The 71,435-nt window shown below is 38.3% G+C and overlaps 6 protein-coding genes across 10 annotated transcripts in view; 4 read left to right on the forward strand and 2 right to left on the reverse strand.

The window, feature by feature from the left end:
- Positions 1–2,796, forward strand: part of LOC138879921 (uncharacterized) — a 2,881-nt gene extending 85 nt beyond the window's left edge. Inside the window, exons 2-4 of the mRNA XM_070159569.1 lie at positions 1,940–1,999; positions 2,146–2,435; positions 2,578–2,796. Of these exons, the coding sequence (XP_070015670.1) occupies positions 1,940–1,999; positions 2,146–2,435; positions 2,578–2,796 (569 nt within the window). The remainder of the gene's footprint in view (positions 1–1,939; positions 2,000–2,145; positions 2,436–2,577) is intronic.
- Positions 2,797–6,471: 3,675 nt separating this feature from the next.
- LOC104214417 (probable nucleoredoxin 1) lies at positions 6,472–14,864 on the forward strand. 2 transcript variants are annotated; one of them, XM_070160062.1, is made up of 5 exons: positions 6,472–6,593; positions 6,816–6,999; positions 8,907–9,386; positions 9,480–9,965; positions 14,223–14,864. In XM_070160062.1, exons 2-5 carry the CDS (start codon positions 6,916–6,918, stop codon positions 14,733–14,735), a joined length of 1,563 nt encoding a protein of 520 aa, XP_070016163.1. In that variant the 5' UTR covers positions 6,472–6,593; positions 6,816–6,915; the 3' UTR covers positions 14,736–14,864. The 2 variants fall into 2 exon arrangements, with proteins under 2 accessions (XP_070016163.1, XP_070016164.1); XM_070160063.1 differs by having other exon boundaries at positions 6,869–6,999.
- Positions 14,865–19,369: 4,505 nt separating this feature from the next.
- LOC104214419 (probable nucleoredoxin 1) lies at positions 19,370–21,302 on the forward strand. The gene is made up of 4 exons (XM_009764077.2): positions 19,370–19,468; positions 19,591–20,070; positions 20,149–20,622; positions 20,712–21,302. The coding sequence occupies exons 1-4, from the start codon at positions 19,370–19,372 to the stop codon at positions 21,300–21,302; spliced, it is 1,644 nt and encodes a 547-aa protein (XP_009762379.1).
- Positions 21,303–22,802: 1,500 nt separating this feature from the next.
- On the forward strand, positions 22,803–25,410 carry LOC104214421 (2-methylene-furan-3-one reductase). The gene is made up of 4 exons (XM_009764078.2): positions 22,803–23,328; positions 23,887–24,210; positions 24,556–24,715; positions 25,001–25,410. Exons 1-4 carry the CDS (start codon positions 22,912–22,914, stop codon positions 25,264–25,266), a joined length of 1,167 nt encoding a protein of 388 aa, XP_009762380.1. The 5' UTR covers positions 22,803–22,911; the 3' UTR covers positions 25,267–25,410.
- A 12,080-nt stretch (positions 25,411–37,490) lies between these two features.
- On the reverse strand, positions 37,491–40,976 carry LOC104214422 (carbonic anhydrase 2-like). Its single transcript, XM_070159570.1, has 7 exons — positions 40,867–40,976; positions 40,611–40,659; positions 39,638–39,754; positions 39,040–39,093; positions 38,163–38,248; positions 37,787–37,892; positions 37,491–37,658 (listed from the first exon to the last, which is right to left on the reverse strand). Exons 1-7 carry the CDS (start codon positions 40,974–40,976, stop codon positions 37,491–37,493), a joined length of 690 nt encoding a protein of 229 aa, XP_070015671.1.
- Positions 40,977–43,416: 2,440 nt separating this feature from the next.
- On the reverse strand, positions 43,417–52,254 carry LOC138880452 (uncharacterized). 4 transcript variants are annotated; one of them, XM_070160615.1, is made up of 10 exons: positions 52,196–52,254; positions 51,480–51,614; positions 49,280–50,067; positions 48,953–49,200; positions 48,608–48,811; positions 48,417–48,510; positions 48,212–48,316; positions 46,475–46,868; positions 45,664–45,727; positions 43,418–43,471 (listed from the first exon to the last, which is right to left on the reverse strand). In XM_070160615.1, exons 2-6 carry the CDS (start codon positions 51,527–51,529, stop codon positions 48,442–48,444), a joined length of 1,359 nt encoding a protein of 452 aa, XP_070016716.1. In that variant the 5' UTR covers positions 51,530–51,614; positions 52,196–52,254; the 3' UTR covers positions 43,418–43,471; positions 45,664–45,727; positions 46,475–46,868; positions 48,212–48,316; positions 48,417–48,441. The 4 variants fall into 4 exon arrangements, with proteins under 4 accessions (XP_070016715.1, XP_070016716.1, XP_070016714.1 ...); XM_070160613.1 differs by having other exon boundaries at positions 49,277–50,067; XM_070160614.1 differs by lacking the exon at positions 45,664–45,727 and having other exon boundaries at positions 43,417–43,471; positions 49,277–50,067.
- Between the last annotated feature and the right edge of the window lie 19,181 nt (positions 52,255–71,435).

The raw sequence follows: 71,435 nt of genomic DNA on the forward strand, positions 1-71,435 counted from the left end.
TTGCCTGATCACTGATGATTAATCCATCATTGCACTTGCAGTTGCCCCGGTGGCCATGAGTACTTATTAAAATATGGAACTCACACTTTGTTTATGCAAATTTTCGATGATGCCAAAAAAGGGAAGAGATATTGTGCTTTACATATTCTAAATATGTGATATTTATAACCTAATTAACCTGGTCCTTGATAATAAGTGAATTTTTCTAAACTTTGTATTGATGAATAAGTTGAGTTCTTACAGGGCCTAAGTGAGTGAAAAGCATAGAGTTTATCATCATCAAAAAGGGGGAATTTGTTCGCCTAAGTAAATATGAAGTTTTGAAGACTAACAAAAGAACTCAGACATGGACCAGGTCCATCTTGTGAAGCACAGTCGTGATCAACCCAAACAAATGAGATGCACGTGAAGGAGATAATCTAACTTATCAGAAGTAATATCTCTTGATTATGACCAAAAAGGTTGCATATTGGATAAGGAGAAAGACTCCTTACACAAAGAGAACATGATTTAGGAAATGGATAGAGTTAGAGTATGAGATCAACTATAACTCTTCCACCATGGAAGAGTAGCATCTGTATCCTAGTCAATCTCTAATTACTAACCCCTTAAATATTAGTGTTGTTCTCTTTTACAGGTAATGCACATAAGCAGAAGTTAAACGTGAATTAAGAGCAAAATAACAAGGCAATTTTGCAAGCAATTCGTGTGTGATTCAAGCGTGCAAACCTGAAGCTACTTGAACCAGATAGAAGAACCAGTTAGTGTCTATCTTTTACTCTAGTTCAATTGTAGTAGGTGATTTTACATTGTACCTTTCAGCTTTTATAGAAGAAATTGTATTAAGTACTTAAAGTTTTCAAGTTAGAGTTAACTTGAAGTTATCGTAACAGTTGAGGCTATGTGCCACAATAGGATTAGAGTTAATCCTAGGTTTACAAAAGAGTTTTTGTAAATACAGTTTTTGGCTCAGTGATTTTAGTGGAGAGTTTGGGAAAATCTTACTTGAAGGTAGGTCGTGATTTTTTCACCTTTTGAGCTAGGTGTTTTCCACGTAAAATCTCTGTGTTCTTTATTTTCTGTACTTGTTATTCTGCAATAGTAGTAGTTGGAACACATAGAAGAACCAGGTCCTTCCATAATCAAGTTAAGCAATGGGTACCATACAAATCACCCCCTCTTGTGTGGTATTGAAGTCTAAAACATCAATTGGTATGTTTGGATGGGGTCCCGAGGGCCTCGGGTGAGTTTCGGGTGTTAATGGATCAATTGTTAGCTTTAGAAGTTGGCAGATTTCTGGTATTTTATTGTAGAGAATTCCTTCTTCGCGTTTGCGAGAAGGCTATCGCGTTCGCGAAGGGTTATTGAGAGCAAAGGAATTTTGTTCTTCGTGTTCGCGAAGGGGAGGCCGCGAACACGAAGGTTTGATCTAAGTATGCATCACGTTTGCGAGGAGGGCATCGCGTTAGCGATGGTTGAGCTGGTTAAGGTATGCGTTCGCGACTAGGACACAGTGCGGCACAATGGTGCCAAGCAGGTTGCAGTTGGAGATGATGGAGTTTTGAGGATGCAGGGTCGTGTTTGTGTGCCAAATGTAGATGGACTATATGAGTTGATTCTAGAGGAGGCCCATAGCTCCTGGTATTCTATTCATCCGGAAGCCGCTAAGATATATCAGGATTTGTGACAGCATTATTGGTGGAGGAGGATGAAGAAGGATATTGTTGCATATGTAGCTCGGTGTTTGAATTATTAGCAGGTAAAGTACGAGCATCAGCGACCTGGTGGTTTGCTTCAGAAGATTGAGATTCTTAAGTGGAAGTGGGAGCGTATCACTATGGACTTTGTTGTTGGACTCCCACAGACTTAGAGGAAGTTCGACGCAGTATGGGTTATTGTGGATAGGCTGACTAAATCAGCGCTTTCATTCATGTGGCAGTTTCCTATTCCTTGAAGCAATTAGCTGAGATCTATATCCAGGAGATTGTTCACCTTCATGGTATGCCCGTGTCTATCATTTTGGACTGAGGTACGTAGTTTACCTCGCATTTCTGTAGGGCAGTACAACGTGAGTTGGGTACGCGAGTCGAGTTGAACACAACATTTCATTCTCAGATGGATGGATAGTCCAAACGTACTATTCAGATTTTAGAGGATATGCTCCAAGCATGTGTTATTACTTTGGAGGTTCTTGGGATCAGTTCTTGCCATTAGCGGAGTTTGCCTACAACAACAGTTACCAGTTGAGCATCCAGATGGCTCCTTATGAGGCATTATGTGGTAGATGGTATCGATCACCAGTTGGGTGGTTTGAGTTAGGAAAGGCTCGATTGTTGGGTACGGATTTGGCACAGGATGCCTTGGATAAGGTTAAGATCATTCAAGATAGGCTTCGTATAGCTCAGTCCAAGCAAAAGAGTTACGCCGACTGTAAGGTTTGTGATGTGACATTCATGGTCGGAGAATGAGTGTTACTTCGAGTGTCGCCCATGAAGGGCGTGATGAGATTTGGGAAGAAGGGCAAGCTAAGCCCTAGGTTCATTGGACCTTTTTGAGATCCTTGATCGAATGGGAAAGGTGGCTTACAAGCTTACGTTGCCGCCAGGTTTATTAGCTGTGCATCCAGTGTTTCATGTGTCCATGCTTCAGAAGTATCATGACGATCCATCCCACGTATTAGACTTCAGAACTGTCCAGTTGGACAGAGATTTAACCTATGAGGAGGAGTTGGTATCTATTCTAGACCGGCAGGTTTGTCAGTTGAGATCGAAGAGTTATCCGTCAATTCGTGTGTAGTGGAGAGGTCAGCCTGTTGAGGCAACTACCTAGGAGTCCGAGTCCGATATACAGAGCCGATATCCCTATCTTTTCATCGACTCAGGTACTTTTCTATATCCGTTCGAGGACGAATGGTTATTTTAGAGGTGGAGAATGTGATGACCCAAAAGGTCATCTTTTATTTTAGAATCAGTTTCCTTGTTCTGAGGCCTTGAAAACCTCCTTTCAGTTCTTTTCGATTTACGTGCACATTCCGAGTGCGATACCGGAAAGCTTTTGTGTGAAAAATTTAAGAAATAATGATTTTTGACTTAAAAAGATGTGGGAGGTCCATAGTAAAATATGAGACTTGGACGTATGCCCGAAATTAAATTGCGAGGTCCTTGCCCGAGAAATAAATTTTTGAAGAAAATTGTTTAACTGAAAATGTAATGTTTTTTGGAAATTTAAATACATTTGATCTTATTGGTATCGAGCCCGTACTTTGGTTCCGGAGCCCAGTACAGGTCCGTTATGGTAATAAGACCCTATTTGTGAAATTTGGTGAAAAACAGAGGTGATTTGGTGAAATTCGGACATTTGGTTGAAAAGTTAGAATTTTTGAACTATCTTGAAAAATTCATGAGTTTTGGTGTTGAATTCATAGTTCTAGACATTATTTTGGCGATTTGATCGTGCGAACAAGTTCATATGATATTTTAACACTTGTGTGCATGTTTGGTTTGGAGCCCCGAGGGCTCGAGTGAGTTTTGGATAGGCTACGGAGTATTTTTAGAATTAAGGAATTTGCTGGTGTGATTATAGATCTGCAGACTTTTAATTTGCGAAGTTCTATCGCATTTGCGATCAGACGGCAGGAGTGAAACCTTCGCAATTGCGAAGTTCACTGTCGCAATTGTGACATGCATAGTAGCTGCAATTGCGAACACTTGTTCGCATTTGCGAAGGCAGCATGCCAGGCCAAGCTTCACAATTGTGAAGCATTGGTCGCATTTGCGAACATTTTATCGCAAATGTGATACCTGCAACTGTGTAAAGCCCAACTTAAACAGGATTTTCACCCATTTTTCCCATCTCTCAATTCCTAAAATCCTAGAGGTGATTCTCCCAAGACCAAATATTCCCCAAACCTTTGATACGAGTGAATTGGTAGTGGAATCGAGAGGTGAAGCAGTGGTTGAGCTTTGAAATACCCATTGGCTTGAGGTAAGTGTTTGGTTTAACCTTGACTTGAGGTAATAGGAATCTCCGACTTATTTTCTATGTGAAATTCCATGTGTGTGGCGTATAGGTTTGGTGACGAGTACCTATGCGTTACCAAATTTCTATTTTTAGCTTATTTCCTTCCCCGTTTCCTATTATACTACTTCTTGTCTTAATTGCTACTTGCTCATGATTGTTTCCATGTCTTAAATGCTACTTGCTCATAATTGTTTCCATGTCTTAAATGCTACTTGCTCATAAATGTTTCCATGTATAATTGCTTCATATTAACTATTGTTCTCTTTATTGAAATATTTAATTATTTCATGGTTTCATTTTATTAAACTATTGGCTTATATTGGCTTGTTGGTGCCTTATGGTACACCTTGGTTGGTCTTGCTGAGTAGTTTACACTAGTGAAGTTTCATAATCGTAGTGATACCATTGTATGGATTGTGATATAAGTATATTGGAGGATTTGAATTAACCTATGGAACACTTGTCTTTATTCATTTGTGATGGGTGCTGATATATATATATATATATATGTATATATATATATATGTATATATATATATATGTATATATATATATATATATATTGGGATCGGGTTGCACGCCGCAACATGATGAATAAGGGTGAAATGTGATTGTCTGGTGGGATCGGGTTGTGTGCCGCAACAGGAGGAATGAGGGTGATATGTGTTGAGGAGTAATAAGGGTGGACAGGTGGGATCGGGTTGCACGCCGCAACAAGGAGGAATAAGGGTGAATATTGATATCGTTGTTCTTTATATAATGGGATCAGGATGTGTGCTACATTAGTTGTTGTTACGTGTTCATATATGTTGAGGTCCATTATTGTGATGTTGAAACACCCTTAAAGATTGGTTATAGCTAAATACTAGTAGAACAGTTGGGTTCCAAATTTATTTAATGCCAGTTATTGCTTTAGTACATTTTGTATTTATTTTCTGTTTAGTATAAACTGTTGCAGGTTGTATATGTTGTATGCCCCGTTGTAGCCACGTCATTATTTTATTGAGCTTAGGCTCGACACTTACAAGTACATGAGGTCGGTTGTACTGAACTGTACTCTGTACTTGTACAGATTTCGGAGCTAGTGGCTGATCGAGAGGTTGATTGCTGTTGCTGCGTTCCGGAGACCTAAGGTAGTCCTGCAAGCGTCTGCAGGCCCTGTCATCCCTTTCTATCCTATTTCATTTATGTTTTATCTACTTTCGAGACAAATGTAAACTTTTGTTCAGACCATTATTTGTAGTACTCGTAGACTGTTCGTGAGTTGTGACACCAAATTTGGGTGAATTTTATTTCGGCTTTCGTTATTAGTTTAAAGATAATCTTTTAAACTGTGTTCCTCCGTATTTATTACCGCTGAGCTACTTTTGTAAAATTTCAATTATGTAAAAGACAAAGGAAAAAGTGAAATATATTGTAATATTTGCTTGCCTAGCTAGTTCAATATTAGGTGCCATCACGGTCTCGATGGTGAAAAATTCGGGCCGTAGTACTCTACAATAAATTTAATTAAATTAGGGTATGTAGTACAATATGTATTTATAAAACATTGCAAGTTGCATACTGTTTTTTGTACTTGTAAACAAAATCTTCCTAAGCTATAACAAACTTGAATTTCTAGTGTCATCATTACAATGATGTGTTATAATAGGTAGATAGTATTGTACGTGGCTATTACAATAGAAAATTGTGCAAATTCACATTTGAGAAATAAATTCAAAAGGGCCCACATATTAGAAAAGCTGACATGCACCATTCGCGTTAGCAGGGATACAATAGCCACGTGCAAAGTGTACAAGCAAAAGAACAGATGCCAGTGCAAGCTAACATGTTGATGACACAGGCTCTTAAAGGAGCTCAATTATCCCTTCTAATATAAGAGGCTATAACAAACTTAAATTTCTAGTGTCGTCATTACAATGATGTGTTATAATAGGTAGATAGAACTGTACGTGGCTATTACAATAGAAAATTCTGTAAATTCATATTTGAGAAATAGAGAGAAATAAATTCAAAGGGGCCCACATATTAGAAAAGCTGACATGCACCATTCGCGTCAGCAGAGATGCAATAGCCACGTACAAAGTGTACAAGCAAAAGAATAGATGCATGTTGATGACACATGCTCTTAAAGGAGCTCAACTGTCCCTTCTAATATAAGAGGCTATAACAAACTTGAATTTCTAGTGTCATCATTATAATAATGTGTTATAATATGTAGATAGTACTGTACGTGACTATTACAGTAGAAAATTCTGCAAATTCACATTTGAGAAATATAGAGAAATAAATTCAAAGGGGCCTACATATTAGAAAAGCTGACATATACCATTTGCGTAAGCAAGGATGCAATAGCCACGTGTAAAATGTACAAGCACAAGAATAGATGCCAGTGCAAGCTAAAATGTTGATGACATAGGTTCTTAGAGGAGCTTAACTGTCCCTTCTGATATAAGAGAAAATAACTAATTTAAGTATGTTCTATGAAACAATTGTTAGTAAAAGCATCTCCATCACCCACCGTCGTTAGGTGTTGTGTTCCGATCACATTGGGGGCAAGTGTGAAAACAACGGTAGGTTGGAGGGATTTTAAAAAAATGAAAAATCAGTCAACCTCTAGTCCACTCCCAAGTCGTCTTTCTCTTTTTCACATCGATCGTCTTAATTCACACAAATATGTTGTGTCTTTAATCGCTAATTCAGAAGAATCTAGTAACCCTGCTGTAAATATGACTCAAAAAATCAGCGTGTCTTTTTCTTCATTAATTGATTTTATTTGGCCCCTATATAAGCAGGTCCAAGGAGGGGCTACTTGGCATCTTACTCTTGGTTATTTTTTGTTGCATAGACTACAATACTTTGTTTACTAAAAAAATAAGGAGACTGAATAGGGAAATGGCTGGGGAGGATTCTCATGATCTGATGAAGCTCCTTGGTTCTTCGGATCGTGACTTTCTCATTCGCAACAACGGTGACCAGGTATCTATACTTCAATAAATTCTTTGTGTTGTGTGTGTCTATTTATAAAATTTGAATATTCATTAACTTTTACTGTGTGTGTTATAAAGCAGGATTTTGGGTTTGTTCTGTGTGTGTGTTTTGAGTTTTTCTTCCAATTCTATAATAAATGCATGTTTCTACTAATGTTTTGGTTTAGTAAAGCAAATTATAGCAGAAATGTGGCAGATGATGTTGATAAATGATGAATTGGAGTATCTGATTGTAGTTTCTTGTTGTTCTTTTGGTTTAACAATCTCGACCCGCATAGGGCCCATTTAATGGGAAAGAGCTTGCTACCCTGAGATTCTCCATTCCCAAAGACCTCTGGTTAAGGGTGGAGGGATAGCATCTATCCACCATGTTCCTTGGTTGTAGTTTAATATGTGAGCAAATGGAAATTCGAGATACGCTATTCCTTTTTGTCTAAGTAAGAAATCTTCTTCTGAGATTGATCTCGGCCTTGGGCAATTTTTTGAGAATGTCCTGGAAAAAGTTTTTCAAAATTTGATAGATTACTTTCGAATGGAAATTCTTAAAACTGTTTGGATTGATTTGTTATTCAGAAAGAGAGATTTATGATTTATAACCCTTTACTTTGCCCACTGCGAGTCGGAGGAGGGGTAGAGGGAGGCCTAAGAATAAGTGGAGCGACAGTCCAGAGTTTCGCCTTGTCTTATCAGTAGTAATAGTACTAGTCGGGTATTTTCTTATTCCTAGTCCCTTGTTTTTATACAGTGTGTCATTATTATCGGTAGGATTGACACTATTCTTGTAGTTTCATATCCATGGATCTCTGTTATTACTCGCTGTAATATTTGCTTCCATTGCCTTACTACCTTGTTGTTGCCATAATTTCTCTATTGCTTCATTTTTAATGTTCTTGAGCTTACGGTCTTTCGGAAACAGTCTCTCTACCTTCATAAAGTAGGGGTAAGGTCTGCGTATACTCAATCCTTCTCAGATTCCACTTGTGAGATTTTACTGGGTTTGTTGTTGTTGTTGTTGTTGTTGTACTTTGCGAAGCTATCCACAATATTTTGCTCCACCTATGCTTTAGGAATGTCATAAAGAATATCCATAAGTCAACCTGAATAAGAGTTTGAGAAGTTTGTAACATGAAAAGTATGAAAATAATTTTAAATAAAATTTAAGTATTTTACAGGTTTAAAAAATAAGATGAAAGTACTTTTAAGAAAATTATGAACATGATAATAGGAGGGATTAAACATGTAATAATTAAATGAAAATATTAACATACATAAAAGATCAAAGTATATATTCAAGAGTTAGCGAGATATTGTGGAAGTAAGTTTGGGTTGATCTTGGTTACTTCTAGTCTTAATGGTTTTAGTTGGAATGAAAAAAAATCTCTTTTTGTTTTTTCTTTTCATTCTGTTTTGTTTTTCTGAAAACATTGTTAACCAAATAATTATGTTGTTCATTTCAAGGAAACTGTTGCAAAAAGTTGTTTGAGTCGGGTGGTCGGGTTTCGCGGGAATAGCTTTTCCTAACATTTGAAATATGATAATATGTTTGAAGTATAAGGTGTTTCCAAGAATAAGAAAGTGAGGTGTGACAGGAGTCATCTTTCAGAAGTGTTTTCTCTGACTTTTTTTGTTAATGTTCGAGTATCTTTGTGGTGGATTTTAGAACCACTATCTGATTTTGCCATTTCTGGTTTCTGTGGAAGACTAGAAGTACAACATTTTCAATGTAGTTCAATTGTATATGCTATGCATCTATTTTTCACATGCCTGACTTCTTAGTTTTATTGGTATAGACATGTGTGTTGGAAAAGGTCTAAGGTGAATTATGGAAATTAGTAGCTAGCTTCGATTAACAGATTAACTAATTTACGACAATTTACTCACATATATGAATCTCAGGTTAAGCTTGATGCTTTAAAGGAAAAAAAAGTTGGTTTGTATTTTTCAGCATCATGGTGTGGTCCATGCCAACATTTCACCCCGAATTTGGTAGAGGCGTACAATGAGCTCCTACCAAAAGGAGACTTTGAAGTTGTTTTCCTTACTGCTGACGAGGATGATAAATCATTTAAGGAGTACTTCTCTAAAATGCCGTGGCTCGCTGTCCCATTCTCTGATTCTGAAACACGTAAACGTCTGGATGAATTGTTTGCTGTTAAGGGAATACCCCACTTAGTGATCCTTGATGACAGTGGAAAGGTAGTGACAGATAACGGGGTTGAGATCATCCTTGAGCATGGGGTGGAAGGTTACCCTTTTACTCAAGAACGGCTAAATGAACTTAAAGAGCAAGAAGAAACAGCTAAAAGAGAACAATCTTTGAAATCTATCTTGGAGTCACAATCAAGAAACTATGTAGTTGCAGCTGATGGGAGGAAGGTTGATTCAAGATGCTGTTCTTTTTCCTGCATGTTTTATTCTTTTGTTGTTTAATTAAAATTTCCGTAACTACTATGTCTTGATTACTATTAGGTACCTGTTGCTGAGCTTGAAGGCAAGATTGTAGGCCTGTATTTCTCAATATCCTCTTTCGAAGAATGTGAATCATTTACTCGGATGCTGATCGATATGTATGACAAGTTGAAGGCGCAGGGGGAAAACTTTGAGGTTGTGATGATTCCCCTTGATGGTGAAGATGGTGATGAATCTTTTAAGAAAGAGTTTGCAAGCATGCCTTGGTATTCACTTCCCTTAAAAGACAGGACATGTGAGAAGCTCGCCCGGTACTTTGAGCTCTCTACCCTTCCTACCTTGGTCATCATTGGAACAGATGGGAAGACTCTTCATTCTAATGTTGCTGAAGCCATCGAGGAGCATGGCATCCTGGCATATCCTTTTACCCCTGAGAAGTTTTCTGAACTTGAGCAGATAGAGAAAGCTAAGCGAGAAGCACAAACACTGGAGTCAATTTTGGTCACTGGCGATCATGATTTCGTCATTGGAAAAGACGGTGAAAAGGTAGGAAGCATTCATAGAACATGGATCCTTTATTTGCCTTTGTTGCGGAAGCCAAATGTATAGAGTGTGAATAAGTCACAACTACTATACCAAAAATTATGACAACCACCAAATAATAAATAAGACAATAAAGCAATAATAAAGGGAACACCAGAATTTACGAGGTTCGGCTAATTTTGCCTACTCCTCGGACACAACCAAATATTTTATTCCACTCCAAAAATACAAGTGAAATAATACTAAAGAGAGAAGATACAAATGCCTTAAACAGATGAGAAGGCAAATGAGAGGTGTGTATCAATCCTAAACATTAGGCCTTCTTTTATAGGGGAAAAATCCCCCCAAACTTAACTCCCAACCAATGTGGGACTTTGGCATTTTGCCAAACTTCAACAAATCTCCACCTTGGCAAAATTCCACATTTTCAATTCTCTCTCAATAACAAATTTTGGTTGTGTCTTCATCTTCAATCTTCAGTGTTCAACAATGTTGATCAAATCCAAACAATGTTGAAACTTGACCGCAGTCACCACCTTTGTCAGCATATCAACAGGATTCTCTGTAGTATGAATTTTCTTCACCGTGACTCCACCTTCTTCTATGATTTCTCGTACGAAATGATACCGAACATCAATGTGCTTCGTCCTTGCATGATAAACTTGGTTCTTCGCTAATTGAATAGCACTTTGACTATCACAAAAAATTGTGATACCTTTTTGTTCAACACCAAGCTCCTTTAGCAATCCTTGAAGCCAAATTGCCTCTTTCACAGCATCTGTAATAGCCATGTACTCTGCCTCTGTTGTAGACAAAGCAACTGTTGACTGCAAAGTAGACTTCCAACTAACTGGTGCCTTTGCAAAAGTAAACACATAACCAGTAGTTGATCTTCGTTTGTCCATATCACCCGCAAAATCTGAGTCACAATATCCAACTACAAACTGATTGTCTTCCTGCTCAAAAACTAACCCGACATCTACAGTATTATGAATATACCGTAGAATCCACTTCACAGCTTGCCAATGCTCCTTCCCTGGATTGTGCATATATCTGCTAATAACTCCAACAGCTTGTGAAATGTCAGGCCTTGTGCAAACCATTGCATACATCAAGCTACCAACAGCATTTGCGTATGGTACCTTTGACATATACTCTCGTTCAGCTTCATCCATTGGCGACATAGTAGTACTTAGCTTAAAATGGGAAGCAAGTGGAGTACTAACTGGCTTAGTCTTGTCATCTATGCCAAAACGTTGAAGTACTCTCTTCAAATATTCCTTTTGAGATAAACAGAGTTTCTTTGAACGTCTATCTCTAATTATCTCCATGCCAAGAATTTTCTTTGCCTCACCCAAATCCTTCATCTCGAACTCCTTCTTCAGTTGAATCTTCAACTTATCAATTTCTTCCGAATTCTTGGAAGCTATCAACATATCATCAACATATAGGAGAAGATATACAAAGGAACCATCTTTAAGCTTGTGCAAATACACACAATGATCGTATTTGCTTCTCTTGTACCCTTGCCGCAACATAAACTCGTCAAATCGCTTGTACCATTGTCTAGAAGATTGTTTCAATCCGTACAACGATTTTTCAAGTTTGCACACCATATTTTCTTTTCCAGCAACTTTGAATCCTTCTGGCTGAGTCATGTAGATTTCCTCCTCCAAGTTTCCATGTAAAAACGCAGTTTTTACATCCATCTGAACTAGTTCCAAATCCAATTGTGCTACCAAAGCCAACATAATTCTAATGGAGGAATGTTTTACAACTGGAGAAAACACTTCATTGTAATCAATTCCCTCCTTTTGAGCATATCCTTTGGCCACCAATCTTGCTTTGTAGCGAACATCTACTTGGTTAGGAAATCCTTCCTTCTTTGCAAATACCCATTTGCACCCAATTGCTTTCTTTCCCTTCGGGAGATTGGCCAATCTCCATGTATGATTCTGATGAAGGGACTGTATTTCATCATTCATGGCAATCCTCCACTTATCTTCTTCTGAACTTTGGACAGCGTCTTTATAAGTAGTAGGAACATCATCAGCTACAATTGAGGTTGCACAAGCAACCGTCTCTATGAGACGAACAGGTTTCGTTATTGTTCTTTTTGGCCTGCTGGTTGCTATTGATTCAAGTTGTTGTTGAGATTCCTGAGTTGGAATCTCCTCTACTGGCTCTCCTTCCAGAGGGTAATCTTCATTTGTTTCCTCCTCTGCTTCTTGTGTAGGAAAAATAAATTTTCCCTCAAACTCCACCTGCTTAGAAGCACCTTCATTTTGTTTGGTATCTTCTGTTACCTTATTTACCATAGCAAATTCATCAAAGGTAACATCTCTGCTGAATATTACTTTCTTTGTCATAGGGCACCATAAGCGATATCCTTTGACTCCAGAAGTAATTCCCATAAAAATAGCCTTCTTTGCCCTTGGATCCAATTTTGACTCCGTCACATGATAATATGCAGTTGAGCCAAACACGTGCAAAGAGTTATAATCTACAGCAGGTTTTCCGTACCATTTTTCAAATGGTGTTTTGCCATCAATAGCAGCAGATGGTAGACGATTAATGAGGTGACATGCATATGTAATTGCCTCAGCCCAAAATTCTTTGCCCAAGCCAGCATTGGACAACATACACCGTACCTTCTCCAGCAAGGTCCGGTTCATACGTTCTGCCACTCCATTCTGTTGTGGTGTATGTCTAACAGTGAAGTGTCGGACGATGCCATCATTTTCACAGACCTTATTGAAATGATCATTTTTGTATTCACCTCCATTGTCTGTGCGAATACACTTGATCCTCCTGCCTGTTTGATTCTCCACCATCGTCTTCCATTTGAGAAAAATTCCCAGCACTTCATCTTTGTTTTTCATTGTATACACCCACACTCTTCGAGAAAAATCATCAACAAAGGTTACAAAATAGTGCTTCCCACCCAATGAAGGTGTTTTGGAAGGACCCCAAACATCAGAGTGTACATAATCCAAAATGCCTTTAGTATTATGGATCGCTGTACCAAATTTAACCCTTGTCTGTTTCCCTTTGACACAATGCTCACAAAACTCCAAGTTGCAAGCCTTTACTCCTTTTAACAATCCTTGATCTGATAGAGTTTTCAAGGATTTTCCTCCAGCATGTCCCAAGCGCATGTGCCATAGCTTGGTTGCTTCTGCCTCTTTGTCGTCACTGGATGTTACTGTCGCTGTCCCAATAACTGTACTGCCACGATAGCGGTACATATTATTATTCTTCCGATTAGCCTTCATTACCACTAGTGCACCGGAGCATACTCTCATCACTCCATTTTCTGCAATGATTTTGAACCCTTTTGATTCTAGGGCTCCCACAGAGATGAGATTCTTCTTGTTTATTGTCTCCCATCTTTGACACAAATATTATTTAATAGCTGACGACACAAATCAAGATTATTTCCTTTCTGGTGTGGAAGATCAGACTAAGCTGCAACCACAGAGCATACTCAGACAGAACCTTGACTCAGTTACCAAGATAAATCTTTTCTGATGTGGAAGATCAGACTATGCTGCAACCACAGAGCATACTTAGACAGTACCTTGGCTCTGATACCAATTGTTGCGGAAGCCAAATGTATAGAGTGTGAATAAGTCACAACTACTATACCAAAAATTATGACAACCACCAAATAATAAATAAGACAATAAAGCAATAATAAAGGGAACACCAGAATTTACGAGGTTCGGCTAATTTTGCCTACTCCTCGGACACAACCAAATATTTTATTCCACTCCAAAAATACAAGTGAAATAATACTAAAGAGAGAAGATACAAATGCCTTAAACAGATGAGAAGGCAAATGAGAGGTGTGTTTCAATCCTAAACATTAGGCCTTCTTTTATAGGGGAAAAATCCCCCCAAACTTAACTCCCAACCAATGTGGGACTTTGGCATTTTGCCAAACTTCAACAGCCTTTGCATACCAATATCGAACTGACATAGCTGTAGGTACTTTGTTCAGACCCCTCAAGTTTCCCAGTTAATTTAACAAAGGACTGCACCTATCTATTGCATATACGTTGTAAGCTGATTCTATGACATAAGTGATGTTTACATGAGATGTTGGAGCTTCAGAGTTCCTCAATCATCTGCTGATAAATAAAACAAGGTTTTCAGTATACAGTTTTTGGATTACTGTATAATTAACATGACACCTCTTTCTGTTGATGTCACTCTTTTCCTGAAGTACAACAAGTGACCAAAATTTTCTCTTTGTAGATTCTGGTGTCTGATCTTGTAGGGAAGAATATTCTCCTTTACTTCTCAGCACACTGGTGTCCGCCATGCCGTGCTTTTACACCAAAGCTTAAAGAAGCATATGAAAACATTAAAGCGAAAAGTGGACCGTTGGAAGTGATTTTCATATCTAGTGATCAAGATCAAGCCTCGTTTGATGACTATTTTGCTACAATGCCATGGCTGGCTCTTCCCTTTGGTGATGAAAGGAAGGCATCCTTGAGTCGCCTATTCAAAGTTCAAGGCATACCAACATTGGTTGCTATAGGGCCATCGGGCAAGACTATTACAACTGGAGCCAGAAGCATGATTATGCGTCATGGTGCTGAGGCTTTTCCATTCACCAAGGAGCGCATGAAGGAGATCGAGGCAGAAATTGCAGAGAAAAAAGAAAACAACTTGGATCCTGAGGTAGATCAAAAGGAGCAAGGCAAAGATGAAAAGAAACCAAATGAAGGATGGGTTTGTGATGGTGAAGTTTGTTCCAAAAGTTAATTTGTTTATTATGGTTCTTAGGTTTTAATCTTGTTTTATGACTATGTTGTACTACGTGTCTTTTTCAGACAGAACTATGTTTCATATAAGGCACATTTAATAAAGATCATTCTGTGGTACCGCAGTCCATATGCTCACTCCCTTCTGTAGTTGTCAGATCAAAGATCTTAGAATGAGATGAATGAGACGTGATGGCACTTAATCTTGACTGGATAAGCTAAGTCCATCTTGGTTTCAATTAATGTAAAGTTTCATGTTGATCTGGTGAGGAATTTTCACTTTCTCCATGGTAAAATTGCTCTGAAAGGAAAAAAGGGGATAGCAGACGAACTGAACATCTTTCATTTCTTTGCTTTATTTACCTACTCTATCAGTCTTTAGACATGAATTTTCTTTCAAAATCATTTTCTAGGAAGCATATTCGTGGGGTTTGAAATCGTTCTTTGTGAGGCACTTCTACCATGAAATTATTTGTTTTGTCTCTTTTGTGCAATGCAAGTTTTATTAAGCATTGGACCTGTATTTGATCCAGATTATAATGTCCATCTCCATGTTAATTTTTTCCTGTGTTGCTCAGTCATGTTTTTTGTGCAAAGGATATAATATTGGTTTACAGAGTCGGATTTCAAACTTTTCATTTGCCAATCTCAAGAATTTTACTATGATAAGCTTTTTGAACGTTCAAAATCTTTGCTAAAAAATGCAATGGTTTTGGAGATATTCATTATCATACCAAAGAGAAGAAAATGCTGGAACTGTCCAGAGAAGTGTGTGTCTGCATATTCATCACAATTTGCTTTGAATTTGTTAGGCTTTCCAAGTCTTCCAATTTGCGATAATTTTCCACGAGTCAAATTTGATGACTAGAGTGGAAGTGGTTTTGTTTCTTGGAATATTAGAACTTGTGCTTTGTATGTGATTTACTGCTAATGAAATTGTAAAAACTTTAACTTGTCTATGTAAGTAATAATGTTTTTTTTGTGATCTTACCCTTATGGCAAGCCAAATGTTTTGGATGCTTGGTTCTGGAAGCATTTGTTTGTTGTACTCTACGATGTTGTGATTGAAGTTTTCTTGCAGCTCCTTTTTTCGTTGACGTTTCAGGACTGCCAGATCCAGAAACAACATCTTTAGGCTCTGGAAAGTTTTGTTTTGCAACCCTTGTCAAATAGCATTGAAGTTTTATGATTGTCAAATAGCATCAAACCTTTGATAGCTTTCTGTTCCAGAAGATGTGCTGATGCTTTTCTTAGATATTGAGTTCTCTCCAACAATCCTTGAAATCTATCTTGGATTTTCAATCAGTAAACTTTTTAGTTGAAGCTGATGAGAGGGAGGTTGATTCTAGATGTCGTTTCTTGTCAAGATTCTGCATTTTTACTCATGTTCTTTAATTTATAGCCTCGATGATATTTCACTATGTCCTGATAACAAGATTGTAGGCCTGTATTTCTCAATGACCTCATTCGAAGAATGTGAGTCATTTACTCAGAAGCTGATTGAGATGTATGACAAGCCGAAATCACAGGGAGAAAACTTCGAGATCGTGATGATTCCCCTTGATGATGAAGATGATGAACCTTTAAAGAAGGGGTTTGCAAGCATGCGTTTGGTTTTCACTTCCCTTGAAAGAGAAGACCTGTGACAAGTTGGCCCATTATTTTAAGCTCTCTATCGTTCCTACCTTAGTCATCATTGGAACTGACGGGAAGGCTCTTCATTTTAATGTTGCTGAAGCCCTGGAGGAGCATTGCATCCTGGCATATTCTTTTATGCGTGAGAAGCTTTTTGAACTTGAACAGATAGAGAAAGCTAAGCGAGAAGCAGAGACACTGGAATCGATTTTGGTCACTGGAGATATGTGATTCCATCATTGGAAAAGATAGTTAAAAGGTTAGATTCAAACATCACAGCTTGGTGTTATTGTTATGTTCTATGATACATGGTCTAGGTACTTTGTTCAGATTTTTTCAGAATCCCAGATAATTTTACAAAATATGCACATATCTTTTGTTCTATACCCATACGTACATGTCTGTAAGCCAAATCCATTTAACATGAGTTATTCTTACATAAGATACTTGGAGCTTTGGAGTTTCACAATCATCTATCATTAATCAATTTAGGCATGAGATATACTTTCTGTACATGTCATTCACAATGCTTTGACTACTATATTATGATTAACATGACACCCTTTTTGTTGATATCTTGCTCTTATCCTTAACTAAAACAAGTGAACAAAATTTTCTATTTGTAGATTCTGGTGCCTGATATGGAAGCATATTCTCCACCTTTCTGAGGCCGCCATGCCGTGCTTTTACACCAAAGCTTACAGAAGCACATAACAAAATTAAAACCACAAATGGTCTATTGGAAGTGCATATCTAGTGACCAAGATCAAGCCTCCTTTGATGACTATTTTGCTACAATGTCATGGCTAGCTCTTCTCTTTGGTGATGAAAGGAAGGCATGCTTGAGTCGCCTTTTCAAAGGGTGTGGCATCCCAATGTTGGTAGCTATAGCACCATCAGGAATGACTGTTCAAACTGGAGCCATAAATTTGATCATGTGTTATGGTGCTGATGCTTTTCCATTCACTGAGGAATATATAACGAGATTGAGGCAGAATTCAAAGAAAAAGCAAAGGGGTGGGCGGAGAAACTCAAGGACAAACTTCACCAGCATGAATTCTGCTTACTGAGTGTATATCTTACAATTGTGATGGATGCAGTGAGTCTGTAGGATATGCTCATTCTATTCTGAGTGACTCTTTTGCACCAAAAACGTGCTCTAGAAGAGAGAAAGGAAAGCAAAATGGATCCTGAGGAAGGCAAAGAGGAGCAAGAACCAAAAGAAGGATGGGTTTGTGATGGTGGAATTTGTTACAAAGGTTAATTTGTTATTATGGGTTGATGGTTTTAGTCTTGCTTTATGACTATGTTTTATTATACAAGGCACATATATTGTATGATGATGATCTATTCTTTGTTACTACAGTCCAAATGCTCCCAACTCCCTCCCAATCTAAAAATAAGTCTTAGAATAAGATGATTGACATGAAAATGATGTCACTTATCTGGACTGCAAAAGCTTTAATAATTTACACCAATTAGTTCTATAAGTTAAAATTTTACTTTTCTTCTTCTACTGATAACTTAAAATATTAATGTATACGGTGAAATCGGAGGGTCCAATTTCTCATTATCAAAGCACCTCGGAAGACCATCTCGAAGTCTCGAGGCTACAAGGTTAACGATCGAGTCTCCTCCCTCGAGGTTCGTCGGCACTCGGTCTTAGGATAATGTTGACCACGGCCACGGTAGAAACGGGGAATTCCCATGGCACGTGGCTAGGACTGACGGAGCCTAGAGAGCTACTCTAAGACCCGAGTCAGGGTGTCATCTAGTTGTCACGTCTCCGTACCTTTGTAATTAATGCTTGTTGTACTATGAAGGATTCCCCTCCTATATAAAGGGGATCCTCCCCATTTTGTAAACTCTGTTGCTCCACAAGAAATACATAAGAACATTGTCTTTGCTCTCTCATATACTCTCTTGATATTACTTACTTTCATTTATTATCTTCATATTGGTTCATCATTTATTGCTTATCATTGGCCATAAAGAGCCTTCGTTGATTCTTTCATAACTGTTAGCCCTGCCCCGATCGCCCACGATAGCTCGAGCCTGAGCCCTGGAATCGATCTTGAGGCCCCAAATCGACAGGCTCGAGGCCCCGAATAGCTGACCTAACGGTTTGATTATAGCTCTCTCCCTAACTTTATTTCGTCTCTAAATCTCATATACTTAGCATCAACTGCTTAACAAACTAGCATAAAAATATATCACGTATTTTTAGAGTCTCATCAACAAATTTAATTGTTATTACCATTTTTACGGTAAACAATTAAATATGTACAAGAAAAATTAATTTGATTGGTTAGTGAAAATCAAGTATAATGAGCTGTTCCCTCTGAAAGTACTAAGTAGTAATGGTTATGGACCAAAGATTGCTCTCATCTTTCAACTTATGGGGGTAGAGAACTCGTTAAAGAAATTACTAGTTGTACCTAAGCATGTTTTATCAGCCTCCTTCCCCCCCCCCCCCAAACCACCACTCAAAAAAGAAACAGAAATAAAGACAAATTTGTTTCTCTAAATGGAGTTTTACAAATGCTGTAGCTTTTCTCAGTAAAGACAAAGCAGCATATATAAAGGAATCCTGGAAGTTGAGGAATCAAGATTCCGCTGTCCACCTAAATAGTCGTATATAATTTCATTTGTCACTATCATATAGTGCATTTGATTACAATATTGTGCAACACAATGTAATAAAATGTTGTTCAAAGTTTGGTCTAGGCAGCTTTAATACTTCTTATCCATGTTCGCAAGACAAAAGGCTAATTAAAAACCATTTGAGGGGATTAACTTATTCAATAATGCACTTAAAACCAATTTAATATGTATTTGTGACACGGCCGGCCAGCTTGAAAATTCAGATGAAATTGACCGGCAAGTGCTCAACATTCCCTGCTAAGATTATCCATTATCTTTAAGATAGAATCAAACAGAACATATCAAATGAAACATGTTATATACTGTACAGTTCTGAGGATATAAGAATCAGAACTGATGGCTATGGCAATTGATCAAGAAAGTTTCCCTCATGATCTCGCAGTTGTACTGTCATCAGAGGAAAGAGACTTTCTAATATGTGGAAATGGTGAACAGGTATGTATAAGTTTATTTTTTTAGAGTTCTTAACTTGCATACTTCCTCTATAGTCTTTTCTGAGTATATGAAAGATCGAATATGAACCAACTCGATCACCACTCTTATATACTTGTTTGTAGGTTAAGATTAGCAGCATAAAGGGAAAGATTGTGGGCTTGTATTTCTCCGGTTTGTGGTGTGGTTTATGTCGCCAGTTTACACCAAAGTTGGTTGAAGCTTATGAGGATCTTTATCCTAAAGGTGACTTTGAAATAGTGTTCATTTCATCCGATAAAGATAATGAATCATTTAATGAATACTTTGGGAAAATGCCATGGCTTGCTGTTCCATTTGCTGATGCTGAGGCGCGTAAGAAGTTAAAGCAGTCGTTCAAAGTAAGGGCAATTCCACATCTTGTGATTCTTGATGGGACGGGGAAAGTTTTGAGCAACGAGGGCGTCAAATTTATCAAACATTTTGGTCCTGAAGCCTATCCATTTACATCTGAAAGAGTAAATTACTTGAGAGAAGAAGAAGAGAAGGCTAAAGAGAATCAGTCTTTGAGGTCTATTTTGGTACATGAATCCCGTGATTTTTTGATTTCAAACGAAGAAAGCAAGGTAATAACTGTCTTCAAGTTGGATGATGTTTATGCATTTCAGGTTTTTGTGCTTAATTTTCGACATGCTTATTTTCAGATTGTTGTGTCTGATCTTGAAGGGAAAACAGTTGGCCTATATTTTGCTATGGCTTCTCATAAAGGGTGCAGGAATTTCACCTTGAAGCTAGCAGATGTATATAAAAAACTCAAACAAAAGAATTTTGAAATTGTGCTTCTATCTCTGGATGAAAAATATGAGGATTTTAATGAAGGGTTTGAAGCAATGCCATGGTTGGCTTTATCTTTCAAGGACAAGAACTGTGAGAGACTCGTTAGGTACTTTGAACATAAACTTCTACCGCAGCTAGTTGTAATTAGTCCAGATGGGAAGACTCTGCAGCAAAATGCAGTTAAACTTGTTGAAGAATATGGTGATCAAGCCTTTCCTTTCACCCAAGAAAAGCTTATTACTTTGGCTAATCTAAAGAAGGAAAAACTAGAAGCACAAACATTAGAGTCTATTCTTGTTACTGCAGATCGAGATTTTGTCATTTCGAATGGTGGTTTAAAGGTAAGTTCTCATAGCTTAAAATGAGTGTATTGAAAATGTAAATTCATTTTGTTTGCTAATCATGCTATTGTTTTCTGTTCTTGTTTTAGGTTCCTGTGTCTAAACTAGTGGGGAACAACATTGTACTGTATTTTGCAGCTCAGTGGAGTCTTCCAAGTAGAGAATTTCTACCTAAACTCATCACTACATACCAAGAAATCAAGAAGAAAGATGAAACATTTGAAGTGATTTTCATCTCTAGTGATCAAGATGAATCTTCCTTTAATAACTTATTTTCAAGAATGCCATGGTTAGAACTCCCTTTCGACGATGACAGGAAGGCGTTTCTATGGCGCAGATTCAACATAGTAGGCATTCCGGTGGTCATAGCAATTAGTCCTAGTGGCTGCACTGTGAATACACAAGTAAGACAGCTGTTAGAGACACATGGTGCAGGAGCCTATCCCTTCACAGAAGAACACATAAAGAATTTGCAGCAACGCCTCGATAAAACTTCAACAGGTTGGCCCAAAAAAGGCAAAGATGAAATTCACAATGAGCATGAACTTGCATTAATACATCAGCAAGTTTATCTTTGCAGTGGGTGCAAGGAGATGGGGTATGGTTGGTCTTTCTTCTGCAAACGTTGTGATTATGGGCTACATCCAAAATGTGCTCCAAAACAAGAAGAAATGAACTGAAAGCAAATGTTTGATGAGAAGCCCTCAAGCCCCTTTTAGTAATAGATCCACTTTAACTTTGTGACCTCTAATTCATCTTGTGATTAGACATCCAATTTGTGTAATTTTGTATCATTTTATGCCTGAGCTTCTAGTATATGTAACAGTCTAGTGCCTCTTGTCACGCTAGTGATTATTTTTTGAGATTATGGTATGTGCACCAACGGTCTAATTTTCTTATACTATCACGTTAAGTTGACATATAATAAGTAACTTTTGGCATAACCTACAACATAGAATAATAACATGCTATATGTCACGTCCTTAGTTTTGAACTAAGTGTACGTGCGACACTTGACAACTTTCTCACGATCTTGCACAACTCTCGCACGTTTTTGCTATGCCAAGTCAGCCTAAAATATTACACTCAAGATCGTTAAAGGAATGTTAGATAAGAAAGACAAGAGAAATTTGTCAAATGAAGCTTTTTATTATAGAGAACTTTATTGTTTTGCTTCATGAGTTACAAATGGATATCTCCAGTTATATACTAATCTCCCAGGGGCTAGTGAGTAAATAAAAATTATTACATAAGTTCCTTATTATTTACAAGTCCCCTCTCTAGAATTCTCTACATAGCTAGAATCTTCCAAGGACTGTCTTAGTAAATCCGTAGGGTTTTAGGGTCTTCCTAGGAAATCTCTATATTTCTCTAAAACCTTCCTACAAGTGCTAGCATCTTTCCTATGTAAGCTTTTCATATGAAAACATATATGCTAAGTGACACCTACGTGACATGATGATATGGTTGATCATGACATATAACTATTAAATTGCACCGATAGAGTAAAAATTCTGGTAGCGTATAGCAATTTGAACTCTTTATTTTTTAAGCTTTGGTTCTTTAAATGGCCATCTGCTGCTTCACCTTCAAGGTTTCATGCCTGCTTTATTAATCACTAACCTAAGTGAAGTTTCTGAATACCTTAAACTGGCTTATCAAGGGGCATATACAACTAATAAAAGGAGCTAACAAAAATGTAAAACCTATAATTGAAATCTTATCTACCCATAGTCACTAGTCTCCAACAGATTGAAACTTCAAAGAAAAATTCCATAAAGCCCATATGTTGTCTCTTCAATGCTCTTTTTAGTTTGTGGCTATTATTTTCCTTATGCCCACATAAAAAGTATTACTTTATGTCAACTTATTTCCTTTTTGGTCCGTTCTAAAAAGAATGAACCCTTTCTAAATTTGGTAATAATTTAGCTTAAACTTACAACTCTACCCCTAATGAGAATTTTTTATAACCACACAAATACTCTGGACCTCATTTGAACTTGTTTAGGACCGCAAATTTCAAAAGTCTTCATTCTTTTCTTAAACTCCGTATCCAGTCAAACAGGTTCACATAAATTACATAAATTAGAAGGGAGTAAAAAAAAATTGAGAAAAAATTGAGGACAGGATATTTCAAATCACTAAGTTACTAACAAATGGATGGCTGAAAATTGAAATCTACCCAAAAAGAAACCCACAACAAGCATTTCATCTCCTCTACCACAGAGATAAAGTTAAGCTTTGAGGAAAAACAGATTCAGGGAAAAACAGTTGAAAAGAAGAAGAATAATGGAAGCTCTGTTATCTTCTACTACTCTTCAACTCAAACCCCTTCACACTCCCTCTTCTTTCTCTTCTCTTCATTCTCCATTTTCTTCATGTTCTGTGCTTAGATTAAAGGGTAGTAGAAAAACTGAAAATTACATTCAAAGGAGCCAATTTTCCACTGTTTTGCCACTTAGAGTCTCTGCTAGTTCTCAAGCTGCTCCTGTTGAAACATCAACAAGCACTTCTATTCCTTCTGAAATGAAAGCTTGGACTTACACTGATTATGGAAGTGCTGATGTTTTGAAGTTTGAGTCCAATGTTTCAGTTCCAGAAATTAGGGAAGATCAAGTCTTGATTAAGGTTGTTGCTGCTGCTCTTAACCCTGTTGATTTTAAACGCCGGCTTGGAAAATTCAAGGCCACTGATTCTCCACTTCCTGTAAGTTTAGGCACCCTTTTCTTTTTATCTTGAGTTTGGTTTGAATTCCATGTTTAACTTGTAAATTTGCATTTCTCATCACTTGTCTCATAGTGTTTTTGCAAATTCAACTATTTTTCTATGTACATTTTACTTCATGAGTAGAGGTTCACTACTAGTGTCTAGATTTCTGTGACTTAAATTTTGCGTTAGAAATCATTGGAGGCTTTGAAGATATAATTAATTAAATAAAATTATTATCTCTAATTTATATGATGCCATGATTGTCATGCAATTTAACGTTGTATCAGAGCAAGCACAGATCCTGGGTCCAAATCTCTCCATCATCTATTATGTAGAAGAAAAAAATTATGTGTTTGGCCCATGAAAAAAAGATCAAACGCACGTGAGTAGGCATTTTGAAGTTATAATTAAGTAAACCAAAGTATACCCTATGTAATAGTTTAAATTTGTAGATGAGATGGTCAAACAATTCAACAGTAACATATGACAAAATTGCAAAATATTTTCTATTGTGTGGTTCTAATAGTTGTAAAATATGTGTTTATTTTTGTGTAGACTGTGCCAGGTTATGATGTTGCTGGTGTGGTAGTGAAAGTTGGCAGTGAAGTAAAGGGGGTAAAAGTAGGGGATGAAGTGTATGGAGATATACATGAGAAAGCATTAGATGGACCAAAGCAATTTGGATCTTTAGCTGAGTTCACTGCTGTAGAGGAGAAACTAGTTGCTTTGAAACCCAAGAATCTGAGTTTTGCAGAGGCTGCTAGTCTTCCCCTAGCTATTGAAACTGCTTATGAAGGTCTTGAGAAAGCTGGATTCTCTGCTGGCAAATCTATTCTTGTTTTGGGAGGTGCTGGTGGTGTTGGATCCCTTGTAATCCAGGTATGAAAATTTAGTTAAATCATTTGAATGTATTAATTCAGTTCTAGAAAAGGAGTTAGTTCTAGACAAGGTGGGTTGCTCTGATGTGATGGTAAGCACCCTCCACTTCCAACCAAGAGGTTGTGAGTTCGAGTCACCCCTAAAGCAAGGTGGGGAGTTCTGGAAGGATGCCGAGTTTCTATTGGAAACAGCCTCTCTACCTTAGGGTAGGGATAAAGGTCTGCGTACACACTACCCTCCCCATATTTACTGTACAATGCTAGATATCGATGACAGTGTAATGTGCATTTTCATGTGTCTGCCTGCTAAAAATGGAAGCTGAATTATCACATTTTCTGTGATTAGATCGCTAAACATGTATTTGGTGCTTCAAAAGTAGCAGCTACCTCCAGCACAGGGAAGTTGGAACTCTTGAAAAGCTTAGGAGCTGATTTAGCTATTGACTACACCAAGGATAATTTTGAAGATCTGCCTGAAAAGTTTGATGTGGTTTATGATACAGTTGGTAAGAACTCTGTTGCAACTTATACAATATCCAATCTAGTATAGACACTGGCAGGACAAAATGCATATCCAAATTTAAAGGATACGAGGAACACCAAGACATGCTCGACACTCGAGTTAATTGCACGTACCATCACTAAACTTTATCCACTATAATAACAAGTCACAAAATTATATGTTTCTCCTCACATTAAAATAATTGAACTTTACGCACTACATTAAATTGAACTTTAACCACTATAACGGTAAAGGTCGTTGACAGCCAACTTTTCATTTAAAACTACAGGTCAGGGTGAAAAGGCGGTGAAGGCAGTGAAAGAAGGTGGAAGTGTAGTAGTGCTAACAGGGGCAGTAACTCCACCCGGTTTTAGATTTGTAGTGACATCAAATGGAGAGATGTTGAAGAAACTGAACCCATACTTAGAGAGTGGGAAGGTGAAACCAGTAATTGATCCAAAAGGACCATTCCCATTTGATAAGGTTGTGGAAGCTTTCTCTTATCTTGAAACTGGCAGAGCTGCTGGAAAAGTTGTCATTCATCCCATTCCTTGAAAGTTAGCTCTCATTTTGTACAATTTCTAAATTGAGGCTACCTTAGGAAAAGGAAAAGTTTTTGTTCCTCTAAGACAACAATAACATGTAATGTGCTTGTTGGACATAGTGAAAATAGATTCCAAAGGAGGATTTTCGTGTGCACTCTTTCTGGAACATGCTTTTCGTATTTTGTGTTTACTAACCTTTGAATTCTTAGCAGAAGGAAAAAAAAATTACTCCAATAATAAAAGGTTTTACCAATCGTTGCGTAAGTGCTAGTAGTTCTTTGAAAAAAAAACTCAAAGCCCGAAGAGCTAGCTAGAATAGTTGTCATGTTTACTAAAATAGTTGTTTCAAAAAGTATTTACTTATATTAAAAAATCAAGGAAAAATAATTAACTATCTCCACCTTTATCTTTGCTCTAAAAATATGTACAGAGAGATTAATATAGTGAAAATAAGAATAGTAATAAACTGAGATAAATAAATAAATAAGCACGATTTAGTCACATTATTTTAATGGGTGTGCAAAAGCCAAATATGAGAAGTAAAAGGAACGGAGGGAGTAAGGCTGATTTACATAAATAGCCACTTTTGTGGGTATTTAGAAGTTGATCACTTTTCCAAAGTTAGATTAGTGATATGAGGTTTCGAAATGACCACCTAATTTGAAGTTAAAATTCAAAATTAATAGTCAAACCACATGTCTTATTGAATTCTAAATACTAGGCCGGAAAAGTGGCCTGCTGGTGTAAACAACCCAAAAAATAATTATAAAAATGTATACGGTCAAAATCAGGGAAGACCGATTTGAGGCTTCTGCGGCAGTTCAAGTCCGGCCTCAATGGAATCAAAGCTCGGTTCAAGGCCCATCCCCAAAGCACTCACCTCGGCAGGGTACGTCGAAGGCCCACTATGGTCGATCTCGGGGCAGTATAATCGATGATCCTCATGGAAAGGCGGGAAAGCTCCCAAATATACATGTTTAGAGCTGACTAGGTCTGCAAGAATAGTACAAATCCGTACTAAGTTGTTTTACAGCTGTACCAATAGCATTTTCTCGTTATTATTAGTCATGCACTATGTGGGGATCCCCCCCCCCTATATAAAGGAGACATTTGTCATTTTGTAAGGGATTTGCATTATTACACAACATATTTAATACAATACAACATTCTCTGCTCTTTGCTAACACAACTGTTCTTCAAATTTATTGCTTATTCTTTCATTGTTCATTTATTATTCTTCATTTATTGCTCATTATTGACCGCAAAAGGTCATCTTTGAGGCCCCCATTATCGTTGATTCACCACCAATTGTTCATTGCTATTAGCCCCGTTTAGACCTCGAGGCCTTCTCCAGCCAACTCGAGGCCCAGCCTTGTGACCCTATTGGTTTGCATTTCTTATTTTCTTCACAAACACTTAGCATCTATCACCTAACAACTAATATAGAAATAAATCACGAATTTTTAGAACTACAATATCAAATATAATTGTAATTACCATTTTTAAGGTAAACAGTTTGGCGCCCACCGTGGAGCTAAAAATAATAGTGATTGTTTTGGTGCTAGTTTTCTTACAACACACGTTACTCTTCACACTTTTTCTTGTCAAAGATTCTTTGATTTCTGGCTCAATCATGTCTAGCACGCAAAATGCACCTCTTCACGACAGTGAAAGACTTGGAGAAAATAGCAGCGTAGGGGTGGGTGTACCACCTGTAAACCCTGAGGGAGTACCAAACGTGGAGCTAGTTGATATCAGCTCCCACAATGTCCTTAACACGGAAGCAGGCACATACCTCGTACGGAATAGACACAAGGAAGCCCAGGATGGAGGCCAAGAAGCACGAGGGATGGAAGAAGGAGGAGTCAACCTCCAAGTCATTTTTGAAATGCTGAAAGCACAACAAGCGGCTATTGCTCAGCTGCAAAGTTAACAAAAAACTCCAAGCACGGCAGCACCGAAAACGGCCCCTCGAGTCGAGAAGGCACCGGAGAGATCGAGTAACAACGGGTCGGCAACGGACCCCACTATTATGAAGATGCTCGAGGACCTCACCAAAAGGATTGAATCAGGGTAAAAGAAGATAGATGCTAATGATAAAAAGGTGGAGACTTATAACTCGAGGGTTGATCAGATCCCAGGTGCACCCCAATGAGCACATTACCGCTTACACTTGTGCTGTAAAGGGGAATGGCTTAAAAGATGACGAGATCGGATCTGTCTTGCTGAAAAAATTTGGAGAAACGCTATCCAAGGGGGCCGTGATATGGTATCACAACCTATCCCCGAACTCGATGGATTCGTTTTCCATGTTGGCAGATTTCTTTGTGAAGACGCACGCCGGTGCCATCAAGGTTGCTACAAGGAAGTCCGAAGTCTTCAAGATTAAACAAAGGGTGAACGAGATGCTGAGGGAATTTGTATCCCGTTTCCAAATAGAGCGAATGGAATTGCCACCGGTCTCCAACGACTGGGCAGTACAGGCTTTCACTCATGGATTGAACGAGCAAAGCTCGATAGCCTCGAAGCAGCTAAAGCAGAACTTGGTTGAGTATCCTGCTGTGACATGGGAAAACATGCATAACAGATATCAATCAAAGATCAGAGTCGAGGACAAACAACTGGGAGCCCCCTCTATCTCAGTATACCCTAGCAGGCTCCTAACAAAGAAATAACGGATTACAGAAAAAGAATCGAAATCAGGCAAAGAAAGGTATCAGCCATACTTCAAAGATCAAAGAGATACATTGAGGCGAAATGTACCTCAAAATGATCGAGGAGTGGATCAAGGCAAAAAGTCCCGCACGAGCAAGACCGGGTTCGACAGGCATTCGAGGCCAATGGAGGTACCCCGATTGTCAGAATACAACTTCAACATTGAGGTATCAGGCATCGTATCGACCATGGATAGAATCAGAGATATCAGATGGCCAAAGCCCGCACAGTCAGATTCTTCCCAAAGGAGCCCCAACCTGATGTGCGAGTACCATGGCATCCACAGTCATAGGACTGAGGATTGCAGGCAGCTCAGAGAGGAGGTGGCTCGACTAATCAACGAAGGGCACCTTCAAGAATTCCTCAGCAATTGAGCCAAGAACCACTTTCGGGAAAGAGAGGCAAATGGAAAGAATGAACTAGAAGAACCACAACACGTCATCCACATGATCGTTGGAGGGGTCGACGCCCCATAAGGACCTATTATCAAGCGGACAAAAATATCCATCACCAGGTAAAAGCAAACTCGGAGTTACATAGCAGAGGATGCTCTCACATTCACCGAATAGGATATCGGGACCTTGTCTCAACCTCATAATAACGCACCGATAATTTCTTTTCTTTTGAATAAATTTCAAATAAAATGTATGCTAGTGGATCTAGGTAGCTCGGCCAACATAATCAGGTCGAGGGTGGTGGAGCAGCTCGAGCTGCTCGACAAGATCATACCCGCCTCCTGAGTCCTCAACGGATTTAATATGGCAAGCGAGGCAACAAAAGGAGAGGTCATCCTCCCGATTAGTATGGCCGGTACAATCTAAGATAACAAGTTTCATGTAATCGAAGGTGACATGAGATACAATGCCTTGCTTGGAAGGCCGTGGATACACAGTATGAGGGCAGTACCATCAACCCTTCACCAAATGATAATGTTTTCGACCAAGGACGGAGTAAAAGCAGTGCACGGGGAGCAGCACGTATCAAGAGAGATGTTTGCGGTGCACGACGTAGCACCGACATCAATACCCCCCACATCGAAGAAGCCAAAAGACAAGAGTCAATAAAGGACCGTGTCGCGTCCTCGGAGCAAGCAAGTAGAACGGATCAAGGCTCTAACACTATCAATACTAAGGTACAACCTTATCCTTTTTCACTTAAGTCTTATACTAACCTATTGCAGGTATTCAAGTAAGAGGAATCGAAGCACCCTCCAACTCGAAGACCTTAGGTTTTAAAGCATGCGTTGCACTCTTTTTCCCTTAGACCGGGTTTCATCCCAAATGGGTTTTACCGGCGAGGTTTTTAACGAGGCAACATCCATATGCTACCTAAGGAGAACCCATCAAGTATTCGAGGCTTCTCTTCGATCAACCCCTAATACTGGGAGGCATCGCCTCGGGAGGTTTCCTCTTCAATGAAATCGAACTATGCCTAGGAGGATCTCGACAAGGGAATGCTGTATTGGGCCAAACGGTCAAATGAACCGTGTCTATATAGAATAATCGAGCCTCCAAAAGCAAAAAACATGTAGACATATATCAAATAATTGAGTAAGCCTCTTTGCTTATCAAAACACTCGAAGAAGTTCACTACTTTCGCGCAAAAACTGCTTAAGGGCCAAAAATCCTCGAACACTCGGGGACTGTCTTTGACAGTCAGCTCGTCGAAGCCATCAAAAACTCGAATTAGTAAGACCTCAATAAGGCAACCTCGAGCTTGTCAGCCCTCAGTGAGGAAATACAAAATCTGTAAGACCTCAACAAGGCATGCCAAAACTTATAAGACCTTCAAAAGGCATAACCCCGATATTAAGACCAAGGCTATATATCGAACTTGTAAGATCCCTAAAAAGGCATACCCTCAATATAGGTGCCGAGGTCATCTCACCCAGGGACTAAAGGCTACGGCCGAACAGAAAGACTACGGTCATATCAAAAGGCTCCGGCCAAATTAACGCGGCTCGGAGACATCCGACTGCTGCCATAAAATTAAAGGCCTCTAAATACTTTGAAAAGAACCGGTTAATCAGGCTACCACCGGTATAAGAAAAAGAGCTTCGATCATATCAACTCCAAACAATAACGAGGCTTCGAGATAATCAGCCTTCAGCAAAAAGGCTTCGAAAAATCATCCTTCAAGAGAACCTCCCGAGGTACTCATTTATCGTCATATATCGACTCATAATCGAGGTTTTTATTTGAGCCGTCGAAGAGTCGGACAAACACAAAACATGCCAAGGCAGAATCAAACTTCAAAGTCTTCAGCCAAAACGGGGAAAACTATAGCCATATCAGAGGTCGCATTCGACCCTATCTAAAAGTGCCTAAGGGCCAATGCGTAAGAGCCTAAGGGCCAGCATAAAAAAGCGCCTAAGGGCCAGCCTAAAAAAGCGCATAAGGGCCAACCTAAAAGAGCCTAAGGGTCGATATGCTGGAAACCTAAGGGTCGATGAGCTCGAGTCAGAATTTGACTCGAGGATCGAACACCGAAAGGTCAACTATCACCAATCGTTCATCGAGCATGAAACCCTGAGGGGTATATATCATAAGTCTGATATACCGAATTGGTTATCGGTAAACATCAAAATTTATTCCAAAAGGCAATGGGAAAAGAAGAAATGCCGAAAAGCAAAATTCATATATATATATATATATATGATAAAGTTTCATGAAGACATATTTACAAGGCTCAAGCCTGGAGCCCTTACACAAAAATAAAAGGGAACAAATGAAAACCTAATCTACCACCGGGGTCACTTGACCAAACGGAGCTCCCTCGGAAGTTGTACCTTCAACGGCCTGGTCTTCGACCCCAGGAATATCGACAGCCCCATCCCCCTAGGGGCCTTCACCATCATCTTCATCATCCTCCGAGCCACTGGTCAATTCACTGTATGAACCATCCTCAGAAGAAAGTAGAGTTGCCGATTCTTTCTCTAGGGCCTTCGTTCTCTCGATCTCGGTAGACAAATCGATGCCCCCTGCATACACATCCTCGAAAGACTATCTCCGAGATCTTAATCGGGCATGTTCTAAGGCTCAGGATAGTTTAAGCTCGGCCTCTTCGGACACCTTCCTGGCTCGAGCATTTGCAGCAACAATATCTTTTTGATATGAGGACATGAGCGTAGCAGCTTCGGACCTAGCTGCAGATATCTCAACAACTAGTTCAGCGTGGAGAGCTTCGTACTTGCGGCTTTCTCCCCTCGCCCCTTGAAGTTGACACTCAACCGAGGTTAGCTTCTCTTGAAGAGTTTCTTTATCGGAAGACACCTCATCCATGTGCTGCTCAGCCCAAGGATTTTGATATCTCTCGTTCTAAGCTCCTCCCACATTAGGTCATCTTTTTTCTTGAGCTGAAAAAATCAAATTAAGGTACCAAACACTCAATTAACTGAAGCGCAAAAGTAAGCCCACGAAGGTTGTATTACCTCGAGATCGGCCCGCTCTCGAGACATCCTCTCCAAATGAGCTCGAAGGTCACCTATCTCCCCCTTTTTTTGGGTGCGAAGGGCTTTGAGTTTGTCCAATTCAGAAACAAGCTTCCTAAATTCGTCCTCATAATGAGCCAACTCTGCTTGTGACTTGGAAAAGGCTTGGTTGGAGAGCTTTAAAGCCTGAAAACACAAAAGAAAGGAGTCAGAAAAGCAAGAATTGGAACACAAAAAATAGCGGTCAAATCAAGATTACCTATTGTCGAAGCTTCTCGACTTCTTCGTAGATCAATGAGGCGTCGATATCGGGGCCTTCCTCAACCCCAACAAAAAATCCTTCAAACATACTATTCTCTTCGAGGGATGCCCCCACGACGGGAATTTTCATGTCTTGGGCATCCCGTATTTGCCCAGGAGAGAATGATGGGCCCGACAGAGGCTCATCTACGTTGATCACCTCGACTGGGTCGACGGGGGCCCTCTCCCTCTTATGAGGGGCTTCATCATTGGTTTCTTTGGGTTCATCAACCAGGTGCCCCACGGTATCTGATATGTTTTGGTCGATGGTCGTCCCGGGGACTTCGTCTAAGCCCCCTTTTAAAATTCCCTTAGTTCGGGTCGGGACCACCTCGGTGGCCTCAGTTCTAGTAGCCTCCGACTCAGTCGCCTTCAGCTTAATAGATTTCGAGGTAGTAGCGCTTCTTCTCCCCCTAAGTACCAGAGGGCAATCATCACTCTTTTCACCCTCGGCATAAAGACTTTCGGCCGCCTCCCGAGTTGAGGCCACTGAATCGGCCTTGAGCATTTGAACTTTAGCCTTTTTGGCTTCGGGGACCCGGCCGATGATTTCTTCTTTCATTTTTTCTTCTTAGAAGGCTTCAGGATACTGCTTCTCCAGGCGGGGGTTACCTCATCAAAATAGCCTCTCCAAGTCCTGCATAGTCATAAAGGATGAGAATAGTAGCAAGAGATATCTTCTCTAAAGAACTCAAGTATGAATAGAGATAAGACTCACCATGATTTGTGGCCTCCCAACGGGCCTTATCCAGATCGCACCACACACGCTTAGCATACGGGTAGATTGAATCAAGTCGTCGGATCCAGCTAGGGAGATCCTCGACGGCACCAGGGTACCACTCAGCGACTGTATCATCGAAAAAACTCAATTCGAGGGCAAGAAAAGATATTCGATTAAGCGAAACATGTTTTACTTACGATTCATATTCCATTCCTCAGGGAATGGAATTCTCTCAGCAGGGATAAGGTCTTGAGTCGTGACTCGGACGAAGCGGCTCATCCATCCTCGGTCCTTGTCTTCGTCGATGCTAGCAAAAAAGACCTTCGGGTATCGACGTTTCAGATTAATTAGGCCACCTCGATAAAGTCGGGGTCTATACAATCTAAGTAAATGGTCGAGGGTAAAAGGCATCCCCTCAACCATGTTTGAGAAATACCTAATCATATAAACAATGCACCAGAATGATGGGTAAATTTGTCCAAGTGCCCCCTGATATTGATTGCAGAAATAAAGGATCACTGGATCTATTGGTGGTAAAGAGGCTTCTATCTAGCCTAAGTTGAAAGGATACGTGTATACACTAAGGAAACCGGCCTTGTGCTTGGTTATGTCTTCTCCTCGTGAAGGAATGTCTACCTGCACCGCCTTCTCCCAATGGCAGTCGGCCTTTACCTTCTCGATTTCAGTTATTAAACTGACATATCGAGACATGGGTTTGCATCATCCCAAAATAGAGGAGGGGTTTTCAACCTGGAAATCAGAAGATGTATCACAAGGCCCGGGAGTACACTCTTCGATACTAGGAAGAACTTCCAGTTTACCTTTAGTCGTTCGAGAAGACAATGGAGCTTTTTCCTTTTGAGGAACAGTTTTAGAGGTCTTCGCCATTTCTAAAGGGAAGGATCCGAGAAAATGAAAAATGTCATTAGAAGAGAAAAGGGAGAGTTTAAGAAAATTGAAAGGGGCTAAATAAAATCTTGGAAGCACTAAGGGAATAATATCGGCAAAAGTTATGGGGTTTTGTCTATTTATAAAGACTGTTTGAACGTGCTAAGGAAGCAAAAAGGCCGACCGTTGGCTGCCTACAATTAATGATTTTGAGAATCATACCAAAGAAACCCTTCAGTCACTTCAACCGATTACATCACGACATTGACGTTAGACAAGAGCACCGGGAATCGGATTGTCATAAATTATTAAGAACAATCTATGAGTTGGGCTCGAGTAGTCATTCGCTCGATTATAAAGCCCCAGGGCTATCTTTACTTCGAGTTCGAGCTAGTTCTCGCTTGGGGATTGTTCATAAAGCCTCAGGGCTATCTTTATTTTGAGTTCGAGCCAGCTCTCACTCGGAGATTATTCATAAAGCCTCGGGGCTATCTTTACTTTGAGTTCGAGCCAGTTCTAACTTGGGGATTATTCATAAAGCCTCAGGGCTATCTTTACTTCGAGTTCGAGCCAGTTCTCACTCGGGGACTATTCATAAAGCCTCGAGTCTATCTTTACTTCGAGTTCGAGCCAGTTCTCACTCGAGGACTATTCATAAAGCCTCAGGGCTATCTTTACTTCGAGTTTGAGCCAGTTCTCACTCGGGGACTATTTATAGAGCCTCAGGGCTATATTCTACCCAAGTTCAAGCAAACTCTCACTCGAGGAACTATTTGTAAGGGCCTAAAGGCTATCTTTATTTTCAGATCATCGAACAAATGGTCACCCGGTCGCTGAGTCCAAAGATTACTTGGGTTCGAGAAAATTCTCACTTAATGACTGCCAACAAATCCTAAAAGGGCTAGGTTTATTTCAAAAAATCGAGGCCCATCTCTCACTCAATTCGGGTTCAGAAATCCTGGTGACCTAAGTTCGCATCAAATCAATTCGAGCTTGGTCCGAAGGATAACAAAGGACTTCAAGAAGCATCGTATTAATTAAATTTAAAACCTAAGGGTTTATTATTATTATTATGTTCCGAATCCAGTATTTGGACTAATCTTCAGAGCCATACACTTGGATTTTTCACAAACAAAGGCAGAACGGAATTCAACACAAATCAAAGGAAAAATGAAGACATTCATGTATTAATAAAAGATGCTTTACAAAACCCACGAGGGGTCCTTACGCAGAAACAAAGAAGCAAAAAATAACAGTTGAAAGCCTAATCTACTTTCGAGGGTATATCCTCTGGAGCGACATCTTCGAGAACCGTTTCCCCGGGGACCCCATTTCGATCTTCAGACCATTGTTTTCAGGAATCCCCTCCGAAGCAGCAATAGATAAGGAAAAGGCTATAGCCTATCAAAGAGCAAAAGCTTTTAACAAGTCGGGAAAATTGTGGCCTGGTGAAAAACTTGGCGAGTCTAGGTCTCGTCAGCACTACTATTGTGAAGCCACTTCTTGACAAATTGCACCTGTGCAGGATGCAAAAGTCAGTAGATAACACCGTCTCACTCCATGGAAAGCAAAAAGAGTGAAACGCCACACCAGATTGAAGTTAAGAGAGATTAGCAGCGGTTTACAGTCCACATGTTTTCTGATGCGGAAAAATCTGAGGCCTCTCTCTCATTATTTCGGGCCAACGATAACAACAACCCAGTATAATCCCACTCAGTAGGAAAAAACTCTGAAAAGAGCCATGGCATAACTGGCAAAGCCGCTGCCGTATGACCTTACGGTCACGGGCTTGAACTATAGAAATAGGAATTTGGAGGAAGATGTAGAGAATGGTAGGGCTAAAGGCTGTTGAAGAAAGACTGAGTGAAGTCTTGACTCAAGCAATCCCCCATTTATAGAGAGACAGTAACGTAACCGACAGCGCAATCAATGCCTTTATCAACGACACAATCAATACTTTTGGGGAAACGGATCGGCGGCGCAATCACCGCTTTTGGAAAATGAACTGGCAGTATATTCAATGCTTCTAGAGAAATGAACCGATGCGATATTTCAGTCGTTTCGAGCGCCTACGTCGCCAGCATGATGTCATCACAGGAGGTTCGATAAAGTCGAGGTCAAGATCATTTCTTATCTTTTCATTCTAAAAAACGCAGGGACTATCAGAATACGGTCAAAATCAGGGAAGACCTATTTGAGGCTTTTGCGGCAGTTCAAGTCCGGCCTCGATGGGATCAAAGCTCGGTCCAAGGCCCGTCCCCGAAGCACTCGCCTAGGCAGAGTACTTCGAAGGCCCACTATGGTCGATCTCAGGGCAGTATAATCGATGATCGTCATGGAAAGGTGGGAAAGCTCCCCAATATACATGTTTAGAGCTGACGAGGTCTGCAAGAATAGTACAAATCCGTACTAAGTCGTTTTACAGCTGTACCAATAGCATTTCCTCGTTATTATTAGTCATGTACTATGTGGGAATTCCCCCTCCCCTATATAAAGGAGACCTTTATCATTTTGTAAGGGATTCACATTATTACACAACATATTGAATACAATACAACATTCTTTGCTCTTTGCTAACAGAACTATTCTTCACATTTATTGCTTATTCTTTCATTGTTCATTCATTGTTCTTCATTTATTGCTCATTATTGGCCGTAAAAAGTCATCTTTGAGGCCCCCATTATCGTTGATTCACCATCAATTCTTTGTTGCTATTAGCCCCGTTTAGACCTCGAGGCCCTGCTCCAGCCAACTCGAGGCCCAACCTTGTGACCCTATTGGTTTGCATTTCTTATTTTCTTCACTTACATTTAGCATCTATCGCCTAACAACTAATATAGAAATAAATCATGTATTTTTAGAACTACAATATCAAATATAATTGTAATTACCATTTTCAAGGTAAACAATGAAGTTCATACAAGTCCAAGTAAAAAAGGAATATTTATTTATTTATGTTACTTTATCAACTTATTCATCCCTTAGAGAGATTATTATTAAATTACATCAACATATACAATTTACTATTTATATACAAAATAATGTATTAGACTCCAATCTTACCGAGCTTCACGAATGATTTGAACGGTTGAATAAAAAATCACAGACAACTACCTCTTTAATGTCCCATTCACTTTCTCCTCTATAAGTTATCGGTGTAAATTTCCTTTTCCAGTTTGGCCCAGAGTAATTTTTTATTTCTAATTTGGTCTACAATAATTTCCTTTCCAATTTGGTCTAGACTCTAAAGTAATTTGTCCATAAATACCAATGCTATAGAAGTCTTCATTCAAGGCAAGGCAAGGGGCTTGAATATGGAACTGAATGAAGATTTAGTTATGGATATTATCTTCCGCTTGCCTGTGAAGTACGCAATGTATTGTAAAGTTCGACGATAACAAACTTTGCGAACCAAATGTTTCTCAAAGTTATGCTTTCCAATGGCTTCGAAGTTTGAATTCGAATATTAGATTTTGAGAAATTATTATTTGTCTGCATAGGGTGTTATTGCAAATGATTGAGAATATTCTTTGGAGTTTATATTTTAATTTTAAGGGATTTTGATAAAAATTTGAGTTCGTTTTGGTTGGAATTTTAGATTGAAACTCGAAAAAAAGACATAAATAAATTGTATATATTTTGTATATTAGGTGCACAAATAATATACAAAATATATACAACTACATAATAATATTTATGTTGTATATAAGTTTATGAAAATTATAGCTTTTCACTGAATTCTATAGAAAAAATTATATACAAGTTGTATGTATATTGTAGCATTCGACCAAATTCTGTACAATAAAAAGTTATACTCAAGTTGTATGTAGATTATAATTTCTGAACGAATTTATATATATTTTGTAATAAACTTTAGTTACTTTTAAAAATAGGAAAATCTAGTTAAACCGATCCTAATTTTGTATATATACAAAAAAAATCTCAAACAGAAATTGTGAAATGAATATAAGTCCAAGAAAAATCTTAGAATAAGCCCAAAAGATTCAAAGAGCCAAGAAAATTTTATTTCGATGACAAACAACAACAACAACAAATTGGTCTAAGGAAGGTCGGGGACAAACGTGGTTCCATAATACAATTACATCGAAATACAAACGGAAGAGAAACTTGAAACAGTAGTGGACAGTAGGTTCCATGAAAAGTGTCCGTTTTGCAAGAATTAGAGTGAACCGGAATGACTAATGTTGAACTCATCAATATCCCAGAGCTCAAAAGAACCATTCACAAAATCGTAGTGTCCACCTTTCAGAGCAAGGCTTTTGTTCATCACAGCTTCCCTCACAAATGGATATGTCAGTAAGTTGGCTAGTGATTCATTTACTGCCTCCTGCTCAATGTCACACAAATATTTAACTTAATATATATATCTTTTCTTAAGTATCTGAAGTTGTAAAGTTTCAATTATTGAACTAAAAAATAGCATAGCTAGTTGAATTAGTATACTACTTTAATTACCTTCTCCAATATTGTACATTGTTCAGTGAAATCCTTGTCGCCATGTTCTCTCTTTACCTTTGCCTTTGATATCGAACAGATTTTGACCCATTCTTCGATGAAATCACTGCGACCAACATAATAAAAGTTTAAGACGTGGCATATGTTAATAAGTCCAGTTTGATTCTCAATTATTATCAGGAATCAAAAAAGAGAAATGAATTTACACAAATAGTCAGGATAATTCATTATTTACTTTTCTTTATAGGTATATATAAATTATATATTGGTTATATACGATTATATATATATATTACATAATCGCTAATATATTATATAATCGCTAATTATTTTTAATTTAACCTATTTAGGACAATTCTTCTAAGGAAGAACCAACCTGTCTATGGACCCATCATCAGGGATAGACATGAGTCCTTTTATACCTCCACAGCAGCTGTGTCCCATCACCAAAATATTCTCCACCTATAATGCAAGCTTAATTTTTATTTACAACTAGAAATAGATAGGAAGAAAAAGAAAAATGCAGGCAATTTAAAAAGTTTTAAAGTTAAAATAAGTGTGGAAAGAAATCTCTAATTATGGAAGCATGAAGTTATGAACAAATGTAATGTAATATATTTTTTATTTCTATCCAGCACGTGGATAAAATACTTAAGTTTATCTGTGTCAGTAAACATTAAAATAGCTTTCCTAAATAAAAGCCAATCAAGTACTCGATATCAAAGAAATATGAATTTAAAATTTATTTTTATGGCTTGTGATTTGATATTCATTTTTCTTTTTTGATATAAATTAACAAGAGTGAGTTGCTTTAGTGGTGGGCACCTTCCGCACTTCCTCACGAGATTGTGAGTTCGAGTCATCCCAAAAGCAAGGTGTGGAGTTTTTGGAGGGAGAGATGCCGATGGTCAATCGAAAACAACCTCTCTACCCTAGGGTAAGGGTAAGGTCTGCGTACACATTACCCTCCCCCAGACTCCACAGGTGGGATTATTGGGTTGTTGTTTTTTGATATGAATGATGGTATTATTAATTGAAGCATTATTATTCAAATATTTAAAGTATTAGGATTTCTTTTAACTTAATTATGATTGTACGATAAAAGATTATATAAATAGAACATGTCATGTATTTGATTTTGTATATATATCGAGATCAAGTATTATCGATTTTATATAATTAAACAACGAAAGTAAGTGTTATCTGCCCGACTGCAGAATTAAATGATATCATACGTGATAAAAAGGACTAACCTTTAAGTGGACAATTGCATATTCAATAGATGCCCCAGCTCCAGAATATTTAATCTGTATATAACAAAAATTGGAGAAATTTATTTCCAAAACCTTGCATTATTGGTTAAAACTACATATAAAAAGATAAATAATGGGTGTTAATGATGCGCGCCTGTATAGTAACATCCATGTTTCAAAACTATGGAAAACTCAAAAAAAGTAAGTGACAAAACTTTATGCCATATCCACGTCACATTCTTTGACCCTTTCTTCCCTTTCGTTTGGTAATTTTGATTAGAGTTAGTTAACTCCCACCATGCTATCACCTTTCACACAGTATTTCTTTCTTCTTATTTTCTTACTGTCATGAATGTAGTTTTTGCTTTTCTTGATCCAGCTTGGCTATTGAGTACGAGTACATAAAACATGTAATATGAACTAGTTATTTAGGATAATATTCGGAAACATTACAAAGAATATAATTTAAGTTATGATTTTCTTGTTCCACACAAGACAGAAGAAAGTAAATAGTAAGTCCTTCAAAATTTTGACTAATAATTAGCACAGATTTTAAAAAAGATATATAGAGATAAATTGAGACGATAATATAATTTACCTGGTCATAAGGAGGGACCATGTTGGCTATATTACGAACCAGAAAAGCCTCTCCTGGTTGGAAATTAAGTATGTGGGATGGGCACACTCTGGAATCGGAGCAGGCAAATACCAAAAACTGCATTTTTTATAAAAAAATTATAAGCATTCATTAATTGCCTAAATATGTTGAGAAGGGGACAATGTGTATTAATTAATTACTATAATATTGAATATAAAGGTATGTGTCATAAATATAATATGTGGCGTAATATTACAAAGCATATGATTTTTATGCTTTATTACCACATATATATAAGTAGTCACGAAAATGGAGTTATTGTGTATATATAATCGAAATCCGTTTGCCCATTATATTTCTATTCACACACACATTCCATTTTTACTATATATGGTATTATATTACTCCGGTCCATGATAAATGACTTTTTTACCTTTATATTTTAGTTCAAAATAAGTGACATTTACATAATCAAAAAGAAATCAACTTTGTTTTTTCAAAATTTGCCCTTATTTATATTTTTCAATGTGTCATGTTAACAATATGCCAACTTTAATTATGAGTAATTTAGTCCAAATATCTTTTTTTTCTAAGAGTTAGTATTTTATTATAGGGTGTGTCAAAGGACAAAATGTCACAGCTTATTATAGACAAAAAGTCAGAAAAAGTCACCTATTAGATCTGTTAGAGTTCTACAACAATATGAAATAGTACTATTTTTTTAAAAAGGGATCCTTTTATTATTTGAGGTAAAATCTCAATTGAATTTTAAATTCTAAATGTTAGGACCTAATTCAATAAAGAAAGTTTTAATTAAAATTTTTTGTTTGTTGATTTTAAATTTCTAAATATTAGGAAAGTAACTTAAATTATAATTTTGTTAAATGCAAAATCTGTTTTTAAAAGGTAAAAAGACGAACGATATTTTGTCAAGGGTATTCATACTTTTAATATAGTATAGATTATAATTTACCTTTGGGCTTTGATCTTTTGCGAGCTCATCGTAAAACTCGGGATCTTTGCTGCAAAAAGAAAATGCAAGTTGAAAGGTTAGAAATGCTGAATTTACAAGGTTAGTTTTGGCAAAAAAAGATTACGCAAAAAAGACTAGAAGAAACTGTTTAAGGCCACTTTTCTCATCTAAAAATATATATAATGCTGTCAAAATGACTTCCTTTCCCAAACAATCTTTTTATGCCTTTTACGGCAGAGTAATAGTGATAACTTACTCATATTTCTCAGTCTTGAAGTAGGCGAATCCGGAGCGGATCCTCTCATCCGGGTTAAACTCTTTCTTCGCTCCTCCATTAGTGGCGTTTTCATATGATTCCCCAGCCATTTTCTTGACCTGCAAACCACGAGAGATATATTGGCCGTGCGAATAAAGTCACACATAATAAGTTGATAAGCAAAAAAAAACTATATAACAAGAATGTACTTAAAATCTTAATGTTATAGGTCTATCAGAAAAAAAACAAGCAGATAGTATATATCATACTAAGTCAAGAGTGTTTTTGGGTTAATTTTAGTCCAAAAATGATAATAACATGTCTAGCGATAAACAAAATATTAAAATGCCTCGAGTTTGAGTTTGGAGAATTGAGTCCTCCCGACAGGATGCGCTTCACTTAGGAAACCAAATTATTTGAACAAAAAGAAAATATCCTAAAACTTTAATCAATTTCTTGTAACAGCATTAATTGTTGGAACACCACCAACATGCAGCCTCTTCTATTGTTTGAACTTACTATGGAAGATCTAGAAAAATTCATAACAGAGAGCTGAACTATGTGGGAAAAAAAAAAAGAAGAAAAAGTTTTTGGAGATTATGAAGGTTTAATTGTACCTCTTATTGAGACGTGAATAAAGTTGTATAGCAAGAAGAAGTTTCTCTAACAAGTAAACACACTCAAAAATGCTGTGCTATACAAGGACAGTATGAGGAGTATTTATAGAAAGGGATTTAGCCAGGTGCAGACACTAATTGCATGGTTTTTTCTTGTCTATGGGGAAATTATTATTTTTTTTTAATGAATATTGGATATTCAACGCCAAAACATATGGATCGAACATGGAAAGTTGTCAGCCATTTTTGTAGTTCAGTTATAATATATCGGGCATGGGATTCATCTGGTTTCATTTTATCATTTTAAAAAGAAAAATAATTCATGGTCCAAATGAGACAGCTCAAGAGTTAAGATATATATTCATACGTAGTATCATGAGTTGGAGGTCTAGCCCAAAGTCGGGTATATCAGTGTATAATTTATGTTACCAGCTAGAGAGGAAAAAATTCAATAAATCTGACCGGCTATTTGAGTAAAGATCCCTTTATACTTAATATTAAGCTCATCATCAATTAAATCGGTCTCAATCATAATATGATTAGTTGGAATCGAGTATTTAAATCATATTGTTCTATTAATTAATCAGATCTATTTTTCAATCAAATACTAATGTTCTTTGAAGAAAATTAATTAGGTATATATTCTCTAAACATAAAAATTCTCAACTATAATATTCACACGGTCTATTCTACATGAATATACAAGTATAATTTCAGCGCACAGAAAAAAAGTTCATGACAAGAATAACGGATCTAAAGTTTGTGTAACAACAACAAAGAAGCATTAATCCTCAAAAATTTACTGTCACAGAATATTGTAAGTCTTTCGAGATTATTTTCCTCTATTTGATTTTAGGTCTATTTCGTTTCTTTTTATCATGTTCAATCATCAAACCATTAATACACCTATGAATCGGTCTTTATAAAGTTCTACGTATGAGATGACTAAACTACTGATCTCATGCGACCTCCCATTTTATCCTCTTAAGTATAATATTTGCACCATGTGTTAGAAGTGATCACCGTTAATATGTCGATATTGTTTAATTGTACATCCATCTTCATACATGCATTCACAGTTCCTTTTGGACATAGTTCTGGAATAATTTGTAACTACCACCACAGACGACCATGACATGGATCTCGAAAATTTATCTAAACAGCTGTGTTTTCTAGCTAGTCTTTAACAAGTTTGAATTAAACTTTCAAACATAGAACTATTACATATAGTAGTAAACAATGCAGCATGAATTAAACGAGTGAAATTAAATTGGTTTGTTTGCTAAGTTTTGGTAGGGAAAATCACATGGTTAGAAGGTCATAACCGAAACGTGGGCACGCGTAGGCACGAGCGCATTTGTTTAATGTGAAATACAGCTTTCCCATATTGTGTGATCCCATGTATGATTATTCTATTTGACTAATTATATAATGCTACTTCTAAAACTTCTCCAATCCCAAAAACGATAGTAGGGTTTAACGTATATATGAGAGTTGACGGATTAAATTTTTGTATTTATTCAAAATTGATGTATTAGTTGATCCTTTGAAAACTTTACAAAATTAGGAACTACCAAAAAAGATACTATGATTTGTAAATTTATCTTAATATGTGTTACGACCCAAAATCCTAACCTATCGTGATGACGCCTAACGTGGTACTAGGCAATCCGACATTTCCAAAATATTTCCCAACAGTTAACAAACTAAGTCAAAGTAGTTTTAAATGAAAAAAATTCTCATAAACGGGGTAAAACTCAAAATACAAGTGCGGAAAATTCCCAAATCGGGGTGTCACTGAACTCATGAGCATCTATACATCACCAGCCTAGAAAAATAATGACTATGAAAGTCTGGATCTAAATACAACAAAAAAAAAAGATAAGCAAGGAGAAACAAGGATTGCGAACGCCGGACAACTACCTCGAAGTCTCCAACAATCAGCTGTGCGAAATATCAACACCCACCGCGTCCAGAAATGCCTGGATCTGTACGCGAAGTGCAGGATATAGCGTGAGTACAACCAACTCAGTAAGTAGCAAGACTAAATAAAGAACTGAAAGTAGTGGCGAGCTCTGCAATTATAGTTCAATTTCAGTAATTTCAACATAGGAAAAATATGCATGCTTTCAATTTCGACAATTTAGGCTATAAATTAGCTACCTCATATCAAATTCGAGTAAAACAGAACGTAACAACTTTTAGGGAACTTCCACACGGTGATATATGGCAGCTTAGTGCAATAATAATGACATCAAGAGCATCCTATCAGAGCAACAATCACTCAGTCTTTCTCAATATCTCAACACTCGGTACTCGACACTCAGCACTTGGCACTTAACACTCGTACTCAATAGGTATCTGTGCTTGATAACTAGGGATTTTGATACATTTTATGCTCCTTCTTGCTTATGTTTTGATTAGAAATTCATACAAAATAGTTCCGAGAGGCTCACAAGTTGTGCTTGATTGCAGGTTTGATCAACAAAGTGATAAAATATCAAAGATCAGCTCAAAAAGGAGTGAAACTTGCACAAGTCCCAAGACAAGGCAAAACTCAGGCAAAACAGGCCCAGTGCGGCCGCACACCACTTTGTGCGGTCCGCACTAGGAGATTCAGAGAGGTGGAATTCCAGGCAAAGAAGCAATGCAACCGCACTAGGATTTGTGCGGTCCACACTGAAGACAATGCGGCCACACTCGATTTGGTGCGGTCCGCAGAGCCAAGAATCAGAGAAGTTGCAGTTTGGAGCTTTCAAGCCAATGCGGTCCGCAGTCCATTCTGTGTGGACCGCACTAGAAGCCTCCGTGGCCGTAGTCCATTTTGTACGATCCGCACTGCCCGAGTTCAGAGAGTCAAATTTTCAGGATCAGAGCCCTAGTGTAGCCACATACTATTTTGTGCGGTCCGCACTAACCTCGCAAGGGCATTTTTGTCCAGAATTTTCAGCTTAGTATAAATAGCTTCTTTTCCCATATTTTAGGGTATCAGATATTGTAATTAAGCAGCTGCAATCGTAGGTTCGAGATTCTTAGCTATTTTGGGCAATTTTATCTACTTTTCATCATTGAATCTTGTTATTTAGCTTAGCAATTAATTAATATGAGTTGTTCTTCATCTATTTCTTATTTTTCTTCTTCAATTATGAGTAGTTAGACCCATAAGCTAGGGTTGTGGCTCAACCCTAGTGTGAGTAATTGATGGGTCTTGTATTTTAGGGCTAAATTGACTATGGGTATTTGATATTTGGGCCAATTTCATGGTTAATGGTTGCAAACACTAGTTTGTGTTTAGTTGATTTGGGCTCTTCTTGAGAAAGAGAGCCTAAGTCTCTGAAATTGGTCCAACAAGGAATTGGGGAATACTCAAGAGATTGATAACCCCAATTAAAGAGTTAAACCTCGAGAGAGTAATACTCGACTTGAACCCTAGTTGCTTGTGCAAATTTGCATACCCAATTGGTCTTGAGAAAGTATGGCCTAAGATGCCAAGAAGTGTAGCATTTGGTCAAAGGCAACACTTTATGACTTTAGGCAACACTTTTTGGGGGTGGCCTAAAGTACCGTAACCTTTGACTATTGGCCACACTTTGTAGGTGTTGCCTTAGAAGCCACGCTTTAAAAGTGTATATCCTCAGGTACAAAGGCCACACTTATATTTTCTCTTATAACCACGCTTTTATGACATAAGGCTACACTTTCTAAGTGTGGTCTTTGTCAGGTTATAGACTACGCTTTTAAAGTATGGCTTCTAGAGCAACATCTATCATTAACAACACCAGATTGACAATCCCTATGGCCACACTTTCTAAACATGGTAATTTTGTCTATACTACAAAGAATTTTTTTATATATTTATATTAGCCACAATTTTGTGGTTAAAAAATTATATTTTTTTAACATTAACTTTTGTTCATATATATATATATATATATATATATATATATGTATTATGATCTCAAGCATTAAATTAGATAATAAGTAACAGAATAAAAATAATTCAAATGCATATACTTAAAATAAACTTCAACAAAGACACATACTTTGCATACTATCTATATTAATAAAGCATTGTTGGTTCAAGAAGTTCACAAGCAAAGACCTCGACAAAAACCAAATGTAGTCATATTTATAGTATCAATAAAAAAACAAACATCATAATTGTTCAAAAGGCCTTCACCATTCACTTTAATGAATCAAATTGATTTGTGGTCACCATTTTCAATTGCATCACCGGTATTTTCCTACACGTTCAAAATGAAATTCAAAAATTAGAAAAAATAAATATATAGTACGCACTGGTTATATCTTACTAAGAACCAATGAGATTTTATTTCACTACTATAGCATAACAATGCCAAACACAAAAAAGATATACAAGTGAAAGAGAAGCAAAAATGAAAATTAACATACATTTTGCCTATCTCCTTCTATAATCGCAACAATCAACAACAACCACCCAATATAATCCCACAAGTGGGGTCTAGGGAGGGTAGGATGTACACTGCCTACCCTTACCCTGGAGGGGCACAAAGACTATTTCTGATAGACCCTCGGCTAAAGAAGGTGAAGGAAACCGAGGGAAACTTATAGTGTACAAGAAAATAAATTAGTAAATAACAAGTGAGATCAAAAGCATTCTCCTTTTCCCGTAGTTCCTTTCCATCTTCCCTGAGGTATGCTTACACATACCTTACACCTTGTTTATGCAATATATTTTTAGAATATCCTTGACAGAAACAGGGAACTGAAAGAAAAATATACATCTACGCCTTATCGATCAAGTTTAATTTCCTAATGTAGCAAATAATTTAGATCAATGTTTCCAGAAAACCTATAGAAAGCAAATTTACCAGATGTCATTAACACAGAACGAAGACGAGAAGGAAAGAGAACTCTCATATGCATTATACAACAGGATTACAAGTCAGATATATATATATATATATTTATACACCCTACCATTATACTATTTGGTGAAATATAAATACCTTTTCAAGACTCGGGGCATGAGTTGAGCCAGAAGACTATGGTAGATTATGGCCTCTCATAGCTCGTGCACTACTTGCATCAACCGGTGAAGGAATATTAGATCCAACACACCCTTGTATATCATGAAAATCCAGTTCAGGGTTGTTTTTCACCATTTTGACTAAAAAAATATCGCATTTCTTCTCTCATCATTTCCTTCATTTCTTCCGTCAGAGAAGTTATTTCGTTGGCATGCTGTTGTTTAAGTTTGGTGATTTCTTCATCTTTTTTTAGAGAACTTGTCGTCACCGATCTACCATAGCATCTAACCCGACCAGGCTGCTCCTTTTCAAATACAGCCCTAAATGCATCATCTGCTGTTTCTCCAGAACTTTGACGATTCCGAAGTTCAGACTGTCAAAAAAATATTATAAAAAAGATTATTAAAAACTTTATATCTCAAAAATCTAGAAAAGTAGATTTCAAATAAAAATTTATCTTATAACTTAAAAAATTTAAGCCTCATATTAATTTTTGCTTTAGGCTCCCTGTAAGAATCACTTAAAAACTGAAATATAACAAATTAATACTAGGCTATGTAAAAAATTCAAAAATTTTCACTTATAAATAACTGGTACTAGTTATTTAAATTTTGAGTGCATCACTACCACAACACTAGTTAAACATAATATTTGATAATTCGGTTATTACTGGTACTAGCTATTTATATATTGACAAAGATCTGATATGGTCTTTGGTCAGAAGTCAGAATTCTAAAGGCTGTTGTGCGAAGTTGACCTTCCAATCGACTCTAACTTACACATGTTAAATGTAGGCCACACTATTAGGTATTTAGGTGAAAAAGGTACTGAAATTAATTCGCCAACAATAAAATATGGTAAGATGCAGTAGCAAATATTGACTCGTCCTAGTAGTGGGTAGAATAAGCATGTATAAGTTGGGATGCTTGATAAGGTACTCTTGATCAAAGTTTTTCCATCTCTATGTATTGCCTAAGTAAGTTGTCTGATGAACCCAATTCTACATGAGAATATTTCTGCAAACTATTAAATTCATCTGCCCACCTGCAACGATTATTTCATGCTTCAAATTAATCTTCAGAAGTATATTCATTAAGTTCTTAAGCTGTTCTGTCTTTGCATTACAAAATTCCAAGAGCAAGATTCTTATGGATGCCCTGACCATCATTCAGCTTAATGCTTCTACTATCAAAATAAATAACATGAGATATAACTCATATGCTTGCCTCAACACTCTAGCAGACATCTAATCAAGGGGGAAAAATAAAAGAAGGAAGAGTAAGGCTACATCCGACATGCACTAAGCGGGAAATGATTCATACTACATTTCTGTGGGCTTTTACAACCAAATGCACACTTCTACACACGTACGAAGAGGGACATTCAAATGGGTTCATGAGAATGAGCCTCCACATCTACATGCCATTATAGAGCATCAAGGCATAGACTTGCAAAATTCAAGGATAAATGGGAAAAAGCACGAGGAACTCATTTCAACACTTGCTATAATTCAGTGTGAGTTTTTTTGGTACGAATAGGGAGCTCGACGAAATGACTCAAAGAAGAATTTGGTGGTTGCTCTATTCATGAACAATAAGCTAAAGGTCGATATTTCTAAAACAAACTATATGCATATGAACTTCCTTCAGTTACAGAAATACATTCAGTTAAAGAGAGAAAATACAATAAAAAGACTTAACTTGCAGCATGACTTACTATTGCAACTTGAGTATCCGTATGAACTTCCTTCTCTTTCTTTGTACGAGTTGTAATAAACATTTCAGACTTTAATGGTTCCTCGTTGTTCTCTTTGGTTGTGCGCTACAAATTACATCAAAAAAGATATAAAAAACATCACTGTGTTCCGACAAAGTACAAAAAGAAATGAAAGTCAGATTACAAAGTGTCGACTAAATATTACCAATGCCACACACACTTTTGCAAAATTAATAGGTCCCATTCGATGCCTCCACTTTTGTTTTTTTCATGTTTTCAGAATTTAATTGGCACATAGCCTAACAACAAAAGAAGCATATTAATTAATAAATCAAAAAAGAAAAAATATATACTACCAATAGGTATAAAATATAGAAATGCACGGTTTAATCTTACTTGGACATCTTCATCATCCCAATACTCAATCAATTGACGCAATTGAACTTCAGGTATCTCATTGGGATGATTTTGTAGCATTTCTTCAATAGTAGCATTTTTATCAAAATATTTCTTCTTAATATTTCTCTTGTGTCGCTTCCAAGCATCACGAAGACCAGTCATTACCCACTTCTCTCCTTCAGCTGGAATTAAGAACTTAGACTGTGCAAAACAACACATACACACACACACACATATATACATATATATATATATATATATATATATATATATATATATATATATATTTTCTTAGCAGGAAAAATACAAAAGATATATAATTGAAAAATTAATTATTCTTACATTGACATATTCCCACATTCGTTGCTTAATATCCTTTGACACAGCATGCCAACTGGTATGCACCAAGGGGATAAATCTTGGATTCCTTGCAATTGTTACTAAAAAGTTGGTCAAATCAAACACTCTCTTGTCAGTTGGTCCAACTGCTTGTCCTTTATCAAATGTCACCTCCACTCTTTTTTCTAAACTTCTTGCATGAATATTCTTACATGTTGTTTGCCCTCGAACTCTTTTCTTCTCTGATGTCCCTAGATTGATATAACAAGCATGTCATAAGAAGAAAAAATCAAAATATGTAAAATAATTATAAGGTTTAAGACATACCACCTGCAGCACTATCGATGTTCATATCCTCATCTCCAATAAATTCATCATCACTAACTTCATCTTGTGCAGCAAAATTATCCAATTCTATTTCACGCTCATCAATAATAGGAGAGGACATAAATCTCATTTCATTTTCTGGGTGATTATCAGGATGTTTTTCACCACCAACTTGTATCCTATATTTTTTAAGAAATTGATTAACACTCGTCGACGGTAGGACTGAGTTTATCTTTAACTTTTTGCAATTTTGTAGCTCGTGAATATCAAGTTGTTTCTCTCCATCACCTTGTGTTCTTCTAATCATATGTAATGTGTTAGGATCTACCTTTGCAGATGATTGGATCATGGATGTGGGCACAAGTAATTTGCTCATTCTTTGCTTTTGAATGGGATCCTCCAATTGAATTGACCTTTGTTTAATTTGTCCTTTACTTGCAATATTATGTGAAGTATTCAGATCTTCCCTTGAAGACGATTGGATTGATTTGTACACCAGTAATCTATTCCTTCCTAACTTTTGAACTGACACATCGAATTGAGTTAACCTCTGTCTACTTTGTCCTTCTAATGTTGCAGGCATGCAATTCTTCCTTTTAACTCCAAGTAATGCCTGCTCTTTGGCAGCTTTATCGTTGCGATCACTTACAAGCTTTTCTCTCTTAATCTGAATTTTTTTGGCTAGTTCGGCACTTGATCGGTATTGGAAATCGAAACCTATATTTTTCATTGGGCTTTGAGCACTGTTTGGATTCGAAACTTTTCTCTTAATAGCTGCCGCTTGATTCATCCTACATGCAAAAAAAATAAATTACTTTAGCCTAACAACTAGTAAGAATATATAACAGTATGTGAGAAAGTAAATATTTAAGAAATTAGACATATTTAAGAACTTTGACACCCATAGAATCAAGCTGCATAAATTGTTGCAAAATAAATCCTCAACACATCAAAAGTCCAAATAAAATCAATGAGCAATATGTTCCTAACAATAGACTTAGTGATTTGGTTCAGTATATTAACAACACTGTTAGAAGCCAACTGTGAAGCAACATATCTGCATTAGTGAAAATTTTAATGTTGAAAACTTGTTAAATGCTAGAGTTCACAGATAAGACTAAAACATACTTAGAGCAGATATAAGTTAACAGGTCAAAAATACGTCATTCATTTCTGGGACAGAGATCTTAAAAATAAAAAGAGACTCTGATAAGGTTGCCATTCAACTATTTATTATTTAATGAGAAGCCTTCCATGAGATTTTATTTATGCAGCTGATTCTTATACTCCTCACTGATCCATTTAGGCAATCTGACTTTAGTTTTGATCGTGCTAGTATATGTGTGTGCATGCATTCAAATATATACTAGTGCATACATGGAACAAGACAATTTACAAGTCGACAAGAGAATCAAGTTATAGATAGACTTTTGCCAAGACTTAAAACTTGGGCTGACTAAGTTGAAGAAGATGAAGATGACGATTTCAGTGATTTTAATGCTACTGAAGATGAAGAATGTAATGAGGAATCACTGCATTCAGCTGGTTCACCAAATGTACCAAAAAACCAGAATATCACCAAGCTCGAGTGTTAAAAGCAAACTCAACTCCAATGCGCCAACTTTTGTTCCCAAAACTGCCTCAGTTGGCGCTGCAAATGTGCAGATTCATAATGCCAAACATTATGCTGTTATAACATCAACTAAGGAGCCTCGAATTTCAGATCATAATAGACAACTTATTAATGCTCTGGAGACCCCAAAACTCAACAGGCACTATCAGCTCGTTCAAAGACACTTGCACACGGGCAGAAAATTTCAAGTAATCTACTCAATAGAATTGTTCAATTGCAGGAGTTACCTTTTGGCATTGTTACAAAAATACAAGAATCGGGTGGATTGATGAAACAAAGATTGTTAATCAACATCTACAAGATAATTTGAGTGTGTTCATTCAACACACACATTACATTCAATATTGTGAGAATTCAACATAATTTGACAATTTTTATGTGGTGAAATTAACCTACACTTCAATTATTAACACACCACAAAAATAAGATAAAATTGGACTAGTGATGAAGTTAATATACAAGACAACTAATAAAAACAGAAAATCAAGACTCAATAACCAGCATAACTCCCAATGAGTGACTACTTTCCACAGTAGGAAGAAGGAAATTTTGAGAGCAAAAGAAACCAACCTGCAGCTCTGAGGAAGAGGGTTTTGATAACAATTGGAACAGTTGTGCATAAACAATAATATAGCCTTTGGGGAAGAGGGTTTTGATAACTAATCCCAAACGATAAAGGAAATTTTGAGAGCAAAAGAAACCAACCTGCAATACAAATGATAATACTTATTTTCAACTCAAAAATATGAAATTAAGATAAAATTGAAAACTTTTATAGCCAAAAATTAAACAAAAAATCACTTATGTTAGCCCAATAATCCGAAATTGAAAAAGAGTAAAATTTTGAGCATAAAATAAAGACTATATAAAGCTCTGTAATTATACAAAAACATATTACTTCTATCAACTCCATTGATAAGAAGCTAGACAAACTAAAGCTTTAACTATGAGATTGAAGACTATACAAAAATATCAAAAATTAAACAAAAAATATTACTTTTATTTCAGCCCAAGAATCTGAAATTAGTAAAAAATTTAAAACTTTGATACCCAAAAATTAAACAAAATAAAATTACTTCTTTTTAGCCCAAGAATCTGAAATTAGAAAAAGTTCAAAACTTTAAGTATAAAACAAAGATTGTCCTAAGATACCCAAATATTGTACACAATAGAAGATTATTTTTTCATCCCCATTAGTAAGAAACTAGAAAAATTGAATCTTAAAGTATAAGAACAAAACTAAAATTGGAAAAAATAAAAAAATTTTGAGCAAAAGAAATACTTACCAATAGAGAAAGAGATGGGGATTTGCTATGGGTGAGAGTTATCTGGAAGAAGGTACAACAATGAATGCATAGGAATAAATTAGGTTAAAGGACGCAATGAAGGTGAAGTGGAGAGAGAAAAGAATTGGGGAAAGTTTTCCCAGTAGTATTATTTGGATGATTATTTCATTGTCTTGTATTTTGGGGGGAAATATTTTCATTAATTGTAATATTTGGAGCGAAATTTTGAGCGAAATTTATACAGGATATTTTTAGACTACGCTTATAAAGAGTTACAATATTATTAATTAGTTTAATATAAGATAACAACTCTTCAAAAATGTTGCATTATGATTAATAAGCGTTGCAATATAATTTGTGTATTAGCAACATTTAAAACGTGTGGTCTTTATATTTTAAGAGCACGCTTTTTAAGGGTGGCCTTAAAAATCGTGGCCGAAGACTCTAATCAAAGGCCACACTTATAAAATGTATCTATAGATATTTTTGGCAACACTTTTCAAGCGTGGTTTATAATTAGTATGGCTGTAGGCCTAAAATGCTGTAGTGAACAAAAAAAAAGATTAGCAAGGAGAAACAAGGACTGCGAACGCCGGACAACTACCTCGAAGTCTCCAACGATCAGTTGTGCGAAATATCAATACCCACCGTATCCAGAAATGTCTGGATCTATACACGAAGTGCAGGGTATAACATGAGTACAACCAACTCAGTAAGTAATAAGACTAAATTAAGAATTGAAAGTAGTGACGAGCTCTGCAATTATTGTTCAATTTCAGTAATTTCAACACAGGAAAAATATGCATCCTTTCAATTTCGACAATTTAGGCTAAATTAGCTATCTCATATCAAATTCGAGTAAAACTGAACATAACATCTTTCAAGAAACTTCCACACGATGATATATGGTAGCTTAGTGCAATAATAATGACATCAAAAGCATCCTATCAAAGCAACAATCACTCAGTTTTTCTCAATATCTCAACACTCGGTACTCGACACTCGGCACTTAACAATCGTACTCAATAGGTATCTGCGCTCACTGGGGGTGTACAGACTCCAGAAGTGTTCCTTCAGCCCAAGCGCTATATCGCTGCGGCATGCAGTCCGATCCCATCAATATATATACAACCATAAGGCTCGTTGCGGTGCTCAACCCGATCCATACATATACATCCCTAAGGCTCGTTGTGGCATGCAAACCGATCCACATATATACAATCCTGAGGCTCACTGAGGCGTGCAACCCGATTCACATATATACATATCGCACACAGCTCAGCACTTAGGCCGTAACTCAGTCACCAACCTCTCCAGTCTCTCGGGCTCTCATAAGTCATGAAAATCAGCCCAAGCAGCAATAATATGATGTATTAACAAGGAATAATAGAGACTGAGATATGATATGCAAGTAGAATCTGAGATTGAGTGCAAACAACAAACAACAGGTATCAACATGTACACGACCCCTGTGGGTCCGAACAGTACCAACATATAGCCTAAACATGATTTCTAGCTTGATTTGCAATTAAATTTCTTTAACACATGGAGAGTATATAGCTAGCAACAAGTTATTCAACTTCACAGTTTCCATGGAATGAACCAAGTCCCAATTCCTACAGTGCATGCCCACAAGCCCGTCACCCAGCATGTGCGTTACCTCCAAACTAATCACACAACACAAAATTCGGGGTTTGATACCCTCAGAACCAGATTTAGAACTATTACTTACCTCAATCCGAGCAAAATCCCTACTCCAATACACCTTTACCTCAAAAATCAGCCTCTGAACGTCTCGAATCTAGCCATAAACAATACAATACAATCAACATGGGCTAAGGAATCAATTCCATAAGAAAAATACGAAGTTTTATTAAAAAATCTGAAATAGTCTCAAAACCAGCCCCCGGGCTCACGTCTCGGAACCCAACAAAAATTACAAAACTCGATAGCCCATTCAACCACAAATCTAGTCATACCAAATTTATTAAAATCCGACACAAAATTGCCACTCAAATTCCCAAAATCAACTCTCCAAATTCCTAGCCTCAAATCTCCAAATTACACCTAAAAAATACACCAACTAGGTGGGAAAATCAATGGGTAAGCATAAATATTGAAGAAATTTTACCACAATTGACTTACCTCAAGAATCCCTTCGAAATCCCTCCCAAAAATCGCTCAGTTCCGAGTTTGCAAAGTCAAGAAATGATAAAACCCTCGAACCCTAACATTTATCTTCTGCCCAGGCTTTTCGCACCTGCAGCCACTTATCCGCACCTGCGGACCCGCTTCTGCGGTAATTCCTCCACTTTTGTGGACATCACTTACCCTGTTGTCTCCGCTTCTGTGAGCCTTGAACCGCATCTGCGCAATCGTAGGTGTGGAACATCCTATCGCACCTGCGCCCTTATCCGCTTCTGTGCCCATCACGCTGTTTCTGTGACCACGCAGGTGTGGGAGAATCTTTGCACCTGTGACCTCTTCTCACCTTTTCCTTGCCCGATTTTGCGGCTCCCTTCCCGCTTCTGCGGGCTCGCATCTGTGGTGCCCACTCCGCAGGTGCGATTACACCAGCAGTTGAAATTCTTCAGCAACTCTTCAACTTCAAAACTTGATCTGTTAACCACCCGAAATCAACCTAAGTCCCCTGAGACCTCAAACAAATATACCAACAAGTCTTAAAACATCATATGGACTTAGTTTAACCCTCAAACCGCCTCAAACAAAACCAAAAACACGATTCTCACATAGACTCAAGCCTAATGATCTTTGAAGTTTCTAAATTCTACAAACGATGCCGAAACCTATCAAATCATGTCCGATTGATCTCAAATTTTGCACATAAGTCACAAATGACAATGTGGACCTACTCCAACTTCCGAAATCCCAATCCAACCCTAATATCAAAAAGTCCACTCCAGGTTAAACTTCCCAAAAATTTAACTTTCTCCATTTCAAGCCTAATTCCACTACATACCTCCAAACCACAATCCGAACACGCTCCTAAGTCCAAAATCATCCAATGGAGCTGACGGAACCATAAAAATTCAAATCTGGTCATTTATGCATAAGTCAACATCCTATCATCTTTCTAACTTAAGCTTTCAATTATGAGACTAAGTGTCTCAATTCATTCCGAAATCTCTCCGGACCTGAACCAACTAACCTCGTAAGTCATATAACAACTATAAGGAGCAGTAAATGGGGAAAAAGGGCTACAAATGTCGAAACAACCAGCCAGGTTGTTACATCCTCCCTCTTTTAAACAAACATTCATCCTCGAACGGGTCTAGAAACATACCTAAAGCATCAAATAGGTGTGGATATATGCTCCGCATCTCCTTCTCGGTCTCCCAAGTAGCCTCTTCTGCTGGCTGACCTCTCCACTTTACCTTCACTGAAGCTATGTTCTTTTATCTCAACTTCCGAACCTACCGATCCAAAATGGCCACCGGCTCCACACCCTTCATGGGTCAAACCTTCAGTAGGACCTTCTCCCAACCATGTAAACAACACTACGGACCTTCCTGTTGTCCTAACTCTTTTGTCTAGATTGTGCCACGTGAAGCTGCTCCTGATTTAATTTAACCTTGTCCAATGCATCCTGAACCAAGTCGGTACCCAATAGCCTAGCCTTATCCACTCAAACCAACCCACCAGATATCTACACCGTCTCCCATACAAAGCCTCATATAGAGCCATCTGAATGCTCGACTGGTAGTTGTTGTTGTAGGTAAACTCCGCTAGCGGCAGAAACTGATCCCATGAACCCCCGAAATTAATGACACAAGTGCGTAGCATGTCCTCCAATATCTAAATAGTGTGCTCGAACTATCTGTCCGTATGAGGGTGAAATGCTGTGCTCAACTCAACCTGGGTTCCAAACTCTCGTTGTACTGCCCTCCAAACCTGTGATGTAAACTGCGTGCCTCGATCAGAAATGATGGACACTGGCACCCCATGAAGGCGAATGATCTCTCGGATGTAACTCTCAGCCAACCGCTCCGAAGAATAAGTAGTCCCAACTGGAATGAAGTGCACAAACTTGGTCAGCCGGTCCACAATCACCTAAACAACATCGAACTTTCTCGAAGTCCGTGGGAGCCCAACTTCAAAATTCATGGTGATTCGCTCCTATTTCCACTCTGGAATCTCTAACCATTGAAGCAATCCACCCGTTCTCTAATGCTCATACTTCACCTGCTGACAGTCAAGGCACCCAGCTACAAACCCCAATATATCCTTCTTCATTCTCATCCACCAATATTGCTACATCAAGTCCTGATACATCTTAGCGGCACCCGGATGAATGGAATACCATGGACTATGGGCCTCCTCAAGAATCAACTCACGTAGCTCATCCACTTTGGGCACACAAATCTGACCCTACATCCTCAATACCCCATCATCCACAATAGTCACATCTCTGGTATCACCGTGCTGCACCCTATCCTTGAGAACAAGCAAATGAGGATCATCATACTGGCGCTCTCTAATGCGATCATATAAGGAAGACCTAGAAACCACACAAGCTAGAATCCGACCGGGCTCCGAAAGATCTAATCTCACAAACTGGTTGGCCAAAGCCTGAACATCAACTGCAAGAGGTCTCTCACCAACGGGAATGAATGCAAGACTACCCATACTCACCGCCTTTCTACTCAAGGCATCGGCCACCACATTGTCCTTCCCGGGGTGATACAGAATGGTGATATCATAGTCCTTTAGCAGATCCAACCATCTCCATTGCATCAAATTTAGATCCTTTTGTTTGAACAAGTGTTGGAGGCTTCGATGATCCGTAAACACCTCACAAAACACACCATAGAGATAATGCCACCAAAACTTCAATGCATCAACAATGGCATCTAACTCCAAATCATGAATAGGGTAGTTCTTCTCACGAGGCTTCAACTGTCGCAAAGCATAAGCAATCACTCTATCCTCTTGCATTAAGACACATCCAATACCGATCTGAGAAGCATTACAATACACTCTATAAGAGCCTGAAGGTGAGGACAAAACCAGAACTGGAGCTGTGGTTAAGGCAGTCTTGAGCTTCTAAAAGCTCTCCTCACACTCATTTGACCACTAGAAAGAAGCACCCTTTTGGGTCAATTTGGTCAAGGGTAATGTAATAGATGAAAAACCCTCCATGAAGCGACGATAATAACCGACCAAGCCGAGAAAGATACAAATCTCTGTAGCTGAGGACGATCTAGGCCAACTCAGAACCACCTCTATCTTCTTTAGATCCACCTGAATACCCTCACTAGACACCAGATGCCCCAAGAATGCCACTGAACTGAGCCAAAACTCACATTTGGAAAACTTGGCATAAAGCTTCTCTTCCCTCAACCGCTGCAACACAATCCTCAAATGCTGGGCATGCTCCTCCTAGATATGAGAGTACACCAGGATATCATTAATGAACACTATAACAAATGAGTTGATATAAGGCTGAAACACACTGTTCATCAGATGCATGAACGCTGTTGGGGCATTTGTCTGCCCAAAAGACATCACAAGGAACTTATAATGACAATAATGGGTCTTCAAGGTTATTTTTGGAATATCCGAGTCCCAAATCTTCAACTAGTGATACCCAGACCTCAACTCAATCTTGGAAAACACCCTCGCTCCCTGAATCTAGTCAAACAGATCATCAATATGCGACAAAGGATACTTGTTCTTGATTGTGACTTTGTTCAATTTCCTATATTCAATGCACATCCTCATAGTACCGTCTTTCTTCTTCATAAACAGAACTAGTACACCCCAAGGTGATATGCTAGGATGAATAAACCCCATATCAAAGAGTTCCTGAAGTTGCTCCTTTAATTCCTTCAACTTAGCTAGTGCTATACGATATAGTGGAATAGAAATGTGCTGAGTGCCTGGTACCAAGTCAATATCTCTGTCGGACGGCATGCCCGATAGATCTACAGGAAACACGTCCGAAAACTCCTGCACTACTAGAACAGAATAGAATCAATAGTGGGAGCATCAACACTAACATCCCTCACAAAGGCCAGATAGGATAAACAAACCTTCCCAACCATCTGTTGGGCTTTCAAATATGAAATCACTCTATTGAAAACATAGTCTAGAGAACCTCTCCACTCAATCCTCGGCAACCCTGACATTGCCAATGTCACAGTCTTAGCATGAAAATCTAGAACAATATGACATGGAGACAACCAATCCATAACCAAGATCACGTCGAAAACGACCATACTAAGCAATAAGAGGTCAAATCTAGTCTCCAGACTCCCAATAGTCACTACACACGACCGATATACACGGTCCGCAACAGTAGTATCATCCACCGGCATAGAGACATGAACAGATGAAACTAAGGACTCACGGGGAATATCCAGATAATGAGAAAAATATGATGAGACATACGAATACTTGGAACTAGTGTCAAATAATACAGAGGCATCCCTATGGAAAACTTAAACAATACCTGTGATCACTGCATCTGAAGCAACAATATTTGGTCTGGCAAGAATAACATAAAATCGGGCTTGACCGCCACCTGATAAGCCTCCCTCTCTAGGGCGGCCTCTAGCTGACTGGGCCCAACCCCCAGCTGGCTGTGCGGGTGGTAAAGTAATTGGTGCTGAGGTTGTAGTCTGACTCCTCTGCTAAGTTGGACCTCCCATAAGGCGAGGACAATATCACCTGATATGACCAAACTCCCCACACTTAGAGCAGCTCCTCGGTGCTAGAAATGGCAGTGGGGACTGAAGGGAGCCCCAAGCACCGGGATAATTGGTAGAAAGACCTAGCATAGATGAGCCTTGAACCAATAGAGAAGGGGATGAAATCTGAGCTGGAAGTGCACTGAGAGATGACTAGCCCTGATGAGAACTATAAGAACCATGGCCGTATGAAGCACCACAGTGAATTGGACGAGCTGTCCAAGCATGCCTATAGGGATGACCCTTGTTGTGGTGGAATTAACCCCTAGAAGGAACACTGCTGAAACAACCCAGTCCACGAGGCTTCTTGGCCTCCCTCTCACCCCGCTCTTGACTGCAGACAATCTCTATCCTCCGAGCAATGTCGACTACCTCATCAAAAGTAGCACCGAATACTCTCTCTCGAGTCATAAGAAACCGCAGTTGATATGTGAGGCCATCGATGAACCTCCTAATCCTCTCCCTATCAGTGGAAACTAACCAAACTGTGTGACGAGCCAACTTAGAAAACCTCATCTCGTACTGCATCACAAACATGCCATCCTAATGTAACTACTCAAACTATCTACGCAGCTCCTCTCTACGAGACTGCGGCATGAACTTCTCTAAGAAGAGAACGAAGATCTCCTGCCATGCAAGTCGTGCTGCACCGATCGACTTGAAACTCTCATAAGCCTCCTACCCACTGAAGGTAGCCCTAGAGAACAGAACAGTGGTGAACGAGACCTCACTAGTCTCCAAAATACCAGTTGCGCGAAGAATCTGCTCACATCTATCCAAGAAGCCCTAGACATCCTCTGATTCTGCCCTACTGAAAGATGGATGCTTGAGCCTCCCAAACCTCTGTAGTCTCTTATACTCATCCTCAGTCATAGCAAGAACCACATGGGCTTGACTAGTTGCAACCGGCTAGGCTGGTAGTGCCCCCGGCATCTGGAGCCCCTGCATCACCTACTCTGGTGTACGAGAGGCGGGAGTTTGAGTACCTCTCTTGGCTTAAGAAGTGGCTGCTGCAACCGGAATAGAGACCGCCTAGGCAAGACTTGTATACACGCTCAGAATCTGGACTAAGGCCTCCTAATGGCCTGGAATCATTATGGGCACAGTTGGTGCCTGAGCTGGCCCCACTGGCTCAAATGTATCTGATACGTGCTCCTGAGGAGAGACTGGTGGGTCTGTAGGTGCTGCCCTAGCTGTTATACGATTTGCACCCTACCCCTACCGCAACCTCTATCATGACCTCATCCTCTCGTGGCCCTAACTGGTGGTACTGGTGGCTGTCCATCATGTCGGGTAGTACGTCTCCTCACCATCTGTGAGAGAATAGAATAACAGATGTTTAGTTATCAGAATCAACAAATCCCCACGACAAGAATACAAGAATGTGAAGTTTCCTAAGGGTTCAACAACCTCTCGAAGATAAGTACAGACGTCTCCGTACCGATCTACAAGACTCTACTAAACCTACTCATGACTCGTGAGACCTATGTAATCTAGGCTATGATACCAACTTTTCATGACCCAAAACTCTAACTTGTCGTAATGGCGCCTAACGTGGTATAAGCAAGCCGACATTTCTAAAATATTTCCCAACATTTAACAAACTAAGTCAAAGTAGTTTTAAATGATAAAAAATCTAATATACGGGGTAAAACCCAAAACACAAGTGCGGAAAACTCCCAAATTGAGGTGTCACTGAGCTCATGAGCATATATACATCACTAGTATAGAAAAGTAATGACTATGAAAGTTTGGATCTAAATAAAACAAAAGAAAATATAAGGAAGGAGAAACAAGGACTACGAATGCCGGGCCGCAACCTCGAAGTCTCCAATGATCAGCTGTGCAAAATATCAACACCCAGTGTGTCCAGAAACACTTGGATCTACACATAAAGTACAGGGTGTAGCATGAGTACAACCAACTTAGTAAGTAACAAGACTAAATAAAGAACTAAAAGTAGTGACGAGCTCTGCAATTATAGTTCAATTTCAGTAATTTCAACATAGGAAAAATAGGCATGCTTTCAATTTCGACAATTTAGGCCAAATCTGCTATCTTATATCAAATTCGAGTAAAACAGAATATATCATCTTTTAGAAAAATTCTAGACAATGATATATGGGAGCTAAGTGCAATAATAATGACATCAAGAGCATCCTATCAGAGACACAATCACTCAATCTTTCTCAATATCTCAGCACTTGGCACTCGACACTCAATACTCAACACTCGTACTCAATAGGTACCTGCGCTCATTAGGGGTGTACAGACTCTGAAGGGGTTCCTTCAGCGCATGCGCTATATCATTGTAGTGTGCAGCCTGATCCCATCAATATATATATATATATATATATATATATATATATATATATATATATATATATATATATACAACCATAAGGCTCTTTGCAGCGCACAACCCGATCCACACATAAATAGCTCTAAGGCTTGTTGCGTCTTGCAACCCGATCCAAATATATACAGCCCTGAGGCTCATTTCGGTTTGAAACCCGATCCATATATACACTTATCTCTCACAGCTCGACACTCAGGCCCTAACTCAGTTACCAACCTCTCCAGTCTCTTGGGCTCTCAGAAGTCATGAAATTAGCCCTAACAGCAGTACCATGATGTATCACCAAGGAATAATAGAGACTAAGATATGAAATGAAAGTAGAATCTGAGACTAAATGCAAATAGAAAAAAACAGGTAATTCAATATGTCACGGCCCCTGCAGGTCCCAACACATAACCTAAACATGATTTCTAGCATGATTTGCAATAAAATTTCTATAACACATGGAGAGTATATAGCTAGCAACAAGTTATTCAACTTTACAGTTTTTGTGGAATGGATCAAGTTCCAATTCCTACAGTGTACGCCCACACGCCCGTCACCTAGCATGTGTGTTACCTCCAAACCAATCACATAACACAAAATCCAATTCGAGCAAAATCCCTACTCCAATATGCCTTTGCCTCGCAAATAAGCATCCGAACGTCTTGAATCTAGCCACAAAAATACAATACATTACAATCAACACGGGCTAAGAAATCAATTCCATAAGAAAAATATGAAGTTTTAACTAAAAATTCGAAATCGGCTCAAAATCGGCCCTTGGGCCCACGTCTGAGAACTTAACAAAAATTACGAAACCCAGAAGCCCATTCAACCACGAGTCTAGTCATACAAAATTCATCGAAATCCGACACCAAATCTTCACTCAAATTTCCAAAATCAACTCTCCAAATCCCTAGCCTCACACCCCCAAATTACACCTAAAACATACACCAACTAGGTGGGAAAATCAACAGGGAAGAACAATTATTGAAGAAATTTAATCACAAGTGACTTACGTCAAGAATCTCTTTGAAATCCCTCTAAAAAATTGCCTAATTCCGAGTTTGCAAAGTTAAAAAATAATAAAACCCTCGGACCCTAATGTTTATATTCTGCCCAGGCTTTTCGCACATGCGGCCACTTATCCGCACCTGTGGACCCGCTTATCCAGTAATTCCTCCGCTTTTGAGGACATCACTTACCCAGCTACCTCCGATTCTGCGTATCTTGAACCGCATCTGCGCAATCGCAGGTGCGGAACATGCCATCGCACCTGCACTATCATCCGCTTTTGTGCCCATCACGTTTCTTCTGTGACCACGCAGGTATAGAAGAATCTTCGCACCAGTGACCTTTGCTCACCTTTTCCTTGACCACTTCTCCGGCTCCCTTCCCGCTTCTGTGGGCTCGCACCTACAGTGCCCATTCCGTATGTGCGATTACACCAGCAGTTGAAATTCTTTAGCAACTCTTCAACTTCAAAACTTGATCTGTTAACCATCCGAAATCAACCCGAGGCCCCCGGGTGTCACGACCCGGATTTTCTACCTTTGGGAATCATATTGGCGCCTACTCGTGAAAGCTAGGCAAGCCGACAATTACAGTTTTACTACCATTATTATTAATTCAACAAGAATAGATATTAGTTAAAGAGAGGTAATTAAGAAATGCGGAAAATGATTTAACAGTGCCATAACTCAAATACATTACTACCCCATAGATCTGGTGTCACAATCTACGAACGACTAAGATTTACTACAAATACAAGTCTGAAAGAAGTACAAATGTTCTCGAAATATAAGAGACAGCAGAAAACTAAAGCGAGGAAGGGGGACTTCGGGCTTTGCGAATGCCAGAAGAACTACCTTAGGCTCCCTGGACTGAAGGCTGCTACCTCAAGCTACTCACAGGATCCGGCACCGAAATCTGCACAGAAAGTGCAAAGTGCAGTATCAATACAACCAACCCCACGTACTGGTAAGTGTCGAGCTTAACCTCGGCGAAGTAGTGAAAAGGCTAGGACACAACAACCATATAAACCTGTGCAGTTAAATCATATACAAACAATACAATAATAACAAGAAATAACAGATAAAGTTGGGAAGGGGAACATGTCGCGGGGAATATCAAAATCTGATAGTACTTCATAAGAGAAGCAATAATGAGCACCATACTTGTATCAACAAGAATAATGAAACAATAACACTTGCACAACATCACCCTTCGTGCTTTTATCTCGTTCTCACCATAAGAAACAACAGAAATGGTACGGCATCACCCTTCGTGCATTAACTCTCATAATCTTGGCACGACATCATCCTTCGTGCATTAACTCTCACAATATTGGCACGACATCACCCTTCGTGCATTAACACTCACAATATTGGCACAACATCGCCCTTTGTGCATTAACACTCACAATATCGGCACGACATCAACCTTCATGCATTACACTCTTTCTCACCCAAACAATAGAAATAATAACATCCCAGCAAGGGAATCAATAATAGAAACAATAACGTCTTGGCAAGGGAATCAACTATAACCAATCTCGTTTCAACAGTTAACTTCACATAATAAGTCTCAACTTGCGTCAATACTCAACAATGGTTAATTACCAAGAAATGTCATAAGTGTTGTTCAATATGGATAATCATCAATTTAAGCATGGCAAGTACATAATAAGAGTCACAACAATAATTGTATAAGACTCACAAGCATGCTTGACACCAACGTATAGATACTTGTCACCATACCTATACGTTGTACTCAGCACTAACACGTAGCAAATAAGACCACAACACATATTCTCTCAAGCTAAGGTTAGGCTAAACATTTACCTCAATTACAAGGCCAAAAGTCAAGCCTCAATTACCGCTTTACCTCTCGGTTCCACTTCCAATCTGCTTGTATCTAGTCATAATTTATTTAATAACATCAATATATGGTAAATAAACCAATTCTAATGCACGAATATAGATTTCCCAATGTTTTCTCCAAAAAGTACAAAACCGACCCCGGACCCGCTTGGTCAAAACTCGAAGTTCGAACCAAAACCCGACTACCCATTCACCCACGAAGCCAAATATGAAATTGGTTTTGAAATCTGACCTCTAATTGTGGTCCAAATCCTCAAAATTCGAAAATCCTAATTTCTACCCAAGAACACCCAATTTCCCATGAAAAACCCTAGATTTTGAGATGAAATCATGTAGAAAGATGAAATAGATTGAAGAAAAACAGTTAAGATTCATTTACCTATGATTTGGGGAAGAACTTGCTCTGGCAAAATCGCCCTTAACAATTTAGGTTTTGAAATTTTTAAGAATGAAGTGAAAATCCCGTCTAAAATCTCAACTTAAAAGGTGCAGATGTCACATTTGCGAAGCTTGCAAATGCGAGGAAAGTATCACAAATGCGAACTCCTCACATCTCTGAGGCAATCTTAAATGCGACCATTTGGTCGCAAATGTGAAGTCCCTTCTGCCCTGTTAACTTCACAAATGTGAAGGAAATGCTCGCAAATGCGAACAAAGCTAGCCAGGGCTTCTTCGCAATTGCAATAAAGCCCATCGCAATTGCCAAGCCCGACAGGCTCGTAATTGCGAAGCCTGACCTCGTTATTGCGAGATCAGACCCTGCAACAAATTTGAAGTCTAAATTGACCCCGTGGCCTATCCAAAACTCACTTGAGCCCTCGGGGCTCTAAACCAAACATGCACACAAGTCTAAAAACATCATACGGACTTGCTCGTACGATCAAATTACCAAAATAACATCAATAACTATGAATTTAACTTCAAACTCATGATATTCCTCAAGAACACTTCAAATTTACTATTTTCACAACCAGACGTCCGAATCACGTCTAATCAACTACGATTCCAAGAAAATTTTACAAATAAGGCGTAATTATTATAACGGACCTGTAGCGGGCTTCAGAGCCAAAATACGGGCCCGATACCATCAAGTTCCAACACAATTCAATTTCTAAAAACCTTTATATTTTCCAGCAAACAATTTTTCTTTAAAAATTCTTTTCTCGGGCTAGGGACCTCGGAATTCGATTCCGGGCATACGTGATGACGTCCAAATCCACTACTAAAAGTAAATGGACACGGTCGCATGCAATATAATTTACCCAACTATGAGTCGGGGTTGAATCCCACAGAGAACGATACGTAGGCGATTAGGAATGTAAAAGAATTATCACTTATCGCGCAATGCCAAACACTTAGAATTTGTTTAGAAAATGTTTTATATCTAAATGCAGAAATGTAAACTAATATAGAAAGCAAGTAAAGTGATCTATGGCTACACGTATGGATGCATCGGGAATTACACTCAAGTAACGATCCAATGTATTTCACGATTTTACAAATATGAGCGAGTTTGTGTTAATTAGCCACGGATAATAATTCTGTATTAACTTCTTCCGAAGACTAACAAGGCTTTATAATTGAATTATCCCTAAAACAATTAAGAGATTAAGCACACCCATAATGGGTACAAGTAGTTCAATCCTATCCCTAGATAGAATCTATAAAATGAGGGTTAAAACCTCAAGTTCTTGTTAATTAATCTTTCCCAACCCCAAATTATCTTTTCCAAAATTAATTCAGAGTTAATGGGTGAGTCCTAGGGTTAGCTAATCCCTTTGGAAACATTAAAGAACAAGAATAATTAAAGAAACATTAAATCACTTCATAAAAGGATAAAAATCATTCAATACATAAGCACAACAATGTATTTAATCCACAGTTTAAACATGAATATTTCTATAAACAAGATTCAAGTGTTGAATACAATACTACACACTTCGTTATACAATATAAAGCAAGGAAATAAAGAAAGCAACATAAATGGGTAAGAAATCCTTAACCACAAGCTTCAAATCTTCAAGACTAAAGTGTGTGTGCAAAGCCCTAGCTTCCAACCTTGGTCTCTCAAGCCCTAAGAACTGAAAATAAGCCAAAAGATCCCTTACAAATGAGCCTAGTCGGGTATTAAATTGTTTGGGGCCAAAAATGTGAAATTCCAGAATTGCCCAGGTCTGAAGCTCGATTTTCGCATTTGCAAACAAAGGTTCACAATTGCGAAGTGTGGCTATACTGTGCACTTTCGTAATTGCGAAGAGGACTTCACATTTACGAAGTTTGACTTTTTGCATTTACGATTACTGCCTAGCTCATGTTCTTTCGCAGTTCCCATACTTTCCTCGCAATACCCAAGCCTGTAATCTTCGCAATTCCCATACTTATGTCGCAATTGCGACCACTGAGTGCATTGCCCAGATTTTTCTCCTTTTTAGCTTCTTTTTGGCTTGTTTCACTTGGTTTCTTCAACATCACTTCCAAATCACGCAGAACCTGTAATATAGAAGTAAATGGCATTAAATACATGATTTTATCACATCAATCATAGAAAAAAGACAAGCTTAAAGACAAGATAAGTTGGTATTTTACCAACTTATCAAACCCCCAAACTTAAACTATTGCTTGTCCTCATGCAATGAAAGCGACAAAATCTCCTCCCAAGTATTTAACTCAACATTGCATCCATATCATGCTAAGCCAAAAAGGTCTACTATAAGCACAAATGCATGACTTTGATTGGTACCAACAATTAAACCAATGCATATGAATTACCGAACACTTTTCATGAACTACATTACATTTCAAATGCCCAAGCACTGTGCAAATCAAAGTAGCAAATCAAGTTATGACATTAAATCTTCAAAATTTGGCTCTCTATCACATTTATCATTCTTTGGTCATTTCTTCCAATTGAAAATGGGGTTAAATTCACAACTCAAGTTTCATGTGCCTTCACATTTAAGAGAGGATCCCACACTCATAAATCTTAATTCAAAAAACAAATGGGATATCAAATGGAAATAATTAACTCCCTCTCAAAAAGATGTTCAAATGTATACAAGTAGTACCATATGCTTTCCCTTCATGTATTCCTCCACTAATGTACACAACTTGGTTCAAAATCAATTAGGACTTAAAGAGTTGTAGTTTAGGCTTTTGGTTAAGGTGGGGCTCAATTTTGGTTAGAGTGACTCAAAACCTCCCCAAGCACTACAAAATTTACAATCAAAGTCCACTTCCTTAGAAAACATTCTCCATCTTTTCTTCACTTTTCATTCCACACCTAGTCTTCCTTTTATTCACAACTCTTTTTAATTTTTTTTTGTTTATATATTTATATATATTTTCTACCTTCCACCTTTTAAGCAACTTTCATATCACAACTTTTCCAACCTTCACCCCTAAACTTAGACTTTTAGCCTATGTTTATACTTTTAAAGTACTTAGGGAGGTAGGGTGCCAAAACCTAGATCAATAAAGAATAACGGATTAAAGATTGTAACATGGTTGCCAAAGAACAAGGTTAAAGACTCAAAATGGGTTGACTAGGGAAAATATTCAAGGCTATGAAATTTAAGGCACAAGAGTGGTTCAAGGAAGGCCTAATATCATTTTTCAAACCAAGTTAGTCTATGATTTCGCCTTGAAGCACATTCCGGGCAAGTTCTAAACTACAAGTAATGCAAAAGAACTCATAATACACATGGCACATGAACACTCAAGTGGAATATAAATCCAAAATCCGATTGAAACCAATGACTCAAAGAGGTTACATAGAGCGTAGGAAGCTATTTAGTGAATTAAAGAGCCAAAATTTTAGTCTAAAAGTCATGATTTCAACAATCAAAAATTCATATGCCGACGTTTAAATCGTGTTGGTACCACGCAAGCTGCAAATTGGTCAATGGACAAAAACTCCAACCCAAACCATTTATTCTTCCTAATATTAACATAGCTATATCTAAACTACAAGACTAATTCCCTTAAGAAAGTTGTCTATCTGTCCATCATCGGGAAAAGTTGACAAAAATTTACTAACATTTACCCGGTTCAAGAAGAAAATTATCATCCTTGGAAAAAGAACCGTGGTATAAAGAAAATCAAGGATATCGCCACTAACATAAAACATTCTATATAAAAAAAAATTTAAGAAGCTAATAACCAAAATTAAGAAGTTAATAAACATCAAGTAACTAGAACATAATTTATATAAAGACAAGAAATTAAGAATCTACTAAACATAATAATATCACACATCATATGAAAATATACTAACAACAAAATGAAAGCAACTATAGTACCAATCTGCCAGAACAACAATAATATAAGAAGCCACCCCCAACTAAAGATGTTGCAATGTCCCCAAAGCAACAAAATATGATAGAGTAAAATGGTGGAAAGTGCTCCCTGAATACTACATCAAGTGCTCTCCTCGCTATCTGAGTCAGAATGATCCTCCTCTCATTCTTCCTCATACTAATGAACAGGAACATCATCATCATACACCGGCCTGATCGATGGCATTGGGTCCTGAGGCTTTAGGACTTTCCACAGCCCCTTTACACCCTTCCACATGCGACTAAAGAATTTGTCTCTTTTATTTTCCCTTTTATTCATTTGAGTGTGCGCCTTTTCTAGATTGCCATGGGAACTGCTCAACTCACCATGCTTCTTAGCCAGATCAGTGTATGCCTTCTCAAGCACCGTAAGGTGATCCCCCTGCTTCCTCTAATCCTCAAGGTATTTTTAGAAATCTTTCTTTGAAATGTAAGCAGGTCCCTCAGATGTCTCCCTGGGTCCCTGTGGAAGGCCATCTACTAGCTCACGAATCACTCGCATCTCCTTACTAAGCATAGCAAATGGTCCTCCTGCAGAGGATGATGGCTGACTACTCGGATCAACCTGAGAAGAAGAACCCATCTTTCTCTTTTTTCTCTTCACTGAGCCACCCTCTCCTCTCTTCTTCAATGGATTTAGAGGCTTTCCCGGCTCTATCCAATTGTCCCTCGGAGCCTCTTCCACCCCAGCAAGCTGGCACAACTCAGGGATAAGCGATGGGAATAGCAATGATGGACCATTCTGCATCCGATACTCTCTCAATTCATTGATGTAGATTTCACCAACATTCAGCTGAATACCATCAAGGATGTTGGTTTTCATTTGAGCTCTTGTGACCGGGACGTTCCATATGTTCGACACAGGGGAGATATGACTGCATATGATGGCCAGCCATATCTTTGTTTCGACATTGAACTCTTTAGATGTGATCCCTCTCTTCTCAACTGCCCATGGAACATCTACACCCGGGCATAATTTGGACACCAACCACTCCCCTGATGCATAGTCTTTTGCCTTGAATGGGGCCATGTAGTGGTCTGGCAAATGATAGAAGTGATTCAAATTTTCAGCCCTAAAGTGCACCATTTTACCTCGAATTCTCATCTTGGGCCTTTTTACTACGGACCCTACGGGACCGTCAAATCATGGGTCCGGGTCTGTTTACCAAAAATGTAGACTGAAGTCAACTATAATCAATTTTAAAGGCCAAATTCATTATTTTTCTTAAATTGCACATAAAAGCTTTCCGAAAACGCGTCCGGACTGCGCATGCAAATGAGAAGAAAGAAAATTAGGGTTTTAAGGCCTCAAAACTCGGATTCGTATTCTAAAACACAAGATGACCCTTTGGATCATCATATTCTCCACCTCTAAAACTGTCGTTCGTCCTCGAACGGATAAAGAAAAGTACCTAAGTCGGTGAAAAGATGGGGATATCGGCTCCGCATATCGGACTCAGACTCCCAGGTCACCGCCTCAACAAACTGACCTCTCCACTGCACACGAACCGAAGTGAAATTCTTCGATCTCAACTGACGAACCTCCAGTTTAGAATAACTACCGGCTCCTCCTCATAGGTCAAGTCCTTGTCCAACTGGACAGTGCTGAAGTCTAACACATGGGATGGATCGCCGTGATACTTCCGAAGCATGGACACATGAAACACTGGATGCATCGCTGAAAACCCGGTGGTAACGCAAACTCGTAAGCCACCTCACCCACTTTTCAAAGGATCTCAAAAGGCCTAGTGAACCTAGGGCTTAACTTTCCCTTCTTCCCAAATCTCATCACGATCCTTCATGGGCGACATCCGAAGCAACACTCGCTGTCCAACCATGAATGCCACATCGCAAACCTTATGGTTGGCATACCTATTTTTCCTAGACTGAGCTATACGAAGTCTATCTTGAATGATCTTAATCTTATCCAAGGCATCATGCACTAAATTTGTACCCAACAACCGAGCCTCTACCGGCTCAAACCATCCAACCGCCGACCGGTACTGTCTACCATATAATGCCTCATAGGGAGCATCTAGATGTTTGACTAATAACTGTTGTTGCAGGAAAACTCGGTTAATGGCAATAACCGATCCCATGAAACTCCAAAGTCGATAACACATGCTCGGAGCATATCCTCCAAAATCTGAATAGTACGCTCGGACTGTCCGTCTGTCTGAGGATGAAATGTTGTGCTCAACTTGACCCATGTACCCAACTCACGCTGTACTGGCCTCCAAAAATGTGAGGTAAACTGCGTACCTCGGTCAGAAATGATAGACACGGGCACACCATGAAGATGAACAATCTCCCAGATATAGATCTCAGCCAACCGCTCCAAAGAATAGGAAACTGCTATCGGAATGAAATGCACTAACTTGGTCAGCCTATCCACAATAACCCATACTGCATTGAACTTCCTCTGAGTCTATGGGAGTCCAACAATGAAATCCATAGTGATACGCTCCCACTTTTACTCAAGAATCTCAATCTTCTAAAGCAAACCACCAAGTCTCTGATGCTCGTACTTTACCTGCTGACAATTCAAACACCGAGCTACATATGCAGCAATATCCTTCTTCATCCTCTTCTACCAATAATGCTGCCGCAAGTCTTGATACACCTTAGTGGCACCCAGATGAATACAGTACCGGGAACTATGCACCTCCTATAGAATCAACTCACAAAGTCTATCCACATTAGGCACACAAGCACGACCCTATATCCTCAAAACCTCATCATCTCCAACCGTAACCTGATTGGAACCACCGTGCTGCACTGTGTCTCTAAGGACAAGCAAATGAGGATCATCATACTACCGATCTCTAATACGCTCAAATAATGAAGAACGAGCGACTGTGCAAGCTAGAACATGGCTAGGCTCAGAAACATCCAACCTCACGAACTGATTGACTAAAGCCTAAACGTCCAAAGCAAGTGGTCTCTCACCGACTGGAATATACACAAGGTTGC

This window comes from Nicotiana sylvestris, chromosome 10 (genome assembly GCF_000393655.2).
Source record: "Nicotiana sylvestris chromosome 10, ASM39365v2, whole genome shotgun sequence".
NCBI lineage: Eukaryota > Viridiplantae > Streptophyta > Magnoliopsida > Solanales > Solanaceae > Nicotiana > Nicotiana sylvestris.

Excerpts from the sequence above, each read along its gene's own strand:
- LOC104214417 (XM_070160062.1), top strand. The coding sequence starts at position 6,916 with ATGGCTGGGGAGGATTCTCATGATCTGATGAAGCTCCTTGGTTCTTCG. Across the intron at positions 9,387-9,479 it reads TTGCAGCTGATGGGAGGAAG|GTACCTGTTGCTGAGCTTGA; the intron begins GTTGATTCAAGA and ends GATTACTATTAG. Across the intron at positions 9,966-14,222 it reads TTGGAAAAGACGGTGAAAAG|ATTCTGGTGTCTGATCTTGT; the intron begins GTAGGAAGCATT and ends TTCTCTTTGTAG.
- LOC104214419 (XM_009764077.2), top strand. The coding sequence starts at position 19,370 with ATGGCTATGGCAATTGATCAAGAAAGTTTCCCTCATGATCTCGCAGTT. Across the intron at positions 19,469-19,590 it reads TATGTGGAAATGGTGAACAG|GTTAAGATTAGCAGCATAAA; the intron begins GTATGTATAAGT and ends ACTTGTTTGTAG. Across the intron at positions 20,071-20,148 it reads TTTCAAACGAAGAAAGCAAG|ATTGTTGTGTCTGATCTTGA; the intron begins GTAATAACTGTC and ends GCTTATTTTCAG.
- LOC104214421 (XM_009764078.2), top strand. The coding sequence starts at position 22,912 with ATGGAAGCTCTGTTATCTTCTACTACTCTTCAACTCAAACCCCTTCAC. Across the intron at positions 23,329-23,886 it reads CCACTGATTCTCCACTTCCT|ACTGTGCCAGGTTATGATGT; the intron begins GTAAGTTTAGGC and ends ATTTTTGTGTAG. Across the intron at positions 24,716-25,000 it reads TGTGGTTTATGATACAGTTG|GTCAGGGTGAAAAGGCGGTG; the intron begins GTAAGAACTCTG and ends TTAAAACTACAG.
- LOC104214422 (XM_070159570.1), bottom strand. The coding sequence starts at position 40,976 with ATGGCTGGGGAATCATATGAAAACGCCACTAATGGAGGAGCGAAGAAA. Across the intron at positions 40,660-40,866 it reads TTCAAGACTGAGAAATATGA|CAAAGATCCCGAGTTTTACG; the intron begins GTAAGTTATCAC and ends TTCTTTTTGCAG. Across the intron at positions 38,249-39,039 it reads ATGCAATTGTCCACTTAAAG|GTGGAGAATATTTTGGTGAT; the intron begins GTTAGTCCTTTT and ends CTTGCATTATAG.
- LOC138880452 (XM_070160614.1), bottom strand. The coding sequence starts at position 51,529 with ATGCACAACTGTTCCAATTGTTATCAAAACCCTCTTCCTCAGAGCTGC. Across the intron at positions 50,068-51,479 it reads CCTCTTCCTCAGAGCTGCAG|GATGAATCAAGCGGCAGCTA; the intron begins GTTGGTTTCTTT and ends TTTTGCATGTAG. Across the intron at positions 49,201-49,276 it reads CATCGATAGTGCTGCAGGTG|GGACATCAGAGAAGAAAAGA; the intron begins GTATGTCTTAAA and ends ATATCAATCTAG.